General features: G+C 38.4%; 1 protein-coding gene across 1 annotated transcript; it reads left to right on the forward strand.

The window, feature by feature from the left end:
• Nucleotides 1-13,147: 13,147 nt before the first annotated feature.
• On the forward strand, nt 13,148-49,078 carry LOC149191488 (putative ABC transporter C family member 15). The gene is given in 18 exon segments (XM_089406664.1): nt 13,148-13,495; nt 13,685-13,870; nt 42,379-42,817; nt 42,869-43,445; nt 43,447-44,302; nt 44,493-44,579; nt 44,725-45,426; nt 45,530-45,671; nt 45,674-45,693; nt 45,971-46,127; nt 46,222-46,359; nt 46,473-46,687; nt 46,750-46,975; nt 46,978-47,084; nt 47,229-47,292; nt 47,493-47,732; nt 47,835-48,834; nt 49,025-49,078. Coding segments are annotated over 18 exon segments (5,541 nt in total). The 3' UTR covers nt 49,062-49,078.
• Nucleotides 49,079-72,089: the final 23,011 nt, after the last annotated feature.

Consider the following 72,089-nt stretch of genomic DNA (forward strand, 5'->3'; position numbering starts at 1 on the left):
TAATTAGGGAAATTAAAATATTTTACATAAAGACCCCCATTATTCACTAAGCCTAAGTTTTAATATACATGGAAATGTTATACACTTAGCGCTTTTGTCCATTCATTATCATATTAACTATTAACATATTATTATATAAATCCCTTGTAAAATTAACCCGCTCCCGTATTATTTAAACTATTAAAATCTTGAATTTCCATATATCCCACCCCTTTGGTTAAGTTATAACCATAATATAGTTTAAATCAAGATTAATTAGTTAATCAGTAACTAATTAACAACCCTTAATCCCCCGCCACGTTAATAAGGGAATAATTAACCCTCACGGTTAATGACAGCCTCCCTGTCCTATCTCGTCAACCCCGATATAATTAATTAATCCTTAAATGTATCAGGCCCACCTTCATTAAATCCCTGCCATCTCATATCCCCAACAATCATTTGATCAAGGCCCTGAGATCTGACGGCTATTATTAATATTACACAACCCTTTATGACCACGCGTTAGCATGCGATCACAAGGTGGTTCCATGAACAGTGCCTCCGCCACGTGTCAATCACTTAGTGGAATTGCTGGCTTGAGGCTTAATATCGCTCCTTTCCCATAAGCGGTGCGATATGAACCACTTACCCCTCCCAAGCTAAATGAAAAAAAACATTACGTCACCCTCCCGCTGACGTCACTCATCCCGAAACCCGCCAAACCCTAACTTCGCGTATAAAACAAAATAATGTCGTTTTCATTATTTTATCCCATGAACCTATGTGCCCATGCAAATGATATGTCAAAGTCAACTAGCTTCAGTTTTCAGCCGCCAACCTGCTCCAAACTTCACAGCCAATGCTGCCCAGAGCCACCCTGTATGCCCAGAACCTGCATTCTATTTCCCGTCCCCCAAAAACAGGTATTTACCAATTCCCTGAGTAGAAAACCCTGTAAAATTCTTGTTTTCACTGTAAATTGATTAAAAAACCAAATATTTTCCATAATTCTACTATTGTGTTTGTAAATTCAACTGCCCAGACCTGCTATTTCATCATTTCCACCTAAAAGACCTTAGTTTCCCTCTTGAAACCCACAAGAACCAGTATGGAAACTCTGGTAGCCCTAAATTTTGCTCCCATCAACACTCCTCATCATTAGACTATTTTCCTTTGGCAGACAAAGATTTCCAAATAAAAGACCTAAACACTGATAAAGACAACCTCAAAGTCTTCTTCTAATGCCAAGATAACAATTTGAATGGCTATGATGCCATGGGACTACGGGAATCCAACCTCCCAATGTATTTTATCCCCTCTGTCCATGTTTTCCCTGATATAATCCATCAGTGCCATGCCAACTATGACCCCACTCACAAAGCTGTCATGTCTCCCAACCAAACAATCCTTTTCACAATAACTGTTGAATCTATTAATGAAATGCTAAAATTCCACCCTAGTCAGGCCCTTACCCCCATTTCCCTTGGAAATTTGCTTGAAAAGTCCACTCAATTATCCCAAGCTGAGCTTACTCGCCTCTGCCAGACTTTCATATTACCACAGCATCAAACTAAAGATCCCCCACCCTATATGTCAGTTTTCTTCACAAATACAGACAAGCTCATAGTTGATATGATATCAGCAGTCATGGGGTTCAACACTAGTGAATATGTAGATGAATTAACCCTAGTGATGATGTCCATCTTTACCCCAGGACAACCTCTTGCTGTCAAATATGATTATTCCTCTTATATTGCTGATAAAATTCATGACCAGTTCATGAGAGTGGAGAATGAAAGGGTTTCAAGTTTTCCACCTTCATATATCACCTTATTCTCTACCATCAATCAAACCAATTCCCATTTTCTGTCAAGAAACTTGATACCAAGGGTAATCCAAGTTCTGTCATCTTTAGGTCTTCCATCTTCCATAAAACCTTTGATTGCCCTTATTCATTTAATCAGTTCATTGATCAATTTGTCCACCCAGTGACCACCTTGTTGACATGGAGTTCCCCTCCAAGAATTGGTGATGACATCAAAAAGATTCTTCAGCTTTCTAAACAGTATAGAGTGGGTGATTGGTATCTATACCAAAATCACAGACAAATCAGAGTATATGGGTGTGAGCTTTCCCCATTCAAGCTTCCTAAATATGTTCCAATGAGACTGTTTGCATTGGAATACTATAAACAGATGATACATTCAGATTTGACACATTTCACTAAGGCCAATAAGAAAGCCCAACTCAGAATCAGGGATCAATTAGGCCCAATTTTCTACAATAATAGAGAAGCATGGAGAGAGGCAGACCGAATTCTAGAAGATGATCTGAAATTAAACAAAAGTTTTAACTGGACTCCATATGACCGTCATAGTTTTATCTATGATAGAAGGATGAAAAAAAAACTATCTCCATACTTGCATCATAGAATTCTAGAGATTGAACAATTTTCTAATATGGATGAATGGAGGGAACTAACCCTAGTTGAAACAGATAGTGAACAGGTCAATATAGAAAATGTAATGAAGGAACTTGAAAATACACTTGACCTAGATTCTTTTGGACAGGTACAATTTGAGACTTCTTAAAAGACGGCATCAGGGATCAGTGCCTCAACAGTTAACACCTCACAAAGGCACTCATAGAGACCAATACACCACCAGTAGAAACATCATAGGGAAGAGACAAAGAGGAAAGCACTTAGGTTACAAAACAGTCAACTATGTCTAAGCAGCCTGAAACTTCTCAGAAGAAGGCCCAAAGACAGGATCACCCTACTCAAGTCAACATAGGAGAACCCTCAATATTGTAAACTCCTCTGAATGAGGAAAAGAACAAAAATACAGACAGGGAGGCAGCTACCCCTGCTAGTGGACCCTCAGAATAGCCTGGTGCTAAGAGGCATAGGCTAAATCCTCATTCAGAAGAGGAATTTTTTGAAGACACTACTAATAGTCAAAGAAAAGGTGTAGATAGTCATCAAACTTTCCCAACAGGTGGGACACCTTCTAGCTCACAGAGACAGGAGCTGGACAAACAACAAAGTGCTGAAGTGTCATCCTTTAGGCTCCCAGGAAGTGACAACATGGATATTAAAAAGAAATTCAAGGAAATAAAGGCTAGGAATGAACCATTGAGGATCCAGGTCTACAATCAGTATTTGAAAATGGTTCTTGTTATCACCCCAAGAAACTCTCCTAGGTTGTATCTCAGAGATGCTCAGGAACATTACAAACTCAACAAAATGTTGGAAATGGATGAATTTAAGGAATGATGCTTTTTCAAGCCAGATAACCACTTCTACTATGCTTAACTCCAGACATGGGTGAACACCTACAGACTACAAGGCTTTAGACCACCATTTACTCATAGTTTAAGGATTTGGTGAATATGGATAATACTGACCACACCAGCAGATGCACAAGACCATGTGATGGTCGGCTGTAACCAGTAAAGACATTTGCAAATCTATTTCCTTATGCACAGACAGGATGATAACTCTTTGGCACTAATTAAACAGAAACTTGCATAACACATTCAATGATACATACTAGACTTCAACACAGAGGTGGGATGACAGGCCCCCTAATGCTAAATATCAAGAGCACATGAATAAATGCATAACATGCACAGCCTAGAACATAGTAGAAATAGAAAGTGAGAAATTAATAGCAAAAGAAGCTTGTATTAGCTGAAAATGAAGGCCAGACGCTGCAAGTATCAAAGTAGTTACTGTCTCCAGAAGTTGAACCTTACATCAAAACAACAACCATCAACCTTGATTACATTTGTGTTCTGGGTATATATAGAGTTTGATTACAAAGATATTTTTCTATTCTAGGCATGGAGGGGTCATAATGGACCACCAACCACTTTAACTGCTTGATGGAGTCTTTGGTGCGATTTGTCTGCTTCAATGAATGAATTTGATCTTTTCTGATGCTCTGTTGTACTTCTCGAGCAGGTAGAGTGTTGTATGAAAGAAGTTCCATAACTAATAAATGCATTTAACTGCTTGAGGTTGGTCCTTTTCTTATCGGCCACTTTGTTTCTTGAATGTGGTTGTTGGAAATGAAATGCGCCAGGTACAGGCGAATAGGTTACCTTCATCCTTCGGATGCATGGGACAGGCTATGGATGTAGACAGTATGGCGGAGGCATGAGTATGACGGGAAAAGATATCAACCATTGGATTGCGTAGATGGATGGCAGAGATCCCTTGGCGGAGGGAATCAGGCAGGAGCAGGAACAGACAAGCGTGAACCATCGAATCTCGGGTGGACAGATCCGATGGCCATCAGGCAGAAAAGATGCACGAGAGATAATGAGCGGGGATGGGCAAATGGGTGGTAAGTAGTATTTCCCGCACCGCCTTTCAGAGGTGGGTGGTAAACATATAAAGGCCAGTGAGCACCCTCATTGTGCGACGCGTGGTAGACGGGGCAGAAAAAAACCACTTTCGATTGCGAGTTAACAGGCGGGTAGCTTGTGGGTGCAGGGAAAGCGAAAACCGTTGGATCGCACGGTAGAAGATCAGATGGTGGGGTTTAAACGAACATGTTTTAGTCGGATGTGACATGAAAAATGGCTTGTGAAACTGCTTGGTCATGTGAACACAGTTGCATGAGGCTTAGGTTTTAGCGCTTGGGCTTGAGGAAACAAGGGTTTGAGTCAAGCTTTGGAGGAAGAACAGATATGGTGTGAGTCATCAGCGTGTCAGCGGAGTGAGGGGAGCGAGGAGTATGACTAATACAGGTTCTCTTTGCACAGCAGTAGCATGGTCGGGCTTGCATTTGACCCTCAAAATGTCCAAGCGTGTAGCAGAGCTAACACTGGCTCCTTCTGGGGATGAGATCCTCCCTATGAGGTCTCAAGAACTACAGACCAATGCCTTCATACAAAAAAATCTTAAAAACATTGCCTAGTATTCCATTGGGCATGGAATCTAATTAAGTCTATGCTAAAACCTATAAAAGAACATTCTTACAATCATTAAGGCTCGAAAACCTTAAACAACATAAATCTTCAAAAACTGGCCCTCTATTGGACCAACAAAACTGTTTCTCCTCCTCTCGGGCGACCTATGAGCCGGCTCATCAAAGATCTACAAAATTGGATTTATTTTATCCTCTACCTCAAAAAGTTTGGGGCATTTGACCTTATTAGGTAGAGATGGTTTGTATTTCACCCCCTCTTTGTATGCTCTCATCCTTGGATGTTCTTCGTGTAAGCCTTTTTACGCCTGCTGAATAACAATGGTTGTTGCGTACTTGTCTATGTCATTTGTGGCCTGCACAATCAATATAAATGGTGAACCAATGTATTCTTGTGTGGAGGACACAAAGACTTCACCTGCTTCCGTAGCTTTCTTAGAACAGTCCACATCCAAGGAGGTGTCCCAAAACTATGCACCCTCTTCCTTTGTGATCTGGCAAACTGTCCTTTCAAGCTGTATGGAGGCCAACTCGGCAGGCTTCGGAATATCAAGATAGATATTATCCATATCAGCCTTGGGAATTGAATTCTAGCCTACTTCAGTGCCTAATGGGCAATTATGAGGGATTGTCACTTGAGCAGATAGAGAAGCATAAGATGATGGGGAGATTTCTTCTCCCTCTTTGATCATTAGACTGGGGATAACAGCAGGCCAGTCAATTTGCAGATCTGCATAGTCATTAGAAGATGAGCTAGATTTAGGCTCAGATTCTTCGAGGATGGCGGGACCTACTGTTGATTGCTCCTGCTAATAAGATTGTTGTTCTGCAAGTACAACAAAATCATAAGCAAGGCCTATGGATAATGCTTTCTCATAAGTAGCCCTGGTTAAGAAAGGGGCACTGCGCTTATCTTCCATACCATGAACCTCATCCTTCTCTTCGAACTACTCTTCTTCCATGAATATATTTTGAAAAAGGGTATTTACCCTTTTGTCTCCGTTTACATCCTTGTTTCTTTGCAAAATTTGAAACTGCTCATTTTCTCCTCAATATGGATTTGGATTTGGAAGAGAAAATGAACAATGAGCTCCTGCTTCCTCAGAATGCTGCTCCACCCTTAATCTGGAAACTTCAGAGGTTAATGATTCTATCATCCTGGCCAAATTATCGATCTTCAGATCCGAGGATGATAAGGAATCACCCCTCTGTCTTCTCCTATCAGCATTACCTCCGAGCCTCTCTGCAACCATGATGTTTTATTCTACTTCAAAGGCTGCATTTTGGATATCAACCAAAGAAGCACATCTTCTTTCCCTGAGTAGCAAACAGAAACGAGAATCGAAGGCATTGGCATAAGTAAGCATAGCAGAAGTAGGGGTAGGTTTCACTTCAACTGGTATTCTGCTGTACATATGCTTGAATCTGATGTTGAAATCAGACAGCAGCTCACCATTCTCCCTCTGCAAGCTCCCAAATTCAGTATAATAGTAGAGCAGATCTTTCTTATCCCCCTAGTGCTTTAGGAACACATCATCTAAGGCCTCAATATCTATTATAGACCTAGGGGTTAATTCTCTGGACCATTTTCTAGCTTCTCCATCTGGGCTCTGGACAAAAGCCCTCATCCACACATCATATTCATTAATATCTAGATTATTAGCATAGCTATAAAAGGACTCTAGATGTTCTTCAGCTGATACTCCCTCTGCACCAGTAAACTTAGGCATATATTTCTGATAATCTCCTGTAGGCATGGCATTTAAAGGAACAGGCAAGACCAAGGGTCCATACCTAGCAGCAACGATTCTTTCTATCTTTGTAGGTGCTTGATAGCCTACCATGACTGGGAAAGGTGGAAGCGTACTGGTCGTTGAGTGGTATGAAGCGATGCAATGGATGACAGAGACAAAGGAATGTGATGGATTGTATGGGATGCTTTCTTTGGATTGAGATTCGAAGGGGAACTAAATGGACAAGGAGCTTTATGAATCTCTGAAGCTATTTCTTAAATAGCAGAGATACATGGGATTTTTTAGGCTTACCTGATCCTGATGCTCCTTTCTGTAATGTTTTCTTTGGCTTAACAATCTTCTCAGGGTCAGGCACTGGAATAGCTGGTGATTTCTAAGGATTTCTTCGAGTATGTCTCACAAACTGAGCCGGGACTGTGATGTGGAGTCGCCAAAGGTTGGTCTTCCTCCAGTGGAGTTGCCAGATAGATGATTACAACCAAAAATGTGCCCAGACATTGTCTATCATCAAAATATGAAGCTGTGTCATCTCCCAGGGAAGCTGAGCTTCAATCTCCTCTCCCTGGCAACGATGCCAATTAATGTTATCACCCCAAGAAACTCTCCTAGGTTGTATCTCAGAGATGCTCAGGAACATTACAAAGTCAACAAAATGTTGGAAATGGATGAATGGAAGGAATGATGCTTGTTCAAGCCAGATAACCACTTCTACTATGCTTAACTCCAGACATGGGTGAACACCCCCAAACTACAAGGCTTTAGACCACCAATTACTCATAGTTTAAGGATTTGGTGAATATGGAGAATACCTAACCACACCAGCAGATGCACAAGACCATGTGATGGCCAGCTGCAACTAGTAAAGAGGTCTACAAATATGTTTCCTAATGCATAGACAGGATGACAGCTCTCTAGCACTAAGTAAACAGAAACCTGCATAACACATTCAATGATACATACTAGACTTCGACACAGAGGTGGGATGACAACCCCTCTAATGCTAAATATCAAGAGCACATGAATAAATGCATAGCAGGCATAGCTTAGAATAGAGTATAAATGGAAAGTGAGCAATTAACAACAAAAGAAGCTTATATTAGCTGAAAATGAAGACTAGACGCTGCAAGTATCAAAGTAGTTACAGTCTCTAGAAGTTGAACCTTACATCAAAACAGCAACCATCAACCTTGATTACATCTGTGTTCTGGGTATATATAGAGTTTGATTACAAAGATATTTTGCTATTCTAGGCGTGGAGGGGTCATAATGGACCACCAACTGCTTTAACTGCTTGATGGAGTCTTTGGTGCGATCTGTCTGCTTCAATGAACGAATTTGATCTTTTCTGATGCTTTTCTTTACTTCTCGAGCAGGTAGAGTGTTGTATGAAAGAAGTTCCATAATTGATAAATGCATTTAACTGCTCGAGGCTGGTCCTTTTCTTCTCGGCCACTCTGTTTCTTGAATGCGGTTGTTGGAGATGAAATGTGCCAGGTACAGGCGAACATGTTACCTTCGTCCTTTGGATGCACCGGATAGGATATGGACATGGACAGTATGGCGGAGGCATGAGTCTGACGGGAACAGATATCAGTCATTGGATTATGCAGATGGACGGCGGAGATCCCTTAGCGGAGGGAATCGGGCGGATAGATTTGACGACCATCAGGCAAAAAAGATGCACAGGAGATAATGAGCGGGGACGGGCGAATGGGTGGTAAGTGGTATTTCCCGCACCGCTTTTCAGAGGTTGGTGGTAAATGTATAAAGGCCAGTGATCACCCTCATCATGCGACGCATGGCAGACGGGGCGGAACAAAACCACTTTCGATCGCAAGTTAACACGCAGGCAGCTTGCGGGTGCGGGGAAAGTGAAAATCGTTGGATCTCACAGTAGAATATTGGATGGCGGGGTTTAAACGCACATGTTTTCGTCGGATGTGATGTGAAAAGGGGCTTGCGAAAGCACTCGGTCATGTGATCATAGTTGCATGAGGCTTAGGTTTTAGTGCTTGGGCTTGAGGAAACAAGGGCTTGAGTCGATCTTTGGAGGAAGAACATATATGGCAGGAGTCATGAGGGTGTTAGTGGAGTGAGGGGAGCGAGGAGGATGACTGATACAGGTTCTATTTGCATAGCAGTAGCACGGTCGAGCCTGCATTTGACCCTCAAAATGTCCAACCGTGTAGCAAAGCTAACAGCTCCCACCAATCATAATAGATTGATGTCAGCCTATGACATCAATGAAGGTAAGATGCTAATGATTTTTTTCAAACCCAAAGTACAACATCGTCAATCAGTTGCAGATTACCTCAAAACTAATTTTGAGGTCATGGCAAAGGACATTCATCCCCTGGACCAGATCGAGTTACACAAATAGACAGGGGAAATGGTGTATTCAACCTTGACTAGCAAACCCATGATGGCCCAAAGATTGGAAAATTCTTTAAATAATACAACTGCCTAACTACAACTGGAAAAAGCCTCCTCACAGGCTAAAGATAACAGAATTAAAACTTTGGAGGAATTGGTGATTGGGTTGGGTCATAACCCAAAGGATGTGAAGGCAGCAGATGCCTTAATTAAGAAGAAACATGAAGACATAGCTGCCTTGAGAAAGTAGCTAAAGTTGCCACCATCAAGACATCCACAAACTGCAGAAGTTGTCCAAAATAAATCTAAAGAAGAGCTGATGGACTTAGTCCTAAAGCTTAATGAACAGTTGAAGGAAACTGAGCAAGAGTTAGAAAAATAATTGAAGAGCAAGCAGGGAGAGTTGACCTCTCAGACTCCAAACGTGATTCCAGTAGTTTCCACTGCAGTCCCCTCAACACTTGGAACAACTTTGGCACCAAATATCCCAGTGGTCACAGCAGAAGTAATTACAAGAACAGAAACAACATGAACAACATAGGCAGATACTCCAGGTTTAAGCATAGAAGAAAATATAAAGTCAATGGAGGAGATGAAGCTCCAAGTTTCAGAATTTCAGAAGAAAAAAGAACAATTTGTTACCTTAGAACATAAATATGATCTTTCCAAGATCAATTTTTCTAAAAAGGTGAGGGAGAATAAAGGATTAGCTCAACAGGTGAAATCAATAGAATATGACCTCACTTTTGACAAGCCCTTAGCAGACATCAGGAAAATTCTTTGGACCAACATCACTCAGTCAATAAATGATGCTTGGCCATCAATACAAATAATGTTTGAACAAATTGATTTAGTAAAAATGGCTCTTGAAGAAATCCAGAGGACTGAGGAGGAACTAGGAAGAAAGCTTGAGGAAGCCACCATGATAATAAATTTTTTGAACAACAAAAATAAGTACCAACTAGAAGAGTTAGGCATTGCAGATAGAACGGGGACTATTCTAGAAATCATGAAGGTATTGACCAAAAGGTCACTTATGCAGAATTTGGAAAGAAGATGTCAGAATAGACAAGAGGAAATAAATGATTTTATGGAGAAATTTGGCATATTGCAGAGCAAAGGACTTCCCAGTCCTTTAGTTATTAATGACAAATTGATGAGACATATAGACTATGTCGACAAGTTGGCTCAATATGCAGACAACCGGGCTATCTCATTAGCTAGTGCATATGCACCAAAGGCACTACCTACAAGCCAAGTTCTCTACGACAGTCTAGAGAACCTTTTCTATGTGGAGCATGAAATAAAACATCTGTTCCCAGTTCAGCCTAATTTTTTCAAATACACTGAGGCTGATGAGATCTTAGGAAAAATTCAAAGGACCAGAATACCACAGGAAAAATGGTGGACAGATATGACATAAATTTTGTGATTTATCCTTGGTAAAAAACGCAAATTTTCATTATTTACCATAGTAAATGATGGTAATATAGGGTGAACAAGGATCAAACAGGTAAATAGTATCATAGCAGGTCAAAGAGTATCAGTAAGAAGATGAAAAACAAAGCAACCAACACAAAGTTACAAATAAGACAGCAAGATGCCCAATCATAGGGCCTGCCTACATCTCATTCACAAGAATAGGGATAGCAAGCCATCAGTTTACCTTTATCTTCTATATTCGAGACCATATGTCTCTACTTTCATGTAACAAATAGTTAATCATCCTAGAATATATCTCACTTTGTTATGAGATATTTTATTGTAAACTTTTTATAAATACTCCCTCATTCAGAGTATTGAGTGTGGATTCTTAGACATTTTTGTAAGACTGATTATTTTGGAAAAGAAGTATTGTTGGACAATTTTTTGCATGGATGACAGGATGAAGGAATAATACAAAGGACTTTTCATAGGATTCATGTGTCAAGCACCAGACAAATCAGTATCTATATCTCATGTGTTATTGTTTTCTTGTTTAAATATTTCAACTATGTTCCATATCTGAATATTAAAATGAAAAAGTGTAATTTAGAAAGTGCTTAAGTGCAATATGTCTTTAAAAGCATTTTTATTCTAAATGTTTTCTTCTCAACTATCATAGGCAGTGAATTCTTAATTGCTCCTGCTTCTTAGTTTATCATTTTGGTCATTTAATAAAAAAATGTTAATTGCTTTTTATTGATGATCAGTCATTTTCCCTCTCTTAAAACATGTTGAAGGATTCTTAATTACGCTTCATCCCTTTTAAGTCCATTCCATCCTTTCAAGCTGCCATTTGTTCCCTGTTTAGCTATCTTGCCCTGTGAATCCATCCTTTTGTTGAAAAGCTAAGTCCAGTTAAGCCATCTTTAGATTGACTCCATAGCCCAATGGCATGAAATACTCAGTTCTATCCATCTGCTCTTGAATTCCACCACCAAACACAATCAAAACCCTTAAGCCTTCATAACTAGCCTAATATCTAATAAAACAAAGATAAATCTTAAAGAGAGAGCCCTCTCTAGGTATAGATTGGCTAGATTCTGTACCTAAAAGTTGGTTTGTGGTTACCTTAGACCCCTTTCCTCTTTTTGAACAACTTCTAGGAAAATCTGAGTGATAACATAGCGGCGACTCTGCTGGGGAATGAAAGGTTTGTTTGTGTGTTATTGTTGTTTTCTTTATAAACTACAGACAGAGCCTAAAGTTAGCCAGGTAGCCTTTGAACTTCTCTTGCTCTGCAAGTGCATAGTAGATGAATGCTGCTTCAGTCAATCTCTGGTTTAGTTTATGAACTAAACATCTGGTTTCCAAACATTCGACCAGTTCCTCATGTCAAATAAATCTTTAAGAAAGTTTAAATCCCATATCTAAAGCCTCTTAAAGAAATCATAGAAGTTGTTTCTCGATATTAATTAAGAAAAACCAAAAATACAACCTAAAAATATGGCTTCAGAAAGGACTCTTTACACCAGAGCTAATCCTGATCCCAATCCACCACAAGTGTTTTAGAATCCTAATCTGATCCCTAGAATTATTAGGAGATAGGAAAGCCAAGAAAGTTCGGCTAGTTCTAGGCCCACCTGCAGATCAAGTTCTTATCCTGATAGGTGGATTTATCTTGAAGATGAACCCTTTGATGAACATTTTGGAACCTCTCTGTTTAGGACATCTTCTAATTTTGAATTAATTAACCTAGTCCCAGACCCAGTATTCATCGAAGACTTACAACTTGAAGTTATCAATTTGTCAATTGATAGACATTTGCAGAACTCAATGCAATATGATCTTACCACTGAAGGAACACCCAATCCCTCTGTAATCACTACTGCCTCTGCAAGTTCATCACCATCTCCTCATACATCTCAACCTCAAACCACTCCACAACAAACCACCCCTTCTACCCCTCCATCCACAACTTAGACAGCTATTGTTATCCCAACTCCAGTTGTTGTTTTATCACTACCTACAGCCATAGCAAATAGATATGCTCCCCTGGTACTACTTACAAACTTAGGTGCTATGCTCCAGGATTACCAAAGTAAAATCACTCAATTTGATGGTACTAGTACTTATACAACCCAACAACACACCAAAAAGATGACTGACTACTTTGAAATTTACGAAATTGATGTTGATGATGTGAGAATGAGAATATTTGTTTAGAGTCTAATTGAGGATGTCAGAACCTGGTTTAGAGCCTTAGCTGCAAACAGTGTAGACAGCCTAGAAAATCTCTATAGACAATTCTTAAACCGATGGGAGAAAAAGAAAGATCCCCTTCAAATTCTTTCTGAGTATGAAAACCTAAAGAGAGGAATGCAAGAAACTATGCAGGATTACTGCACTAGATTTAATAATGTCTATAATTCCATCCCTCAAAACCTTATACCACCACCTGATTTAGCCTTAATCAAATTCCCTGATGGATTTGATTCTGACATGGCTTTCCAGCTAAGAAAACGAGCTCCTCGCACTTTAGATGATATGAAGAGCATAACTATTAGTGTTGAAGCCAACCTGATGTCTAAAAGAGCCAAGATTAGAAGTGAAAGGAGAATACCATTGAAATAAGAGTCCTCACCCTTTGAACAAAAACTAGATGCCATAATTAAAGGGATGGATAAGCTAGGGGATAGGGTGGAAAAAATTGAAAGGAAAGCCCCTTGGGATGGTCAACCAACCAACAAAGGGAGAAATCCCAATTTCAGAAGGAATAAAAACCAGAACACTGGGAAGACTGGTCCAGACCAAAACATTAGGCCCCCTTCCCAGGAAAATTATGCAGAAGCCTCAAACTCTGATGAACTAGTAGAAGACACTCAAATAAATCTGATGGGACTTAGTAACGAAGGAGAAGTTGTCTTGACCCGGGAGGATCAAGAGGCTCATATTCTTAAACAATTTCAAACTCAGTTAGGTGAATCATTTGACTTCAGGGAAGGATATGAAACAGCCATCTATGAGGTACATAAGCAATACAACCTAAGGAGTAGGAGAATTTATGTTCCTGAAACAAACAAGCAAAAGGCCCCAAAACAGCCTATAAAAGGTAAGACAGTCACTACACCTGTACATATCCTGTCTAGATCAGATCCTAATCCATCTAACCCAATAATAGAAGATGTCTCTGATAATCAACTAAATGGAAAACAGATCTCCACCGCTCTTCCTTCTAAAGGAAATGTGGAAGAACCTCCAGAAGTCAATTCAGAAGAACCTGTAAACTATAGCCCCACTCCTGAAAAGGAGAAAAACAAAGAAAATCCAGAAAACAGAGAGAATACTACCTTTCAGAATCCAAGAGACCAAACTAAAAAACCCTTTAATCTAGAGACGAAGGTAGGTAAGCTTAAAATCGTAGTTCCTTTATCATAATTAGCTAAACATGATGCATACCGAAGTCTAATCAAGAGACCACTCAAAATTATTGAAACTGAATATTCAATTAATGTTTTTTGTGACCATCCAGAATTAATTTTTGGCCCAGAAGTGAATGGAAAACCATTAGAAGGAGGAATTCCTCCCTTATATGTGAGCCTAAATATACATGATAAAATCCTTCACAATGCCATGTTTGATTCTGGGGCATCACATAACCTTATGCCCAAGTCTGTCATGGAAAAATTAGACCTAGACATCACCAAACCATACAAAGATATCTTTTCTTTTGATTCTAGTTAGGTGAGATGTCTAGGATTGATTAAAGACTTATGTGTCTCATTGGTTCAATACCCTGCAAAAACAATTTTAATGGATATAGTGGTAGCAGATATACCACCAAAATATGGTATGTTATTGTCCAGATCCTGGGGTGATAAGCTTTAGGGATCTCTTCAATTGGACATGTCCTATGCTACTATCTCAGTCTTTGGCCAACCTAAGAAGCTATACAGAGAATCTTTAATGAAATATGTAGTACGCAATCAGGAAAAACCACAAAATTTCCCCATCTACTCAGTGCACTCTGATATGGACTCATTCATTCTTTATAATGCTGAAACCAATCCTTTTAATGACTTAGAAGTTTTAGCAGAACCAAAAGAAATTAAAAAAGGAAAATCTAATGTTCAGATTCAGGAATTATCAGACAACAATGAAACATCAAATAACAACAACAAGCCAATTGAGAATGAAAAACCAGATCCTACTGTCAAAGAAATTCCCACCACCCGTGACACGAATTATGAACATGAAATTCTTTGGCATTTAGAATTTGATGGCTCGGTAAATAAATTAGGGGCAGGGGCAAGAGTTTGGGTGTAAAACTTAGAAAACGATCATGCTGAAGGCCATGCCTACAGATTAAATTTTAAGTGCACCAATAATATGGGAGAGTATGAAGCTCTCTTTCTGGGTCTTAAACTGGTCAAAAGATTAGGAGAAATCAGAGTATCTATCATAGGGGATTCTAAATTAATCATTAAATAGATTAAATGGAAATATTTAACTAGGGATCCTAGATTAGGATACTACAGAGGAACAGTCATAGAGATTCTTAATACCTTTCTGGAAACTCAGCTTGCTATAATCCCTAGAAAACACAACTTGCAAGCCCACAGTCTGGCAATGTTTTCCAACACCTGTAAATTACCTTTCCAACCTAATCATCAGTTTACAACTGAGATTAGACACAGGCTAGCCATCCCTGATAATCTAAAAAACTGGCAGGTGTTTGATAGTGATGCACAGATTAATAACTTTTTAACTTTAGAGGAGGAATTCTCTAACAGTTACATAGATGTGGATACAATTATTAATTCAAATTAGATAGATGAGGTAGGAATAAACATTTCAGAAGAAAGTTCAACTCAAATGCTTCATCCCACAAAGTTCACTAAAAAAAGTTCAAGACCTTAAACAAATGGAGCTTGATGAGATAATTGAAGAAGAAACATAAGTCATTGACTTAAAAGACAATCATCTGCCTAAAGGATTAACTCCTCTAGAAGACCTCTTTGATTCCAATGACATTCCCAAAAAACAAAAAATGGAACCACTAAAAGCAGACATTGAAGAGTATAACTTGGGGATAGAGGAAAATCCAAAAATGATAAAACTATCAAAATCCTTACGCCCAGATCAGAAGTTAAAATATGTTGAATTCATGAGAGAATTCCAGGATGTCTTTGCCTAGAGTTATGAGGATTTGAAATCATATGACACCTCTATAATTTAGCATGCTATACCTTTAAAAGAAAATCAAAAGCCATTTAAACAAAAACTTAGAAGAATCAACCCTGTATTATTACCATTGATCGAAAAAAAATTAAACGTATGTATGAAGCAAGGATAATTGCCCCTATTAGATTTTTAGAGTGGGTGTCAAATTTAGTACCTACTAGGAAGAAAACTAGGGAAATAAGATTATGTGTTGATCTAAGAAATGTGAATAAGGTTTCTTTGAAAGATAATTACCCTTTAGCTAAGATGGATCATATTTTGGAAAGGGTAGTAGGTTCTTCTAGAATTTCACTTTTAGATGGGTTCTCAGGGTATAACCAAATTCTGGTTCATCCTAATGACCAAGAGAAAATTGCTTTTACAACACCATGGGGCACTTTTATGTATATCAAAATTCCATTTTGACTCAAAAATGCAGGAGCAAATTTCCAAATAGCGATGGAAATTGCATTTGCAAAAGATATTCATGATTTTCTTGTTATATATCTGGATGATCTAACTGTTTTCTCTAAATTAGATCAGTAGCATTTGGACCATCTCTGACAAGTATTTCTAAAATGCATAAAATATGGTATTTCTTTGATTCTAAAGAAGTCCTTGTTTTCCCTGGAGGAAGGTAAAATCTTGGGTCACATCATTTCTAAGGATGGCATTCGAATTGATCTTGCCAGAATAGAAGCTATTCTATAGATACCTCATCCAAGAAGTATCAAAGAACTTCAAGCTTTCCTAGGGAAGATAATTTTTTTGAGAAGATTCATTTCTAACTTAGCAGAGCTCATTAGATTACTAAATAACATGCTTAAAAAGGATTCGAGTATAAAATGGACAGTAGAGGCCAAGTAATCATTTGAAGAAATCAAATTGGCCTTAACCAGAACACCGGTCCTTACCAGTCCTCAATTTGATAGAGACTTCATAATTTTTTCATTTGTATCAGAACACACTATAGCAACTGTTTTATTATAAAAGGATGATCAGGGATGTGAAAAACCCATAGCCTTTTTTAGTAAAGCACTTAGAGATTCATCTCTAAAATACAAAATAATGGAAAAACAAGCTTTTGCACTAGTAAAAGCCATTAAGGACTTTAGATTCTACATATTATACTCTCATGTGATAGCCTATGTACCTAATGTAGTTGTCAAAAACATCCTAACTCAGGATGGAATTGAGGGCAAAAGAGGTAAATGGATTGCTACCATCCTAGAGTATGATATACAAATAAAACCTACAAAACTGATAAAAGGACAGGGATTGGCCAAACTCATGGTAGAAACTAATTTGTCAAGCCCTAGATATAAATGAACTAGATGATTAACAGGAGATGGCGACTCCACAAATCAGCCAAGCCTTTTCAGACTCACCTTGGTATTCTGATGTAATTTATGTTTTACAAAACCTGCAGGCTCCTCCAAGGTTATCCAAAACAAAAAATAGGTTTTTAAAAATGAAAGCTTCAAAGTTTTGTATCAAAGATAATACTCTTTTTTGGAAAAATCATGAAGGGATTTTATTGAATTGTTTGTTAAAAGATGAAGCTAACAAGGCACTCCAAGAATTTCATGCAGTGGACTGTGGTGGACACCTTTATTGGAAATCAACTGTAGATAAAATCCTAAGGGCTAGATTCTATTGGCCAACCTTGTTCGCAGATGTAAAGAAATTTGTCACTTCTTGCCATAAATTTCAATTTTTTGAAGACAAGAGAAAGTTGTTACCTTTACCCCTGAAACCCATTTCCACTGAGAAACCTTTCCAACAGTGGGGCCTTGACTTCATTGGAGAAATCCATTCATCCTCTTCAGGCCAACATAAATGGATACTCACTACCATTAACTATTTTACCAAATGGATAGAGGCCATTCCCTCTAGACAGGCCAATGACACAGTGATCATAGAATTCCTAGAAACCAACATATTGTCCAGGTTTGGCTGCCCCGTTAAAATCATAACCGATAATGTTGTAGCTTTAAAATAAATAAAAAAATGATCAATTTCTGTAACAAGTATCACATCACCTTAGGTCATTCCACAACCTATTACCCTCAAGGGAATGGATTGGTTGAATCTTCCAATAAGAGTCTTATTAATATCATTAAAAAATTATTGGAGGAGAATAAGAAAACTTGGCACAAGAAACTAATAAATACACTATGAGCAGACATGCTTACAACTAAAAAATCCATTGGCACCAATCCTTATGAGTTAGTATATGGCATGGAGGCTATATTTCCTTCATCATTAGGAGTCCTTGTTATGAAAATACTCCAAGAAGCTCAAGTGGAACCTAATGATATACAAAGAAGAATAAACCAGACCATCAATTTACAGTAGACCAGAGAGGAGGTATACCAAAGAACCCAAGTGTTACAGGAGAAATTGAAGAAGATATTTGAAAAAAGAACCAAGGCAGATGATTTCTATCTTGGAAATAAAGTGTTAAGATGGGATTCAAAGAGAGAGGATAAGGGGAAACATGGGAAGTTTGACTTCCTATGCAAGGGACCATACACCATCTATGCTCTCCAAGGAAACAATACATATTTTCTAAAAAAATTGGATGGCACAGAAGTAGAAGAAGGACCAGTCAATGGTTGGATGTTAAAACATTACTTTGATCCTACTTATTAATGTTACCCTTATTGTTAACATACACATACTATATCATTTGTACTATCACAGTTTTGATTCGATAGTAACTTGTTGGAGTTGAATCCCGAAGAGAAGGCCCTAAGCTTCAGGAGTATCACTATCATATATACAATAAAGGTAGCAAGCAGAAGAAGATTGCATAGTGCAGTAAAAGTCATTCAGAGGCCATTTGATCTATTGTTCTTGACCTTTCACCAGTAAAATCCATCCCCAAGTGGAGCGACTGTTATGCCCCTATACCAATAGGTGTCATATATCATGTTTGAATAGATAATCTCTGTAATATGTTCATACCTTTACTTGTTGCAAAGGTTTTCCATATTTTCAAGAAATAAAAAAAAATTAAAAAATGTAAAGAAGGTATACCCTAAAAGAAAAATCAAAGGGTAAAAAGAATAAAAAATGGTCAAAAAATGAAAGAAAATTAACCCCAATAAAAAGAAAGACCAAGGAAAGTGTGCAAATCTAAATGCCACTACTTTTTCACTTGTGTACAATAGTAATTGTGTGCAAATTGTCATCTATGCCACAATCCATGGTAACCAAATAGTTTAAACTTGGTTATTTCATGTTTTCAATTTCATGTTGTAGAAATAGAGAATAAAGAACTAACCAAACAGTGTAATCTTGGTAGATAAGTAGATAGGTAGAGTGAAAAATGAGCTCAACAGTTTAATTTGAGCCCTTGGATTTAATAAGTGTAGACTTAGATAGACATTGCCATGTAAAAGAAAAGAAAGTTTGATAAGGGTTTTCCAGTCTAAGTGCACCCAAATAAAGAAGTAAAAATGCTAGGTTAAAATAGGTAGGGTAGGTAGATGATGGTTGCAGAATTACATGTGGTGAATGATGATTTTAAATATGTGAATCTTTTACTTTCATCACAAGGCAAAGGCATGTATTACATTAGAGACATCTCAAGCAAAGCAAAGTCAAATAATTAACTCCCCTATTCATTTTCCCTAAATTTTCACTAATTTCCCCTAAGTACCAAGGTATCTATCAAATTAGATGGGCTCAGAGCATTTCTCTAACTTCTGGAGGGGCTGGACCCTTGGCCCAATAATTAATCAACCCTAAGTACTTAAGAACATTCATTAATCATCATACCTCTTCATAAAAATCATTCATTCCCTTGATAAAATTTTCCTAAGTAAAATCCTATTTTACTTACAGAAATTAAAATATTTTACATAAAGACCTTCACTAAGCCTAATTTTTAATATACATGGAAATGTTATACACTTAGCACTTTTGTCCATTCATTATCATATTAACTATTAACATATTATATAAATCCCTTGTAAAATTAACCCTCTCCCATACTATTTAAACTATTAAAATCCCGAATTTCTATATATCCCGCCCCTTTGGTTAAGTTATAACCATAATACAGTTTAAATCAGGATTAATTAGTTAATCAGCAACTAATTAACAGCCCTTAATCCCCCGCTGCATTAATAAGGGATTAATTAACCCTCACAATTAATTAACAGCCTCCCCCTCCTATCCCCTCAACCCCAATATAATTAATTAATCCTTAAATGTATCATGCCCACCTTCATTAAATCCCCAACATCTCATATCCCCGACAGTCGTCCAATCAAGGCCCTGAGATCTGACGGCTATTCTTAATATCACGCAACCCTTTGTGACCGTGCATTAGCGCGCGATAACAAAGTAGTTTCATGAACAGTGCCTCTGCCACGCGTCAATCACTCAGTGGAATCGTTGGCTGAAGGCTTAATACCTTTACTTTCCCATAAGCGGTGCAATATAAACCACTTACCGCTCCCAAGCTAAATAACAAAAAACATTACGTCACCCTCCTGCTGACGTCACTCATCCCGAAACTCGCTAAACCTTGACTTCGCGTATAAAACAAAATAATGTCGTTTTCATTGTTTTATCCCATGAACCTGTACGCCCATAACCTGCATTCTGTTGCTTGTCCCCCAAAAGAAGGTATTTACCAATTCCCCAACTAGAAAACCCTGAAAAGTTCTTGTTTTCACTGCAAATTGATTAAAAAACCAAAAATTTGCCATAATTCTACTATTGTGTTTGTAAATTCAACTACCTAGACCTGCTATTTCATCATTTCCACCTAAAAAACCTCAGTTTCCCTCTTGAAACCCACAAGAACTAGTATGGAAACTCCAGTAGCCCTAAATGTTGCTCCCATCAACACTCCTCATCGTGATTTAGACTATTTGCCTCTGGCAAATAAAGATTTCCAGATAAAAGACCTAAAAACTGATAAAGACCACCTCAAAGTCTTCTGCCAATGCCGAGATAACCATTTGAATGGCTATGATGCCATGGGACTGTGGGAATCCAACATCCCAATGTATTTTCTCCCCTCTGTCCATGTTTTCCCTGATATAATCCATCAGTGCCATGCAAACTATGACCCCATTCACAGAGCTATCATGTCTCCCAACCAAACAGTCCTTTTCACAATAACTACTGAATCTATTAATGAAATGTTGCAATTTCACCCTAGTCAGGCACTTACCCCCATTTCCCTTGGAAATTTGCTTGAAAAATCCACTCAATTATCCCAAGCTGAGCTTACTCGCCTCTGCCAGACTTTCATATTACCACAATATCAAACTAAATATCCCCCACCCTATATGTCAGTTTTCTTCGCAGATACAGGCAAGCTCATAGTTGATATGATATCAACAGTCATGGGGTTCAACACTAGTGAATATGTAGATGAATTGACCCTAGTGATGATGTCCATCTTTACCCCAGGACAGCCTCCTGTTGTCAAATATGAGTATGCCTCTTATATTGCTAACAAAATTCATGACTAGTTTATGAGAGTGGAGAATGAAAGGGTTTTCAAGTTTTCCACCTTCATATAGCACCTCATTCTCTACCATCAATCAGACCAGATCATTTTCTGTTAAGAAACTTGATACCAAGGGTAATCCAAGGTCTATCATCTTTTGGTCTTCCATCTTCCATAAAACTTTTGATTGCCCTTATTCCTTTAATCAATTCATTGATCAATTTGTCCACCCAGTGACCACCTTGCTGACAGGGAGTTCCCCTCCCAGAATTAGTGGTGACATCAAAAGGATTCTTCAGCTTTCTAAATAGTATAGAGTGGGTGATTGATATCTATACCGAAATCACACAGAAATCAGAGTATATGGGTGTGAGCTTTCCCCATTCAAGCTTCCTCAATATGTTCCAATGAGACTGTTTGCATTGGAATACTGTAGACAAATGATATATTCAGATTTGATACATTTCACTAAGGCCAAGAAGAAAGCCCAAGTCAGAATCAGGGATCACTTAGGCCCAATTGTCTGTAATACTAGACAAGCATGGAGAGAGGCAGACTAAATTCTAGAAGATGATATGAAATTAAAAAAAAAAGTTTTAATTAGACTCCATATGACCCTCATAGTTTTATCTATGATAGAAGGATGAAAAAAAGACTATATCCATACTTGCATCATAGAATTCCAGAGATTGAACAATTTGCTAATATGGATGAATGGAGGGAAGGAACCCTAGTTGAAACAAATAGTGAATAGGTCAATATAGAAAATGTAATGAAGGATCTTGAAAAGACACTTGACCTGGATTCTTTTGGACAGGTATAGTTTGAGACTTCTCAAAAGACAACATCAGGGATCAATGCCTCAATAGCTAACACCTCACAAAGGCACTCACAAGAGACCAATACACCACCAGCAAAAACATCACAGGGAAGAGACAAAGATGCAAGCACTCAGGCTACAAAATAGTCAACTATATCTAAGTAGCCTAAAACTTCTCAAAAGAAGGCCCAAACATAAGATCATTCGACAAAAGTCAACATAGGAGAACCCCCAATATTGCAAACTCCTCTGAATGGGGAAAAGAACAAAAAGGGAGACAGGGAAGCAGCTACCCCTGCCAATGGACCCTCAGAACAACCTGGTGTGAAGAGGCATAGGCTAAATCCTCATTCAGAAGAGGAATTTTTTGAAGACATTACTGGTAGTCAAAGAAAATAAGGTGTCTATAGTCATCAAACTTTCCCAGCAGGTGGGGCAACTTCTAGCTCATAGAGACAGGAGCTGGAGAGAAAAAAAAGTGTTGAAGTGTCATCCTTTAGGCCCCCAGGAAGTGACAACCTGGATATTAAAAAGAAATTCAAGGAAATAAAGGCTAGGAATGAGCCATTAAGGATCCAGGTCTACAATCAGTATTTGAAGATGGCTCCAACCAATCAGAATAGATTCATGTCAGCCTATGACATCAAAGAAGGTAAGATGCTAATGAATTTTTTCAAAACCAAAGTACAATAGCCTCAATCAATTGCAAATTACCTCAAAACTGATTTTGAGGTCATGTCAAAGGACATTCATCCCCTGGACTAGATTGAGTTACACAAATAGACAGGGGAAATGGTGTATTCAACCTTGACTAGCAAAGCCATGATGGCCCAAAGATTGGGAAATTCTTTAAATAATACAACTGTCCAACTACAACTGGAAAAAGCCTCCTTACAGGCTAAAGAAAATAGAATTGAAATTTTGGAGGAATTGGTGATTGGGTTGGGTCATAACCCAAAGGGTGTGAAGGCAACAGAGGCCTTAATTAAGAAGAAAGATGAAGACATAGCTTCCTTGAGAAAGAAGCTAAAGTTGCCACCATCAAGACATCCACAAACTGTAGAAGTTGTCCAAAATAAATCGGAAGAAGAGCTAATGGACTTAGTCCTAAAGCTTAATGAGCAGTTGAAGGAAACTTAGCAAGATTTAGAAAAATCACTGAAGAGCAAGTAGGGAGAGTTGACCTCTCAGCCTCCAAATGTGATTCTAGTAGTTTCCACTGCAGTCCCCTCAACATTGGAACAACTCTGGCACCAAATGTCCCAGTGGTCACAGTAGAAGTAATTACAGGAACATCATAAGAAGGTACTCCAGGTTTAAGCACAGAAGAATTGATAAAGTCAATGGAGGAGATCAAGCTCCAAGTTTTAGAATTGCAGAAGATAAAAGAACAATTTTTTACCTTAGAACAGAAATATGATCTTTCCAAGATCAATTTCGTTGAAAAGGTGAGGGAGAACAAAGGATTAGCTGAGCAAGTGAAATCACTAGAAAAGGACCTCACTTTTGACAAGCCCTTGGTAGACATTAGGAAAATTCTTTGGATCAACATCACTTCGTCAATAAATGATGCTTTTCCATCAATACAAATAATTTTTTAACAAATTGATTTAGTAAAAGTGGCTTTTGTAGAAATCCGGAGGACTAAGGAGGAACTAGGAAGAAAGCCCGAGGAAGCCACCATGCTAATAAATTTTTTGAACAGCAAAAATAAGTACCAACTAGAAGAGTTAGGCATTGCAGATAGGACATGGAATATTATAGAGATCAAGAAGGTATTGACCAAAAGGCCTCTTATGTAGAATTTGGAAAGAAGATGCCAGAATATACAAGAGGAAATAAATGATTTTATGTAGAAATTTGGCATATTACAAAGCAAAGGACTTCCAATTCCTTTAGTTACTAATGAAAAATTGATGAGACATATAGACTATGTCGACAAGTTGGCTTAATATGAAAACAACCAGGCCAGCTCATCAGCTAGTGCATCTGCACCAAAGGCACTACCTACACGCCGAGTTCTCTATGACAGTCTAGAGAACCTTTTCTATGTGGAGCATGAAATAAAACATCTGTTCCTAGTTCAGCCTAATTTTTTCAAATACACCAAGGCTGATGAGATCTTAAGAAAACTTCAAAGGACTAGAATACCATAGGAAAAATGGTGGACAGAAATGACAAAATTTTTGTGATTTATCCTTGGTAAAAAAGGAAAATTTTCATTATTTACCATAGTCAATGATGGTAATATTGGGTGAACAAGGATCAAATAGGTAAAGAGTATCAGAGCAAGTCAAAGAGTATCAGTAGGAAGATGAAAAGCAAAGCAGCCAACACAAAATTACATAGAAGACAACAAGATGCCCAATCATAGGGCCTGCCTCTAGCTCATTCATAAGAATAGGGAAAACAAGCCATCAATTTACCTTTATCTTCTATATTCGAGATCACCTGTCTCTACTTTCATGTAAAAAATAGTTAATCATCCTTGAATATATCTCACTTTGTTATGAGATATTTTATTGTAAACTTTTTATAAATACTCCCTCATTCAGAGTATTGAGTGTGGATTCTTAGACATTTTTGTAGGACTGATTATTTTGGAAAAGAAGTACTGTTGGACAATTTTTTGCATGGCTAACTGGATGAAGGAATAATACAAAGGACTTTTCATAGGATTCATGTGTCAAGCACCAGACAAATAAGTATCTATATCTCATGTGTTATTGTTTTCTTGTTTAAATATTTCAACTGTGTTCCATATTTGAATATTAAAACGAAAAAGTGTAACTCAGAAAGTGCTTAAGTGCAATCTGTCTTTAAAAGCGTTTTTATTATAAATGTTTTTTTCTAAACTATCATAGGTAGTGAATTCTTAATTGCTCTTGCTTCTTAGTTTATCATTTTGGTCATTTAATAAAAAATTCTTAATTTCGTTTTATTGATGATCAATCATTTTCCCTCTCTTAAAACATGTTGAAGGATTCTTAATTTCCCTTCATCCCTTTTAAGTCCATTCCATCCTTTCAAGCTGCCATTTGTTCCCTGTTTAGCTATCTTGCCCTGTGAAGCCATCCTTTTGTTCAGATTGACTCCATAGCCCAATGGCCTGAAATACTCAGTTATATCCATCTACTCTTGAATTCCACCACCAAACACAATCAAAACCCTTAAACTTTCATAACTAGCCTAATATCTGATAAAACAAAGCTAAATCTTAAAGAGAGAGACCTCTCTGGGTATAGACTAGCTAGATTCTGTACCTAAAAGTTCATTTGTGGTTACCTCAGACCCCTTTCCCCTTTTTGAACAACTTCTAAGAAAATCTGAGTGATAACAGATTGTTCTAAGTCACTCAATATCCAAGGAAGGACTACAAGTAGACCCAAACAAAATTGCTATCATAAAAAGGGTCCCTACTCCTCAAAATCATAGGGATGTTAGGATTTTTTTGGGCTTAGATGGATACTATAGTAGGTTTATCAAAGACTTCAATGAAGTAGCCTCACCATTTTTTGGACTGCTGGCCAAAGAATCTGAACTTTGCTAGTCAAAAAGTTGCCAAGAGGCCCTAGAAATCTTAAAGGACAAGTTGACTACTGCACCCATACTCTAAGGCACAAATGGGGCTCTTCCTTTTCACATCCATGTTGATGCCTCTGAAAAAGCTATAGGAGCATCTCTAGGCTAGATAGATGACAAGTTGCCTTTTCCCATTTACTTCATTATAAAAAATCTGTCCAAGGCTAAATTAAACTAAAGTGTGACTAAAAAGGAGCTTCTAGTTGTTGTCCAATCCTTGAACAAATTTAGACAACAAATCACTGGTTATTAGACCTTTGTGCATACAGACCATGCTGCTGTCAAATATTTGATGGACAAGCTTGATTTGAATGCTATAATTATTAGATGGTTGTTTTCATTACATCAGTTTGATTTAACTATTATTGATAAGCCAGGTAGGGAAATGTAGTTGCATATTTTTTGTTTAGACATGCTTTGCCTGCAGATGAAGAAGGGATGGTTGATGATTAGTTGCCAGATGAGAATTTATTTTCTATTTAATTTCTCTCTTCATGGTTTGTTTACATAGCCAACTACCCGGTTGTTGCACAGTTCCCTCTAAATATGTCATCCAAGGAAAAGAGAAGAATTGTAAGGAACAATGCCCCATTCACTTGGATTGGGGAAATCTCTTCAAGATAGGCCTAGATAAATTTTGAGGAGATGTGTCAAGGAGGAGTAAGTCTTTGAAATCCTTCTTGCCTATCATGATGAGCCTTGTGGAGGCTACTTTACAGCCAAGAGGACAACCTTAAAGGTACTACAAGTTGGCTACTACTGGTCCAATCTCCACCAAGATGAAAGAAGATACATGAGTTGATGTGATAAGTGCTAGATAATGGGGAAACCTACTCCCAAGGATGAAATTCCCTTTCAGCCTCAGGTGGCTCTAGAGCCATTTGAAAAGTGGGGCATGGATTTCATTGGGCCCATTAATCCACCATCACAGCAGAAAAAGTACATAATTGTATGCACTGATTATTTGACAAAGTGGGTTGAGACCAAGGTTGTCAAGGTAGAAACAGAAGAGAAAGTGGTTGAGTTCTTAAGGGAGAACGTATTTTACAATTTTTGGTACACTATGGAACTAGTCACTGATCAGGGAGCTTAATTCACATCACACCTAATTGAGAATTTTTTGAGGTAGCATAAAATCAAACATAGGAAGTCAAGTGCTTATCATCCTCAGACCAATAGACAAGTAGAGGTCACTAACAGAGCATTGGAAGGCATCCTCACCAAGGTTGTGAGAAACATCAGAAAAGATTGGGCTGAGATATTTTTGGAGGCCACTTGGGCTTATAATACAACTTGGAAGACAACGACTGGCTTCAACCCTTATGACTTTGTATATGGAAAGAAGGTGCTACTCTCCATTGATTTTTAATACAATACTTTGAGAATTGAACCACAATTGGATTTGGTTGTTACAAAGGCACATCAGAAGAGGTTGTTCCAACTCAATGGTTTGGATGAATTCAGGATGCAGGCCCTCCTACACACTGAAGTTATTCAAGTACAAAGGAAGGTTTGGCATGACAAGAACGTCAAGGACAAGGTTTTTCAAGAAGGGGATTGGGCTCTGCTATATGAATCCATGTTCAAGGCAAAGGAAAATAGGTGGTTGTGCCCATATCTAATAGAGAAGTACCATTACAATTGGGTTGTTCAAATCAGGACCATTGATGAGGAAGGTATCTCCTTGTTTATCAATGGATACAGATTGAAAGCATATAAAATACCTCTGGAAAGGGGAGAGTTCATCAGTACCATTAGTAAGGAAGTAAATGTGATTGGAAATGTCTTAGCTTCCAGATCACCCAATTCTTGAAGATTGTTTTTATTTGTGAAAAAAAAAACAATAAGGGACCTAGGTGAAAACCTCTATGAGGCATCTGAGGCCAACTCTTGGGTTAAAAACCTCCTTGAGGTAACCCAGGAGTGAAAAAAAGAAAATAAAAATATCCCTAGGTGAAAACCTCCTTTGAGGCACCTACGCTAGGAAGACAAGATGAAAACATCCTTTGGGGCAAGCTACATGTCTTTCAAAAAAGAAAACAAAAAAAAACAAAAGAAGAAAGAAAAACAAAAAATGCCATGTAAGGGACCTCAAGCCTGCCCACTAATAAATTATGTGATTTTGCAAGTTTTTTAAAGGAATCAGAGTTACAGGGACAACATGCCAAGTATCACCTCACTTATTCCTCCATCCACAACATCTCATTCATGCCTACCATGTCCCCATCACTCATTTCCACTTTCAGGCATCAAAAATCATTTTTTTGAGAATTTTCTAGCTTGTTATAGGATGTACAGTAGTTGTTACAAGAAGATCCTGTAGCACTACAGGATGTCTTGAAATGCTACAGGAAAGGGATCCCGATACGAAAAAAAACTATGCAGGCCTATTCTAAGTTGATTTCAAACCCTACACCTCACCATCTCTCACCCAACATCAAGTCATATCCATACCTACCTATGTGCCCATAATAAAAAAAACACAGGATAACGTAAAAATAAATAAAAATATGTCCAAAGGACATGTCCTCATTGGCCTCAACCATCCACCATTCCATCTGAGCCTTCATCACCATCATCAACTCTAACACCACCACCTAGCCTCCCTCTAAGAAAAAATCAATAAATAATGAAGAAAAAGGCAGCTACAGGGTTTCCTATAGCAGCGACAAGATCTCCTATAGCAGCCTGTGTCATAGGTACAACTAGCCTAAGCTTGCATTCTCCTTCACAACCAAAGAAAAAAGGAGCTCAAACATCTTTGAAGATATTATTTCTCCTCACCAGAGCTAAACAACATCAAGAACGATATACCACGCACTTGCACACATGAAACAACAAGCAGAAAACTACATAAGCAATAGGAAATCAAAAAACTACCAAAGAGGAACACTTACCTGAGCAAGTAGCACAACAAGCCATCCTCTAGCATGCATCAATCAACAAAGGTAGGCATAGGTATAGCACCTCATCCAACCCTTCCCCCAGTAAATATATGATACAAATGTATGAATGTTGAAAATTTTATTTTTCATACGTTGGAGGTGGCTTGTTAACTTGGCCACCCTCAGCTCAAGATGAAAAAGTGAACTCCCAGTCAGCATGCCACATTGGGGTGTAAAATCAATGAGCATCAGTCAAAAAGGTGATTGATTCAGTTATGTGAGAGTGGGTGATGATTACAAGGGAGAGCGCATGATCGCCAACGGTGGGTCAACAATCCCAATGAGGAAATCCCATACCATTGCTAGCTAAAAAAACACTCCAGGAATCGACCATAAATAGCATAAATTCCAAACTTTCATGCACCAATTGTTCATTTCGAGATCAGAGAGACTAAGATCACCATGGAAATCCATTTGGAGAAGAAAACCTTATTTTCGCCACCCTACATGAAACAGAAGTATAGAAAGCTACAGGAAACTCAGAAAGCTATAGGACACACTAGAATTTGAAAATAATTTTGAAAATAGGTGCCTAGGGTCAAATTGTGCAGCAATTATGATCATCCCAAGCATCACAGTGAAACGTAAGTGGCCCATCTCTCCTGTGTTCATGGTTCAATAAATAAAAAAAGGGGAAAGAAGAAAATAATCTATTTTCTCCTAGAAATTACATTGGGCTTGAGATTTAGACAGAATTTGTGGGAATTTAAGAGAATTGTGTGATATAGAACAGGGTATAAATTGAAATCATCTCCCAAAAAAACTTTAAACTCTTAGACCCCTTGAACTCATACTGAAGCTAGCTCACAAGACTTCCTGCATTTATCTAACAAGAGAAGAGAAATGGGAGGGGGATTCAATAGAAGAGAACCCACAAATACATCAAGGATTCACCTACATCACCCTATGGTAGATATATTTAGGAGACATCACTGGTTGGGCTTCTTTGAGTTTCTCACGAGGTATGATGATGATATAGCCCATGAATTTTCCATGGCTCTCAACCCTCAAGCATGAAAAAATACTAATACTATGGTGAGAGGGCTGTCAATGAAAATCAACCCTGAGGTGTTCAGCAGAGTAACCACACTTCCTCAAGGGGTGCAATGGAGAAGGGAGGACAAGGTTGGCAACACCTTTGCTCAGTGTAGTCTACGACTACCAATTCAGGCTACTTCATGAGTTGATATTTGGAGAGGATTTACCCATAAACCAAAGGCTCAATGTAGTCTATGGCTACAAATTCACACTCCTCTATGAGTTGAGATTTGGGGAGGATTTACCCATAAATAAAAGACTTAGTGTGCCTTATTTTCTTTTGCAGTCAATGATAGACATAAGCGAGAAGGATAAAGAAGTGAAACATGAGCAATTATCACATCATGGATTCATTAAACTGATAACGGAGGATGCCTTCAGCCAATTGAGAATTCCTATCCTCTGGTCCACATTTAGAGACATGGATAGAGAGGTTTTCCTTGAAATATAAGCTTGTGAATATAGTGGGACCCCAACCTCTAGTGAAGAAGAATAAGAAGAAGAAGAAAAAGAAAAAGAAAAGAAGGAGAAAAAGAAGAAGAAGAAGACGAAGACAAACCCCGAGGAACATACCCAAGAAGGGGAGAAATATCCAAGATTGTCTCCTAAGCCCACTGAAAAGGAGGCAATTGTTACCTTGCTTGCCTTAAGAACACCCATCAATTCTAGAGGGAAAATATTGAGCCAGACTACCCTCTATTTTAAAACAAGAAGAAGCACCGGGATCAAGTAGGGGAAGCCACAAACACCTACAAGAAATCCCATCATAATTGAAGAGTCACCAAGCAAGCGGGAGGAGCTATTTTCCTTGGGAATAAAAGTTGAGGAAGGGACATCACAACAAGCTACACCAAAGGCTCCCATCACTTATGTTAGGAAGCTTGTCACTATGTCAACATCACCAAATAAAACCAAGGCACACATTACCCTCTTACAGAAAGGAAAAAACTTGGTACAAGATCCTCAGATAGTGTTATAGGAAACATTGTTAGTGCTACAACAGGGTTAGAGAGAAGGTAGGGGAGCAACACCACAGGTGTAGGAGGGGGAAGCTTCTCCAAAAGCATTTGAGGGAGATTTTCCAGAGTTTCAAGAGCCTAGCCCACAGTCAAATCTGAGTTCTTACTACAAGTTCATTGAGGTAGGTAGAATAATACCACAGAAATTTGCAATCCCTCTTCTTTGAGCTTGAAAAAGAAAGGGCGAGAACACATCGTTGGATGCAAATTGCCAAGTCAAAGAAAGTAGAAGATGTGGGCCATATGGAAGAGAAATACCTAAAGATGGGAAGGGAGTTGAGTGAGTTGAGAGATGGAGTATACATCATGAGATCTCAATTATAGGTAGAAAACACATGGTTGAGGAGGTAGTTCCAGGAAAAAGAGAGCCAATTGGCCACCATGGCACTTTAGTGTAGGATGCCATCCAAATCATATGCATTATACCTCAGGATCAATGGCTGCAATGTCAAATGAATACATTACCACAATAGGGAACCATTCCATTCCAAGACTATAGATAATTGATAGATCTATGTGACAAGAGCACCCTAGAAGGCAAGGCCAAAATATCTGAATTTTACCTACACAACTTTTCCTTGATAGATTTGAATGTGTGGGACCCCAATTCAAAGTTGGGGGACTTACAGTTGATGGTCCTTGTATCATGGATGGGTCATGAGAAGGCCAGGGCTAAGGAAGTAAAGAGAATAGTAGAAAAAGAGGAAAGAGAGCCCCTATACATTAGAGCAGAACATATAAATTCCATGGCTATCATTAGTAACCACAACATAATTTCCAATGATGCACAACTTGCACTAAGATACGTGGCTACAAAAGAACATGCCATCTCCCATTTTGAGAACACTTTAAGATTACTGGGTAGTGAAAGGAATCAAGCATGCTAGAGGAGATGGAGCAACCTGCCACACTATCTAAGGATTAGATATTTGTTGGGTTGTGTTATATTCATTCCACGACTAGGCCCTCTGGTTAAACCAGGGGGCTAGAGGAGGGGTGGAGCACACCCTTCATTGTTGGGCACAGCGGGGGGTTCACATGGGGGCGGCAACCCCCACTGTTGAGGGGTTTGAGGGAGACAGTAGCCCCCCTCTACGGGGTCTGGGGCAGTGCCCTGGGGAATTCTTTTTTTGGACCCTATATTAGGTGAGCGGACCTACCTATGGTTTTGTTCATGGTTTTCACACATGGTTTTGGGTGCAATGGTTTTCAGTCCATGGTATTTTGTAGATCCAGTCAAGGGAACTATGATTATGTTCTAATCCAGTATTAATGGATTGGGGTTTATGGATGCTTCGACATGTATATATATGTATTGTAACATTGAAAAGGAACATAATGAAAAATCAATTTGGTAGTCCCGGTTTTGGGATCCAGGGGAACATATCTATGTATATTTTTTTTTATGTGTTATGTTCTCGCCATTGTTTATTTTCTGTTTTTAGAATTTGTATGTAGGTAATTTCTGTACGGGGTTAAAACCTACAATATTGCCATTCCCCTCAGAGGTTGAGAAATGCATTGGAAAGGACCCCCCTGTAGAAGAATGCCATGTAGAGACTAAAGATCAATTGGATTGGTTTGAAACTTAATCCACCCTTGATGTTGGGTCTATCAGAAGGTAGGAAGCAAGAAGAGGAAAGAAAGCAGTGGGAAGAGATAGAGAAACATGCAGGGTTCTATCCTCAAGAGGAAACTCCATCAACAGAGGCCTAGGATGTTAGATAGGCCACCAAAGTTATGAAGGATATGGATAAAGACTAAGTTGCTCAGAGGATAAACAACACCTTCAATACGGGGTGATGATGAGGCTCATCAATAGGTAAACTATATGGGTCACAATGCCACTCTTCAGCTTAATAAAATTGAATTTTCTCACATTTATCTACATATTTTGTTCTATTTTTCTTAGTGAGAAGGGTAAAGGTGAGTTGTTATGTCATGTAGCCTAATGTGTATTAAATGCAAGAATTGGAGCAGATTTGGGATAATTTATGTGCAAGAACTCAAGTTGGAAAAGAAAGAGATATTTTAGGAGATTGGTCTCCCTCCTTTACTCCTCAAATTATTTGAAGATTCCTCCACCATATCTCATTAGCTCAGAGTTAATAGCAACCAAGCAATCCAATTTCATTGGCATCCAAGCCAGTGACAGCGAAAGACAAGTTATTCTCGAGTTAGGGAGCCAAATCTCCCTATTTTTTAAAAATCTATTGGTAGCTTTAGTTGGTATAAATAAGAGAGCCAAGTGACTCATTAGGATTCGATTTTTTGATGTAGCTTAGCAGCAATTTGAGCTAAAACATTGTGATTGTTATTTTCTATGTTGTATTTGACATTTTGATGATAATGAGAAATTTGACCTTGATCTAGCACTGAGTTGACTCAGAGAGCTGAAGATTTTGGGTTAGGGCCCAACCCTAGTAGCAGAAGTTCCTCTTTCTATGTTTGTATTCTTAGATTTAGATGATAGTTAGTTGTTGAAATTATTTATGTTTTGTTTAGCTTAACAAGTATTTTAATGATTGCTTAATCTTGTGTTCATTAGTTTGAATAAGTAGATCAGTTGTGCAGTAGTGAAGGAAAGTACTTCAGAAAAGCTTGTGATAGTGGCCTCTTCCTCATATCCCTTGTGGGAATATAATTAGAAGGCCCCACTCTAATAGCCCGAAAAAAATAATTTGTCTTTTGGTCACTACATAGATTAGGTTCCATGCTTAAATAGATCACTATTTCTGATTTCTTTGAAGCACCTAAAATTGTTATTTTTTTTCTTAAGATTTCCATAGCTTAGAAGGCATCCATTCCATAGATCTAGCCATTAGCAATAGATAGGTCATCTTTCTCAAAATTCAACTCATCTTTTCCATGTTGGTATATAGTGATGCATAGATGAAGAGGAAAACAGATTTTGTTGCAAGTATTTTTTATCTAGGGGGGAACTCATCCAACCAACTTTACCTAAGTCTTCTCCTCCTTTTGATAAGGCATACTGGCCCATAGTTCGAATCTATGTTTTGCAACCACCGTGAATAGCCACCTTAGGCACATCCAACCTCCCTGGAGTGTTGGGCTTAGCCTTGGGTAATGTTCATGTTCCTTACAACTTATCCACTCTCATACATCTCTCCAACACCATATTCCACTATTCTTTCCCTCTTAAAGCTTTCAACTAATTTCCTGTAAAACACCAGGACAGCCTATAGAGAAATAAGACATCCTGTAGTAATTCCTGTAGTAGCTATAGGATCTCTTGTAGCAACCTATTTGACCCTATTTTGATAAAAAATGATATTCTGAGTATAGGTTAGGCCCTCATCTTGGATTCCATGCCTATAAGTGCCACATGAGACCAACTCTCCCATGCATTTCCCCCCCTGCAAGATCATATACAATAACATAGCATTTACATTCCTGAATTTAGAAATTAAAAGACTCGTTTTCTGCAAATGCAACATGAGATAGTTAGTGCATGCATATATGAATCATAAGATGATAAAACAACTTCCCATGTCCAATTAGTCCAAATATCTAGATGATAAAATGCAAGGTTAGCTTAGTTATTTTCTGCAAGTAATTTGTGTCATTTCCTAGCTAGATGATTATGGCATTTTCCATTCAATAACTTTCATGCCGTAAATAGACAAGAATTTACTTTCCTTTATTAGAACTGGCTTTATACTTAGTGTAAGTAGCGAGACTCCTTCTGTTCAATAGAAGACTGGTTTGAAACCCTTGTGGTCTTTCACCCCAGTTGAGAAGTGACATGAGTAGAATGTTGCATATTTTGTGCATATAACATTGTCACCTCCAAGTTTGTACAAAACCCTAGGTTGATAAAGTAAAGTTGGTAGCCCTAGGAGTTGTAGCATCCTTGTTGCAATACTAAAGCTCATCACCATTTATCTACTTATGAAAAGGTTATAAAAGTTATAAATTTTGGAATATAATTATTCATTAACTGTACAATATTATGGTTTCGTATTTTTTGCTTTGTAGTTGAATCCTTTACATCATCATTTTCATTATCTTCATCTATATAGGAGGTAGTAAACTCATGAACTAGCTCCATGAATCTCTTTAACTACAGGTATATATAAAAATATAGACATGTTGTTAAAGTCCAACTTATCTTGCTTTATCTTGCTTCAAGATTTCTTTTTGACTCCACATGGTCCTCTAATGAGCTCTAACAACCCCATTACCATGTAGGCGGGAAACTTCTCCCTTTGGCAGCTCTTCAACTATAGAAGCTTATAGACTGTGGCTTCTGTGCCACGCAAGTCTCAATGCCCTCGGCTCTAGTGACGAGCAACAAAACGACCTCTCACAAGCTGGAAACGCTATCAATATCTAATTTTGATGTATGTAATTAGAAATTTCTAATAACACATATTTATGAAGATGGGTCCAAATCAGCAAGAATTTCACGTTTTCATTGTGGCATATAATAGCTTAGAAGAAAATATACACAATTGGTTTTGGGATCTCCACAACCTACAACTTAAGTTTCTCAAACAATTAAATTTCTAGGACAAATCTGCTAGATGACGCTGACAACAATACCGGATCGTTGCTATCCAAATTCTCCCTCCGCGGCCTAAGAAAAAGTGTTTAACGCAACTATTGTTGGTCAGTCACACATTTTCTGTGGACTGTTACATGCAGGGCTCCACCAACATGGCCTTCGAGCACATATCCTCAGCAGTAGATCCTCTGGCTGGCTCACAACAACGAGTCCACTCTGGCTCGATCCCGTAGTAGTGAAGAGAAAATGAAAAAAAAAAATGCCGCGAGCAGACAATGACAGTAACATACCACGTAGCGGTGTCTTTTTTGGTAGTTCCGGCCTCCCGCGGCCTCTCAATAGTCCCGACCTCTTTTACAGTGCCCTCCAGCCTTCTTGACAGTCTCAGCCTGCGATCTGGTAGCAGATCTGGTCAGCAGATCGAATCAATCATACGTCTTCCCGGTAGCCATCTTTTAGCGTGAGGTAGATCTCACCTCACCTACAACACCAGCGCTTAGCCACGGGAAATATTCTTGCCACGAGCCTCTATCTGTAGCACGCGTCCATGAAAATCATGGCCTAATCTTAAGTCATGAGATCAGCCTCCTCCGACCTCCTCCTCAGCAGTAAAATCTAAAATCGCAACGACTTATCAGTCGCAGATCTGACAGCTCAATGGGTTTAGTTCCATAGCGACGAAGGAAGATCGTGCAAACTACCTTCAATGCTGGTCTCCCTTCCCCAGCTCAATCACTCGATATAGTGGCTTCCTTCTAGCACCAGGTCGACTCACCTTAGCTCTGATACCATGTTAAAAAATGATGTTTGAATTAATAAAAAACACCCAACCCTTCAAATAGGTTGCCCATAAGATTGGTGGGAAGATGGATTCTGATTACTCCCTCGACCAAGACAGGATTAACTCAGTCGAACGCCAAGCTAAACCGCGAAAGGATAGGCTCAATGGCCAAATGCGTGACTACTGCACCACTTCGAGGCACACTCGACAGTCCTCACCACTATGCGCACTCACCATGGCAGTCCTCCACGGCAGACAAAAACTGACATTTATCCACGCGGATGTTCCTCCACAGTCACCGTAGCAACCTCGGCCTCCATGCAACCCTTTTTTATTTGCACGATCGGCGCAATTACCCAACACGGATATCGATGCAAATTTCTTGTTGATACACGAGCTGCTTTTGACTCAGGCGTGCCAGGTAGATTCTTTACTCAGCATATAGGTTCCTCAACCCTAATGCTCTGATACCATTTTAAAAACTGAATATATTAACTATAAACTAAATGGCTCTCTGGTGAGCACCAGTATTGCAGCAATAGTGTTGCAACTCCTGGGGCTTCCTACTTTACTTTTATCCACCCGATAGTTCGTAACAAACTTGGAAGCGATGGTGCTATATGCACAAGTACTAGTTCTTATTGTAGGTTGTCACTTGGTCATCTGGCACAAGATCACTAGGAGCTCAAGCCAACTTCTGTGAATTTCAGAAGAAGCTTTATATGTGATGACAAAAAGGAAAGCTTACTCTATAGAGGCTATTCTACATGCAAAAAGAGAAAGAAGACTGAAATGTGAAGTAAACCTAGCAAACCCTAATTTACTGACTAACCCTACTTTTGCAAAAAGAGAGGTGAAAATCTAGGAAAGGAGTGTCATTACCTACTGAGAAAGTAAACTACACCTATTCAAGCTACTTCTAGAAGGAGATAAGAAAAAAACATCTTTTTTGGATTTTTATGTACTTTATGTGAAATTGTCATGCATGTAACTTTTTATTTGTGGATGTTGCAGTGATTAGGTGACAATGGAGGGTGACGTTTGGATTTTCATAGGTGTAGAAAGGTGTGGAGGGGTCCTAGGAGGCCTATGGCAATCTTTTGGAGGTTTTCCCTACAATCGGACTTCAAAAAGTCACTTACAGGAAATTATACAGGAGGCTATAGGGGATCTACAGGAGGATGTCGAGGGTTGTTTTAGAGGTTTTAAAGGTGGAAAAATGGTGGGCAAGGGTATCTAAAGACTAAAGGGATGTGTTAAGGTGTCTGAGGTTCATTTAGGAAAGAAAATGATGGTTGGATTTGCTCAAGAGTCGAGAGGAAAGTTTATGAGAAAAGTGTAGAAAATTAGTGCATATTTATGAAGAGCTGTGAATGACCTGTGAAACATGTAGCACAAGATATGGTGATGGATGCTTTATTAACTTATTATGAGCAAAGATGTACTGTACGAGAGCTGCAAATCAAACACTGAAACTGAGCAAGAAAAGAACTAGCTGCACCAAAAAACAGAACTATATCTCATGTTAACCTAATTCTAATCTAGAAAAATGAAATGCTAAACAATGTTAGAAAAATTCACGACTTTGCATACACATGGTATCCAAAGTCTACATCACTCGGGAACCAACTGTTATGTCGTATCCACATTTCATGAAAAAAAATGAAACAAGGAGTAGGTGACTGAACCCATCGAGCTTGCTAACTCAGCGTAGCATCTTATAAACGTTGCTACCACTAAATTAGGTATATGTTAAACCCTCTGCCAACTCAGTGTAGCATCTTATAAACATTTCTACCACTAAGTTAGATATATGTTAAACCCTCTACCAGAACTAAAGTTTTCTTACATCAAATTTGAGGATGAACTTTCAAGTTTCACCAATATTTATCCAATCAAACTCTGTCAAAACTTTCACGTTTGAATCACGAACTCTGTTGTAGAGTATATGGAAAAGAAGCTAGGAAAATCCCTTTGTCAATTGGACCTTTGTTCTATCGTTGCAAGCATGAACATAAATTGAACATTGAACCCTGGACCAAAAATTCAGTCTGGGAAACACAACAAAAATTAACTTTTGATGCTAGTCTTCGACATTATAACTCTATTATAAATCTGGAACCAATCAATGACTGTTATATGTATTCTAACCAAAATGGTGAGACGACTCCTTTACATTCAAATGATCCCACTAAGAACCTTAGTTCTACCATGAAGCCTACATTGTAGGTGCTACAATGAATTCCACATCAAACCTACACCACCTTCGACCCAGAACATGGAAAAAAATAATTACAAATCAAGCAAAACTTCTCCTACATTGTAGGTGCTACAACGAATTCCACATCAAACCTATTCCACCTTCGAACCCGAACATGGAAAAAAATAATTACAAATCAAGCAAAACTTCTCACCTTGTTTGGAGCTCAGATCTTAAACTAAAACTTAGAATTTGTATTGCACAAGTTTAATGTTCTTCTCCACCATGGCACAAATATTTATACTTAAATGTGTGGTCTGGGTTTATGGGAGGGCCAACCAAGAGCCTGCGATTTATGCCTCTAACAATAACACTATTAATCATAACGTGAATGGTACCATGTGACCAAAGGGTGAGCCTTTTGGTTATATCCCGTAGGCCTATGCTATTAAAGTTTGTGCCATGACCTTGAGTAGCCCTCTTTTAACCATAATTGTGCCTTAGGGCTGAACACTATCCATATCACCATGGAACATGCACATTAGTTAATAAATTTGGTGCTTTTTGGTTTTTTCCTCATATTTGGGACTTTATTGTTGTTGTTTTGCAAGAAGCTATAGTTTTTTGTCCCTAGGGTATTTGGAAAAGTATAATATATTGTTGGAAAGGTCTTGATGAGGCATGTGGACCTATGTTATCCATAGGCTAATTACGACACCATAGATATATTAAAAATGCAAATGAACTCAAGCTCCTTTAACAACACTTCATGAAAACCTATAAGAGATTCAACAGTCATAGTGCTTCATAGACAATATTGTTGCTTCCTTAGGCACCCCTTTGACATCAATAATTTTCCTTGTCATCAAACACAACATAATGTGCAACAACATTCCTTTAACAAGTTGTCATTATTTCATAGGGGAGGTTGGATAGGAGGGTCTTCAACTCTCATTTTTCTTTGCAAGACCCATGAATGAAAAGGTATCCAATCAGGAATCTGATTCCTCATCGACCCATTTGGGTTTATTTGTGCAACACTATTTAGTTTCTATTGATAATTCTTCGAGGTAGAGGCTTCAACAAGGCTTTCATGTATCTTCTTTTTCTTATCATTATCATTTTAATTTAATTTTATTCTACTAGAATATGCCATGTTTCCCTTAATATCAACAAGGACACTATGGATATCCCATAGAGATGTTGATCTTCATTGTCGTAACATCATCACAAAATATGCTTCAATTGTTGAAGCTTAAGAAACTTTAGTTGCAGTAATTAATGGTTTAATATTCACTGACAATCCATTTAACATTTGTTGAATCTTTTAGTAGATTGGTTATACTTGCATTTCCTTCTTTTTTTATGAAGAGAATTATATTAAATAGTATTGACGATCCTTCCTTCCCCATCATTTAAAAAAAAATTCTAAACATGCAATTAAGTCAACAGAATTTTGAGAGAGACTTCAAAACCTTTTTCAAGCATCTCCTTTCAAATTTTGCACAAGCATTCTCATAAATATACCCTCGTTATTAAACTCACGAAAATGTTTATCATATTTTTGGGGTAAATCATGCAAAACTTGGAGTAAGACCAAAGGTTGTACCTACCATTTACCCAAGTGTTCATTTTAGGAGAAGAAGCCTTTTGTTTAGTAGGTGTACCTTTAGGAGATACTACTTTAAAGATAAATGAAACTTGACCAATATCTGAGCAAGAAAAAATAGAGAAAGAAAGGAATAATAAGGAATCATGATCCTACAAGGGTGGTTCGACAAGGCTTTTGTGTCCAAGTTAAAGGCTATAAATCAACCTGAGCTTTTATTTATTCAACTTTGGATATTACCTATTCTTATTTTTTGGATAAGCCAAAAGTGAAGGAACCTAATTTCCTTTGCTTATTAGCTTTAAAAACTAGATTCTAAGCTTTCGAAAGTACATGGATTTGTAGATTAAGATTTGATTTAGTATGTTTTCTCTCGGAATATAGTTAAAGAGTCATAAAAAATTATATATATAATAATAATATGACAATAATTTAATTATTCTCACTTTAAATAAAAAAAATAAAATTTAATAGGAATAGATAACTTAAAATTTTATGTAATTGTGTTTTTCATTGTAGGACTTATTGTTGGTTCTCCCTCTAATTTCTACACATGTGGGGTTTGGTTGAGAAATTTGATCTTTCAGTGCCAACACTTTCAAAGATATATCCAACTCTTGTTGGCTCAAGACGATTTGTAAGGTCAATTGGCACATTTGGTTCAAAACATTTTGATGATCAACCAAACAAGCCAAACATGTGGTTGTTGTGGGTTAGGGTTAGTCATAAATATTAAAAATGGGATGACCATAAAACTAAACAATTTTGTCCTTGGAAACTATGCCAAAATGAATATTTTTGCCCAAATCATTCTTAGTGATTGAAACAAGTCAAAGCATTCTAGGAAGGAGTTATAATCCTTTTTGCTTTAGGTCAAAACTAGCGATTTTTTACCAAATGGGTATCCTTTAGACAAATTTATCAAACAATAGAAAATATTTTGTTATGATGACATACACTAGAACTATAGACTAGAATATATAAATAGCTTAAATGAAAAAATTGATAAAAAAAAATATGTATGATTTTTAAAATTTAATGACATTATTATCAACTAATCATTAAAAAAATGGCATTTCGTAATTTTACTAATAATTAATTCCATACATAACAACATTCCAAAAAGATTAACAATAAATTTCAATTAAATATAAATAATCATAATACACCGTAAAAATAAAATAAATATTTAAAACAAAAGAAAAAATTGTAAAATTTGTAAATACTGACAAGATATGTCAAAACCCACAAAGGTTATGTTGATGCCTGTAAGCTCAACAAGGGAGTTCTTACATGTAATATTATATCTCATACAATAAAAATGTTGATAATTTCCCAGTGTCCTAGCTCGGTTTATAAAGCCTTAAATCTATAAATACCGTTTCCATCCATAATCAAAACTAACTAGACGCGGGACCATTATACATGTTATCGAAATTGGCAAGAGCTAACCAGCCATACATTGGGTATTAAATGCCCCTATGTACGCTGGCCAACTATGTATGTCATGGAGGCACATCATAAACTCCAGCGGAAGACCACAGAGACCTTTCCGGCAGCCGGTGCGGGACCCACCATACGGCCCAAAACATAATAACATAATTCCAAAACTGCATTTCGCGCGCCAGAATGAAATCGTGACCCAGCCGAAACTCTGCAACCCAGAACCACTGTGCTCTACAACCCACAACCCGCCGGACTGAAGCGCTGCAACCCGCAATCACTGTGCTCTGCAACCCGCAACACCGGCTGCCGGAAAGGTCTCCGTGGTCGCCCGCCGGAGTTTATGATGTGCCTCCATGACATACATAGCTGGCCAGCCTACATAGGGGCATTTAATACCCAATGTATGGCTGGTTAGCTCTTGCCATCAAAATTAATTACAAGTAGGCGTAGTGTAATTTAGTTATCCCTTATATTTTGACTTCCAAGGATCCCTTATGTCCTTTCTGGAATATATTTTGACTTGTAGGATCCTTGTTCCTGATAATATTTACTTTTCCTTTTTCTGGTGCTGATGATGATCCATTAGTTTTGATCGATTGGTGGATTACTGTAGTTCAATGTCAACAGGAGTTCCTGATATCATTAAATTATATCATAATTTAACTTGTCATGGACGGACTTAGGCGCAAAATTAGGATTGGATTATATCATAATGTAACTCGTCATGGATGGACTTAGGCACAAAATTAAAGCCGCCAGAATGGAGCATCAATTCCCTTGACTCATTTTGGGATGAGAAATAAAGGTTATACATAGTTTTTTAGTTGATGATATTAGTTTTTTAGTTGATGATATTTACGCTGTAAGGCATTTTTTTCTGAAATGGATTTTCCTAAAATTTACTTGTCATCTATGTGTGTTTTTAGATTATGTGTTAGACGATTCGATCCAGGGAAGGTAGTTGAGTGGTTGCAACTGTTCATGATTTGATTTGCCTTGCTTGAATACCCTTTTCGTCTTCTCTGCTCTTGCTTCCCGTGCTGCCGTGACAGACCTATGATTTGCCTTGCTTGAATACCCTTTTCGTCTTCTCTGCTCTTGCTTCCCGTGCTGCCGTGACAGACCTATGAAACGGGCTCCATCGAACCTCTGGGGAAATTTCATCCATGGCTTTCTTGAATGTAGAAATGAGATTCAGATCAAATAAGGTCAGAGATGAATCGTTTGATGACGACTGCTGAAGGTCAGAGATGAATCGTTTGATGACGACTGCTGCGTTCAAATGGTTTTCGTGATTGAATCTGCAGGAGTCGAGGGCGAATCCGTCCCAGAGGAAGAAAAGCCATTGAGAAATCCATTGCCGTTTTCCAAATTTTGCTTCAGATTCGTGTTGGGTGTTGTTGAAGACGCCTGCAAATGTGCCAGAAGTGGTGTAGAGTCCTCCTCACAGACCATTCTAAAACCTCTCTTGAAAGACAATCCCCAAAAATGTGGAAACATTAAGGCAGTCTCTACTTATGCAACAACCAACTTTCTCAATCGGCTGTCATTTTCTTGGATGCGTCCTTCGCTTGCTGTTGGTTATAAGAGACCTTTGCATATTGATGATGTACCCCAAGTTGTAGAGGTGGATAGGACAGGCCAATTATACCCTAAATTCAGAGCTCAGCTAGAGGCCAAAGGTGATACAGGCTTATTAGCAAAAGCCTTACTCTTATCTTTTCGGAAGTAAGTACTTTTGACTGCATTCTTAGCAGCACTGGAGACTTGTGCATCATATGTAGGTACATGTTTTATAAATGCCTTTGTTCAATTTCTAGGTGGAAAGAAACAGTTTGAAAGTCAAGGCTATGTGCTAGTTTGTGTTTTTTTGTGGCAAAGGTATTATAGTCTTTGTCATAGCGACAAAGGGTTTTTCAAACAACATCAGTTAACTTTATGGGTTAGAGCAGCATTGACAACTATTATATACAGGAAGGGCTTGTTGCTTTCCAGTCAGTGAAGACAGAAACATACAAGCGGAGAGATTATCAACTACATGAGTGTAGATGTTCAGAATGTTTCATGTCTCTGTTACTATATGCATAGTATTTGGATTTTCCCTCTTCAATTTGTTCTGGCCTTCATTATTCTATATCAGACGTTGGGCTTGGCAGCATTTTCAGGGTTGGGAGCCTCATTTGTAGTTATGTTGCCAAATTTTCCACTTGCAAAATTGCAAGAAAAATTTCAGGAGAGAATAATAGAAGAAAAAAACAAAAGGATGAAGGCCACATTGGAGACATTAAAAATTATGAGGATCTTAAAATTTGGAGACAATATTTCTTTGGAAACTAGAAATTTTGAGGCAGGAAGAATATAGTTGGCTACAAAAATATGTTTACACATCAGCTATCACAACATCTGTTTCCTCTGTTGGACCAATATTTATCATTGGTGCAACTTTTGGTACGTGTATGCTTATAGGAGTTCCTTTGACAGCAGGGAGAATTCTTTCTGCACTCACAACCTATGGGACACTTCAGGGAGCTATGGGCATGCTTCCTGGCTTAATCCCTCAGATTGCTCAAACTAAAGTGTCAATAGATCACATTGTGGCCTTTCTGTAGGAGGAAGAGCTGCAACACGATGGGGTAGAAAAGATATCAAAGGAGTCAACGGACTTCGTGATTCAAATCCAAGGAGGGATATTTTCTTGGAATCCCGATTCCTCTAGTCCAACTATAAGAGGTTTAGATGTCCAACTAGAGAGAGGCATGAGGGTTGCAGTATGTGGAACTGTTGGTTCAGGAAAATCAAGCCTTTTATCCTGCATATTTGGTGAAATACCAAAAATATCAGGCTCTGTTAGCTTAAGTGGTACCAAAGCATATGTCCCTCAGTCTCCTTGGATACAAAGTGGGAAAATTAAAGATGCTATTCTCTTTAGAAAGCTGATGGATACTATTAGATACAATAGTGTACTTGATGCTTGTGCATTGAAGAAAGATCTTGAACTTTTTCCTTATGGGGACGAGACAGACATTGGAGAAAGAGGGTTAAATTTGAGTGGTGGACAAAAACAGAGAATACAGATTGCCCGTGCTTTATATCAAGATGTAGACATTTATATTTTTGATGACCCTTTTAGTGTTGTGGATGCACATACCGGAAAACATATTTTCCAAGTATGTTTCTCTTATCCTTTACATACTTTAGGTTTGCTGAATTAATTAGTTTTAAGTTTTTGATGGAATGATGAAGCTCTACAGTAGCACTCTGCAATTCATTGTTCAGTCTGGATAATATACATTGCTGGTTGTTCCGCTACAAATTCATGTCCATAAACATCTAAGAAATTGGACTCGCTTGTTATAGGAATGCATACTTGGTATTCTGGGTTCAAACACTGTAGTCTATGTAACTCATCAAGTGGAGTTTTTACCCTCTGCTGACATCATTTTGGTAGGTTTGAATTTCTTTCATCCTGTTCTAGTGATATTAAAATTTTCAATGTAATTGGTAAAGGGACAGTGGGTTTATTGATCATTTATTGAGAGGAGGAGATAAGTGATACATATTTTGTTGATGTAAATGATATTCTTCACAGGTAATGCGAGATGGTGAAATTAATCAGGTTGGCAGATATGATGACATCTTACAATCAGGCATAGATTTTGTGGAATTAGTTGGTGCACATCAGAAAGCTTTGAAAACTATTTCTGCTATGGAGAAATCTGAAGTGTACACATCAAAGAGATTTGTTAAAATTTCATGTCCTGGCAATACAGCTGCAGTGAAAAATGTTACTGCCAGTGACACACTAGAGCAGTGCGGTGTTCAGAACTCAATAGATGTAGAGGAAGAGGTTGAACCAGAAAACCACAAAGAAAAATTGGATAAAGAGAATAAAAATTAACAGCTTGTACAAGAAGAAGAAATAGAGAGAGGCAGGGTAAGCATGTCGGTATACTGGTCTTACATTACTGCTGCATACAATGGTACTTTGATACCTATAACACTACTGGCCCAAATAATAAGTCAGCTATTTCAAATATGTAGTAACCTCTGGATGACATCGGAAGCCTCTACAAAAGAAAATGAGAGTTCCCCTATGAGAAAGTCCCTTTTCATTCTGGTTTATGTTGCTTTGACATTAAGCAGCTCCCTGTGCGTTCTTGTGAGGTCTATGCTTCTTTCATTGGTTGGACTTCAAACTGCTAATCAACTTTTCAACACTCTGCACATGTGTATATTTCGTGCACCAATGTCCTTCTTTGATGAAACTCCATCTGGGCGAATACTGAATCGGGTCAGTTGACATTTATTGTTTTAATAGGCTAATACCTTTCCTGAGAGAGAAGGAAATCATTTGATTCTAGTGGGTCAGTAACAAGCTCTCTGTTTCTTGGCAGGAATCAACTGATCAGAGTGCAGTGGACACATTGATTCCTTCTCAACTAGGAGAATTGGCCTTTGCATTTATACAACTTTTGGGGATCATTGCAGTCATGTCTCATATTGCTTGGCAGGTATTCATTGTGTTTATACCAGTGGTGCAAGTTGTATATGGTATCAGGTATTCTCTGTATTTCTCAATAATAATAAATACGAACTTGCAAATTTTAATTTTCTCAGAGGAACATAAATTGGCGCTAAGAGAGTTTGATTTCTACTTCAAGGTTTGCTGTAGGTAGATCCAATAATTTGATTGAAAAGGATGTTATCAAATAGATTAAGTTGCATCAGGATTCTATCATGACAACAGTTTATCTATATTTCTTTGTTTCCATGCTTTTGGGTTTTCATAGTAATAAGAGAATTCTTGTAACTCCTCTAACCTTCCTTGCATGCAGCAATACTACATAACATCAGCTAGGGAACTAGCTCGGCTAGCATTAGATTGTAGAGCTCCAATCGTACAACATTTTGGAGAATCATTCTCTGGAGCAGCCACCATTAGAAGTTTTGACCAGGAATTTCGATTCATGGAAAGAAATCTCGAGTTGATTGATATATATATATATATATATATATATATATATATATATATATATATATATATATATATATATATATATATATATATATATATATATATATATATATATATATATGAGACCTAGTCTCCACAATGTTGGAGCCAATGAGTGGCTTGGCATTCGGATGGATTTTCTGTCAAATCTTGTGTTTGCATTCTTTTTGGTTTTCCTCATTTGCTTGCCTCAAGATGTAATTAGCCCAAGTAGGTACATAAGAACTATCTTGGCTTACAATTATTTTTCCTAAACTAATCTCAGCAGACTAGACATATTCTTAAAATGAAATATGAAAGTAAATGAAATGGCACCTTAACAGGCACTGCAGGGTTGGCAGTAACATATAGTCTAAGTCTGAACATGGTACAAGCCTGGGTAATATGGTGCCTTTGTTATGTGGAGACCAACATGATCTCAACGGAGAGAATAGTGCAGTATTCACGAATTCCCAGTGAGTCACCAGTGATTATAGAGAATTATAGACCAAACTCCAACTGGCCATCTAGAGGAACGATAGATCTAACTTATTTGGAGGTCAGAACTCAATACAAATAGACTCTTTTTCACGCATTCAATGCTAGTAATTTGCATGTCAGTTCATCTATAAATTTGATCCATACAATCAGGTGCGTTATGGACCACATCTTTCACTTGTCTTGAAAGGCCTTACATGCACTTTCCATGGAGGCACGAAGGTGGGAGTTGTGGGGCAGACAGGAAGTGGCAAATCTACTCTTATTCAATCCATTTTTCGCATTGTGGAACCAACAACGGGAAGAATTGTCATTGATGGAGTCGACATCTCATCCATAGGCCTCCCTGACCTAGATCCGAATTAAGCATTATTCCCCAAGAACCAACCATGTTTGAAGGCACTATAAGAAATAATTTGGATCCTCTCGAAGATTGCTTTGATGATGAGATTTGGGAGGTTAGTTCTGCTTCATATTCTATAAGAATTAGTATCAATTTAAGTGCCAATTATTCTTGCCTTGAAGAATATAGATATTTCCCTGAGGATCTTGCTGTAAGTTTATTGTTTATGAATGTACTTCGATTTTTCTTGTGCTTTCAGGCTTTGGACAAGTGCCAACTTGGTGAGATTGTACGAGCAAAAGAAAAGAAACTTGATTCCTCAGGTTTGTGTGTCTTTATCACATTCAATGGAAGTCCTGAAGGAGAAAAATAAAACCTTTTACAGTAGCTATTTCTACTATTTGCTTTCCATCTTAGTGCTCATGTTTTTTTTTGGTGTCCTTGAGACCTACCTGGTCTCTAGGACCCCTTTTTTTAGAATGAAAATTGAGAATCGAATTTAATGGAATGATCTCTTGTACAGTGTCTGAGAATGGAGGAAACTGGAGTGTGGGTCAATGCCAGCTTGTTTGTTTGGGACGGGCACTACTAAAACAAAGTCGGATACTGGTCCTTGACGAGGCATCTGCCTCAGTTGACACTGCAACTGATGGGTTTATTCAGCAAATAATTCGCCACCAATTTTTTACCTACATAGTCATTACTATAGCACATCGGATTCCATCTGTTATTTAGAGTGATATGGTTCTCCTATTAAAGAATGGTATAACATTTATAAGTTGTTTATTTTCTAGTGTTTTGTTACAGTTACTATTTTTTTGGACACATTTCATTTTTTACTTACTTTGTATTTGTTTTGAATCAGGACAAATTGTTGAGTATGACACTCCATCCAAACTACTCAACAACAAATTTTCTACATTACTCAGCAACAAATTTTCTACATTTGCAAAACTTGTTTCAGAGTACAAGGCCACATTGGAGACATTAAAAATTATGAGGATCTTAAAATTGCAGGCTTGGGAGACAAGATTTCTTCAGAAACTAGAAATTTTGAGGCAGGCAGAATATAGTTGGCTACAAAAATATGTTTATGCATCAGCTATCACAACATTTGTTTCCTCTGTTGGACCAATATTTATCATTGTTGCAACCTTCGGTACGCGTATGCTTATAGGAGTGCCTTTGATAGCAGGGAGAATTCTTTCTACACTCGCAACCTATGGGACACTTCAGGGAGCTATGGGCACGCTTCCTGGCTTAATCCCTCAGATTGCTCAAACTAAAGTGTCAATAGATCGCATTGTGGCCTTTCTGCAGGAGGAAGAGCTGCAACACGATGGGGTAGAAAAGGTATCAAAGGAGTCAACAGACTTCGCGATTCAAATCCAAGGAGGGATATTTTCTTGGAATCCTGATTCCTCTAGTCCAACTATAAGAGGTTTAGATGTCCAACTAGAGAGAGGCATGAGGGTTGCAGTATGTGGAATTGTTGGTTCGGGAAAATCATGCCTTTTAGGTGAAATACCAAAATTATCAGGCTCTGTTAGCTTAAGTGGTACCAAAGCGTATGTCCCTCAGTCTCCTTGGATACAAAGTGGGAAAATTAAAGATGCTATTCTCTTTGGAAAGCAGATGGATACTATTAGATACAATAGTGTACTTGATGCTTGCGCATTGAAGAAAGATCTTGAACTTTTTCCTTATGGGGACGAGACAGACATTGGAGAAAGAGGGTTAAATTTGAGTGGTGGACAAAAACAGAGAATACAGATTGCTCGTGCTTTATATCAAGATGTAGACATTTATATTTCGATGACCCTTTTAGTGTTGTGGATGCACATACCGGAAAACATATTTTCCAAGTATGTTTCTCTTATCCTTTACATACTATAGGTTTGCTGAATTAATTAGTTTTAATGTTTTTATGGAATGATGAAGCTCTACAGTAGCACTCTGCAATTCATTGTTCAGTCTGGATAAGATACATTGCTAGTTGTACCGTTGCAAATTCATGTCCATAAACATCTAAGAAATTGGACTTGCTTGTTATAGGAATGCATACTTGGTATTCTGGGTTCAAACACTGTAGTCTATGTAACTCATCAAGTGGAGTTTTTACCCTCTGCTGACATCATTCTGGTAGGTTTGAATTTCTTTCATCCTGTTCTAATGATATTAAATTTTTCAATGTAATTGGTAAAGGGACAATGGGTTTATTGATCATTTATTGAGAGGAGGAGATAAGTGATCCATATTTTGTTGATGTAAATGATATTATTCATAGGTAATGCGAGATGGTGAAATTACTCAGGTTGGCATATATGATGACATCTTACAATCAGGCACAGATATTGTGGAATTAGTTGGTGCACATCAGAAAGCTTTGAAAACTATTTCTGCTATGGAGAAATCTGAAGTGTTTCTGCATTTTCAAAACTTGTTTCAGAGTACTCCATCCAATAGATATCTTAACTAGAGCTTTGGACATTGTCATATTGGGTTTACAATAGAAGGGAGAAAAATCTTCATTTCCCTAAAACTCAAGCTGGATAAATGTACAATATAGAGATACAATATAGTAGACTATGAGCTACCATGTAAGCTCATTATTTTCTGATAATATTCTATATTTAGGTCCTTAAGAAGAGTTCAATAACTCTTATTAGTGACTTTGACTGACTTTGACAATTATGATTTTTCACTTGCTATATACAAAATGAGTTTACCCTTTTTCCTCTGTAACTTTTATCACTTCAACAAGGTAATCAAGTTAATATTGGAGAACTCCAGACAACTTGGATTTGTACAGGCAGTGCAGTTGGATGTAAGATGCCTCTAACTAATTTGTCTTTTTTTTTTTCCTGCTTTGATTCTATTATTTTGAGTTTCACATCTGCATTTTTTTGTTTCTATTTTAGTTCTGACCTCTATATGTAGTAATATTATGCCAATTCACATCAACATTTTATTCTCATTTCTACCAAACAAGCTATGTTATACTTGTCAAGGTTCATAGGTCTTGTTATTTATAGGTCTTAATAATAAGTGATGGCTAATTGTTAATGTGTTTTTTTCCTTCATGCAATTAACCAACTCAATTTTATTCATAATATTTTGCAGTTATAAACTTTTAAAGTTACGTAATATTTCAATGAGTAAGAATTTGAGAATTCTACTATCTAACCATCAAATATACCCAAAAGAGGGAAAAAAATATAAGAAAAAAATGAGAGATGTACAAAATAGACATAGGCTTTTTGTTCTTTAAAAGCAATTTATTTTTTATTTAATTATTTTTTTCAATATTTTTTTTGTGTAATCTTTTCTTTTGAATAATGATGAAAATATTGGTTTGAGTGGTGGTTTAACTAATATTCAATTTAACAAGTTTTGTTTTGTTTTTTTTAATTAAAATTTTCAATATAAAAAAAGATATTCTACATCAACTTCAAAAAATCTTCTAATTCACCTAGTTGAGCTAAATTTTCATTTTTATCAGAGTTAAAACTTCACTTTAGCTATGGGAGGAACTTGCACACATTTTTTTGGCACAAAAATTAAATATGTTATTTTAAAAAGTTTCATACTCTATTAAATGTTTTAAACTCACTATGATAAAAGTTCAACACTCACTCACAAAAGTATAAAGTGTCTTTTTTAAATGAAAAGTATAAATTGTCTTGTTTAAATGAAAAGTTGTGTCTTGTTTAAATGAAAAGTTTAGAATGCACGTGATTGATTATAAGAGTGGTTCTCAAATTAAAATTGAAACTTTGAAAACAATAAAGTGTCTTCTTTAAATGAAAAGTATAAATTGTCTTGTTTAAATGAAAAGTTTAGAATGCACGTGATTGATTATAAGAGTGGCTCTCAAATTAAAATTGAAACTTTGAAAACGATTCCATGAAAGTACAGGGAGTTATCTTCTTTGTATGAAAGTATAGGGAGTTATCTCCTTAGTTTAATGTTCTTTCCATGCCAATTAAAATGTAATGAGGGATCATTCCAAACTTTCTATAGAATTCATACTATGATTTCTCCCCCATTTAAAACTTTCTCATCATTACTAAGGGTTTAGGTTTTAGTGGAGTGAAATTTGGAACTTAAGACCATTGAAAGATCAAAAGTGTTAAAATTGGCAACTAGGGCCAAATTCCACCTTCAGACAATTCATTTGATGGAGATGATGATTGCATTAAATTTCACTTTATGCGAGAGAAGATAATTGTTGGGAATACTTTCTGTAACCTAATTGTTGGCCATACTTTCTGTAAAATAATCTAATAAAAATAATAAATAATTTTCACAAAACCGCTATTCTTGATCGTTTTTGTTGCAAATTCAATTGCTTTCCAGTGTTAAATACTTACAAAATGGAAAAAAATATAGGTATAATGAAAATGATGAGCACTTTTTTATCACATTATTTGCGACCTAAAACCAGAGAACCATGTTTAAAATTTAAAAGTGATAGATTGTAAAGGAAATAAATAAAACATAATCCCGATTATAACAAATTAGCTGTAAATTTTTGTCTGTGGAAGATTTATTTGCATAATGAAAAAGACAATATGGGAGATTCCAATCATGTTCGAAGGCATTTTTTAAAATGTGGATGTGACAAAAGGTTGTTGTGGAAGGCACTGTTTGTATATGGGAAATTTCTTGATCATTGTGTATAATCCTAATGTTGATAGATATGTCTACTAAGTGGTTCCAGTTAATGGGGCATTGATTTGAGCGTTCAATATATTTTTATTTTTTATCAAAGTATTCTTTTGTTGTATTTGTGTTCTTCAATTTATGCCTTACGGCGTTTCCTTTGCAACATCTGGTGCAAATTCTAGTTTAATATTCAGAATTTTTTCCAAATTGCAATCGTCTACACTTCACAATATCTTTTGCAGATTAGACAAAGCTTCAGGGCTTATAATTAACAAAGTAAAATTAATGCTATTATTTGTAGAAAGACAATAGGGGGAGAATATCATATTGCCAATCTATTTGGTGTTGCCACTCAACCGGTTGTATCGGGTTTGAAATATCTAGGTTTCAACATCAAACAAAATAATTATAAAGTGGAAGATTAGTTATGGATCGCTCATAAATTTCACTAAAAAACGCCGTGGATGGGAGCATCGTTGTTTGAATCTCGGGGTAGAGTCATGCTCACACAATCTATTTTGCAGCAACTCACAATGTACTCAGCACATCTATGTTGTCTCCCAATGACTATCATCCATAAAATTTTCTGCATTATGGAAAACTTCATCTGGGTTGGATGTGGAAAAGACTTCAAAGTCCATCTAATCACATTGGAAAAGCTCATAATTCCTAAGAAATTTTGGGGTTGGGCAATCCTAAACCTGAAATTTTTTGGATGGGCTCTATTAATTAAATGAAAATATTTATGGCATGGCCTTTTTGGTGCATGTTTGTGGGGAGACATCATTCAAATGAAATACCTAGGTGACATTAAGGAGGAATTGTGGATGAGAGAGGGATAGCTTGAGAAATCGATTGGATCCTCCATTTGGAAAAGCTTCAACAAAATCAAAGTTTGGCTACTAAAGCTCACTTGCTGGTCTGTTGGCTCGGGGAACAACATCATTATTGGTAGATATCAAATCCTGGGAGTGGAGTAGGATCATTTCGTTTTGGGTGAATTTATCGCAGATTAAATTCAAAGGGGATAATTTACCTAGCACAAGTGATTAATTCATGGAATGGAAGCTTCCCAGTTTGGAAGCAAGTGGAGGATATCGGTTTGATAGGCGCCTCTGTGGTAACATGGGATAGTTATACTGAAGCATTGCACAGATCTGGCATATGTAAAAATGATGAAGGCAGCCAGATCATGTGGGATGGCCTATCACACCAAGGGTCCATATCAGTTTATGATACATACCTTTTCATTTGTGGTATCTCATATAGTCTTCAACACATAAGTTGGTTCAACAGATTTTGGAACACACAGGTCCCTTACAAAATTATGTTATATGCATGGATTGCTTGGAAGAACATAACTCTGACTTGGGATAACTTAATGAAAAGGGGTATATATGTACCCAATCAATGTGTACTTCGCAGGAGAGCAGCGGAGTCCAATTATCACCTCCTGTTGGACTATCCAATCATTGTGCATGTATGGTCCTAGATCTAAAACTTATTTACCTTTCCTCATATGGTTCATGACTTTATAGATGCTTTTCTGCGATGGCAGAGCGGGAGAAATAAGGAACAAAGGGCCATTCCTCTTGTTGTGTTTTGGGAAATCTGGAAGGCCAGGAATTCCATCATATTTGAAGACTTGCTTCTTAGTATAAATCATATTGTCAACAAAATTGTTCTTTGGATGATGCCCTCAATGTAGAAGCAGACATTGATGAAAGCAACTGATTCCAAGTGTGAAGTAGGAAAGTGTTCCCTTTGCGGATAGAGGCAACCCCTCTAACCCTAGAGTGGGTCTATTCACAGCAAGGACAAAACAACAATTAATTCCCTTAAATAGTCATCGTTGGAGGCCTACCTCAAACCGGTGGTTGATGAAGTTCTATTGCACTGCTCCAACTTCTGTTTCCTTCTCCTTAATGAGCAATCAACCTGAAACACCACAAGAAAACAACAAAGCAGGTAATTGAGAACAACAATGATCTATTTACTCATAAAGTCAAGAAGTCATGAGCTATCAAGAAAATGACATACAAGACATAGGAAATCGTCATTGATTGTATTAATAATGATTCAAGAGCAAAGGTTACAACCAAGTCTTGACGTTGCAAGCCTTCAAAGAGGGTCCAGCCAGCATGTCTCTTCAAGCATTCACTCTCAAAGATGGGTCTCCCAGATAACAATATCTCTATCTCACTCACAAGCTTTAATACAAGGTTAAGGGCACTCCACAACCTCTTGCAAACTATTTCGCAATCCCACACTTGTCACACTCACACCAAAGCTATCTACCAAACTCAAAAGCAACAACAAGACTATACAACCAAAAGAACCCACTGATCATAGCAATGGTGAGTGATTTTATGGGAGAAGGAGTCTCCATGAAATGAGGGAGAGGGAGCTTATCCTCAAGGAAGGCAGCACAAAAGATGAAACTACCACCCTGGGGGGGAAGGGCAACCCAAACTGACCCAACAACCAGGTCTAGAGACATCCAGAAGGCCAACTGTTGGAACCAATTCACCCAATCTGGATCGTCATTGGTCGTGAACTAAGCTTCAGCAACGACATCGCTAGGAAGCAATGTATACAAACCGACCATCACTAAAGATAGTTAATAACCTCACGTCGGGGCTTGAAATCCAACCGTCACGGAAAACAGGTGTACTCCCGCGACGGGGTCGTGATAGGACCGTTTATGATAGAGGTCCGTCGCATATATTAAGTGTATTCTCGCAATAAGGTAGAAAACTTAGGAAATGAGGGTCAATTGGCAACATTAGAGAGCATTTGCTTAATATGAACATGTTTATTTGACACATGACATAGTAGAGGGATTAGGATGAAGGCAGTAACAAATTACTGTGTAATAGATGCCCCCTAAAGCATGAAGCCCGAGGGAGTGGGACGTGTGAAATGCTTTACGAAATTGTCTGAACTAGAACACCACCTGGAAGAATCTGCAGGCACAAGTACAAATGATATCTCTGATAGTGAAATACATGTAGTCTAGGCATGGGCATAGCCATCCAAAATTCATACAAACTTGGTCTGTGGTATGGACGCATCCACTCAGTTAATAAGACCATGATAATGATAAAGGTATGGTCGCAACCATCCATCACAGAGTCATGTATGTAATCACGAACCAATCCATGCAGCTCGAACATGAGTAATCTTAGTTCGGGGTCTTGAAACCCAACTGATCATAGTACAAATTCTAACATGCGATCATATGTGTTGAAGTCGAGCATGATAGAAAGTTGCTTGATTACCGGTCAATGATGAAAACCATTAACAAGTGCTAGAGAAACCACCAATAATGCCAATGGCTCTCAAGGTACTGTTCAGTGCAATCCACCAAGTGCGAAAAATGAACTGAAGTCGAACACTCGTGGAATCACCCAATCAACGATCAATGATGAAAGTCTATCATCACGTGTGAAGAACTTGCCATTGAGGCATGCAAGCTCCAACATACCGAAAGGGATCTCTAGATCAATCGCCTAGATAATGAGCTGGCGTCAACAGGAGACGCTCTGTCACAGGAGGGCCATAATGTTTCCCTCATCAACAACACGAGATAACGAAAAAGTGGTAGATAGTGAAACAGAGTATCTGAGGAGGAAGTAAGGGTGTGAACTGCAGAAGGACTATACTCTTGAACATGTCAGCGACACGACTCCGGGAGGTGGCAGCATTCAGGTACCAAGGGATCGAAGGCTCGATGGAGACAACATGGATCAGATGGAATGAGGCGAAATGGCAACCCAAAAACCCGGAAGGCCAAATGATGGTGCATGGATATCTCAACCCGACAAGAAGCAAAAGTGTCGATGTTCAAGAATGACTAGCTACCGCAAGTAACCAAAGATGACTTCCAAATTTTCTCCCACCACTGCTGGCGAGTACCCCAATTATTTTTGAAAACAAGCTTGAAGGGGATATCATATGCTTGTAATATAAGTTCGTCCTTCGGGCGAATCCAACCTAGCGATAGTTTAACGAGCCTTAGGGAGGAGAAGCTCGAGTCTCGTCATGGTGACGAATCTAATGTCATCAGGGTTTAATGAGTCTGACATAGGGAAAACTCGAAGTCTTTTTCATGTTTAGAGAGTTTGAAAAAGACACAAAAAAGAAAACTCTAGGGGGGTCCTTTTTCATATATTTGTGTCCCGCGAGCCCAAAAAAGTATAAAATAATACTCGAGAGAACTGCTCAACCATTATGATCAAGGAGTACTTTTCGTAATTAGTGGCCTCAATCCGAAAAAGTAGAAAAGCAATCGAAGACATGTCGTTTCATAACCAGTATCGAACCTGAAATGACAAAAGTCCGGCAATCTTTTCACATTTATACGGTTGGAAAAGAGCTCAAAGTGGATCGCCTTTTATTCCGTTTAACGAGTCAAAAGGGAAAACTCAACAATCTTTTCGTCTTTTAAGTCGGAAAAGAGCTTTAAAGAGGACTTTTTACAAAATATGGACCAAGTGTATACAGATCATGACATGTACCTGCCACCTATAGTTCTGCACAAAACACCTCAACATAAGACCCATTCGACATAAAAATAGTATATGTGTGGATACAAGGTCAAAAACTTAAAACCCTGACCAAAACCCTAAAATAAATGGGAAAAACCCAAACCATATAGTGCAAAATTTTAATTTTTTGAAAAAAACACTATAAAAGGGGGTATGGTAAGTTTATTTTTACCATTTACCATTGTGAGTTTTACCTTGGAATTTTGGTGTGCAAAACTGAGCGAGGTCCCGAGCTTGATTCCAGCATTGACAATCAACAACTGCGCTTGAGGTCTTTACCAAGTAAGTAATCTCTTCCTTGCACTGCATTTGAAAGCTTTTTTCATTCAATTTGGTGGTAGATAGGTGGTTTTGGGTGGATTTTGAAATCCACATTCACGTCTCGATCATAGCGATGACCGAGATTGTTAACACTAGCTACCATCGGGATCATCGTGGGATATAGATGTACTATCATGACGGTCGCTAAAAAAATGAATGTATGACCTCAAGCCATCACTGCTGTTTGAAAAACAGCTGCGACGGTGTTGTAAATTCAAATTTTTTTATGTGTTTAAGCTTATGAAAAGTGCCCTAATCAATTTTTCCTTTGACGCAGGGCAAAATGGCTTTTGTGTGGCAAGAGAGAACTCATGATGATAATGACGAACAAGATTTTAATGATCCTGGGTGCCGAAGAGCCCTACTCGAGTGCGAATTGCTAAAATTGTTCCTCACTCCTCATCTTCGAGCACAACTTGACTTACTAGAGCTGTTGATTCACTCCTGGAACCTAACAGACAGGAAGTTCATCATCAGGGATAAAGATATTGGATTTGATGCCACCGATATATCTTTTTTTACTGGATTGTCTCGCCGCTGCGAGAAGCCGATATTAGAGGGCCAATGAGTCACTGGCGAGACCTTAGACATGCTGATAGCATGGGTGTGCCCAGGGGCACGCAAATCAGCCACTAGTGGGAAATTACAAATCGTGATAGTGGAAGACTTGCCTCTTCACTCGGTACTATTCAAGGTGATGAGGATGGTGGGCTCCCAAGCCCAACATGAGGCAACAAAGACCCACCTTCAGTTAGCTCTCGAGTGCATTCTCCTAACCATGTATAACTAGGCCGAGGCAGTGGCCATTAACATGAAGAGACAGCTAACGAGGTGCTGGCGCAGGGAGGCAAAATAGTTCGGGTATGGATCTATCCTGATCTCGCTCATGCTGGAGCAGGTATCGGTTCTTCAGCTGTAGGACATGGACTTGTATGTGCCCACACCATGAGAGACCCACATCACCCGTTGGGCACATGTTATGCCGCGAGCGGGTGGCGGTTGACTAGTCTCATGGGGGATGTTGTTCCGAGAGTGGTTAGACTGACAAAAGGTCATAGTCGAGGACTCACCGTATGTAGGCACAGATTTTTGTGGAGACCCCAACATGCTGCTTCCTACTGGTGAGCAGTGGGATGAGGGAGGTAAACACTTGATTGAAACACCACACTATTTATGTTTTGATTTTTATGATGTTTTTGGATTTTATCATGCATATGTCTTAATAATGTCTCTTATGTTACTTGCATATGTGGGACTGGAGAGGCCGGTAAGACTAGCTCCTGAGGCACGAAGGGACCCACAAGGCAACATGGCGCTGGCCCTAATTCGCCCTGGTGGCAATGCAGTGGAGGAGATAGCCCATAACCTTGAGGGCTTGATGGACGGGGTCCCGGATTATAGGGGGATCAAGGAGGCCCCTATAGAGTACTAGAAACATATAGTCAGAGTGCCTTCTAGGGTGCATAGGCTCTTGAGATGAGTTGCACGAGCAATGGTCTGTTATAGAGAACAGAACCCACTGCAGTAGATACCTAGGTTTTACTTCCTGCTGATTTTTTGAGAGACATGCGTCTCGGATGTATGGAGAGCACAGACTCCATTTTTGACATATACACTTTATTTTTGGAGCACCTCGGTGTGCCACACACTATCTATCTATCTATCTATCTATCTATATATATTTATATATATGGTTCATTATTGTCTCTTGAATGCTTCTACACAATGTTTTGATTACATGTTGCATAAATGTCTGTCTAATACATGATTTGCTAATGCATCAGTTAATGTGTTTAATCTTCTTGGAATGTGTTGATATGTAATAAAATCAAAATTCCTTTCCAATAATTTAACACGTAAATACAACCTTAAAATCCGATGATCTCTGATGGAATAACGCCCGTTAAGCTAGTGGACAACAAGTTGAGAATCCAGATTCACAACCAATGCACGAATATCGAGGTTGACAGCCTTGGTCAGTAATTCAATGAAAACGCTATATTCAGCAACATTGTTTGTGGTGCAACCCAGACAAACACCTTGAAGGTCTACTAACTCACCGTGAGGATTGTAGATCACCCACGCCGCAGAGGAAAGGTTCTAGGTACTGCAGTAGGCACCATCAGTGAAACCAATGTAAGGTGTACCAGACATCTGCACAAGAAGAAAAAGACACAATAAGCGACAATTTTGCCTACACACCAAGCCAAACATGAAAACACACACTGACAATACACCTACTGAAAAGCACACGTATATACAAATCAGATGCATGAAAGTCATGCATAATATTTTTTTAGATAAAGCCCATTTCGGGGCTTATCTAGAGGATTCCCTTCGTAATTGATCAGCTCATAGGCCCCTTTTTGCAAAACACATTTCACAATGTAAGGCCCATGCCACATAGGCTCAAATTTTCCTGCCCCCAGCTTATCATTTGCTTGATCATAGAGTAGGACTAAGTCTCCTTCAACGAAAGAACGAGGATTGACAGCTTGGTCGAAGTGAGTCTTCACTCTCTTCTTCTATGCTTCAATGACTAGAGAGGCTAGTCGATGGGTCTCGTCTAACCGCTCTAGGTAAAGAAGACATTCTTCTACCGGAGTAGTGTTTGGGAGCAATTCGATGGCTAATTTAAGAGAAGGGATCTCACACTCAATCGGAAGGGTAGCCTCCAGACTATAAACCAATTGGAATGGGGTGAACCTGGTGGCATCCTTCACTGAAGTTCGGTAGGCCCATAAGGCAGAAAACAACATCAAATGCCAGTTGGACTTGTGCATGCCAATGGTGCATTGAAGCATCATGACCAAAAATTTGTTGACAGCTTCTACCTGGCCATTGGCCTAAGGATAATATGGTGTTGAACTATCATGCCGCAAGCCCAGCTGGGTTGTTAACTTAGTCATCATATGATTACGGAAATGTTTACTATGATCAGTGATGATAGCCTGAGGGACTCCGAATTGTGAAATGACATGATTGAATAAAAATTGCGTCGTTGTCTTATCGTCATTAGATAGCGTAGGCATCACCTCAGCCCATTTTGTGAAATAATCAATGACAACGATGATATACCCATACCCCCTGGTCGAGCGAGGGTTACAGGTCATATAATCAATGCCCCATTTGGAAAAAGGGCCAACAGTAATGACAGGATGTAAAGGAGCAAAAGGCACATGCATCTTCCATTGGTAGATTTGGCACTCATGACAAGAGCGGATGGAAAGAATGCAATCCTTAAAAATAGACAGCCAAAAATAACCATCATGGAGGATCTTCTGAGCAGTAGCATATCCAGACATGTGACCACTACAGGCACCAGAGTGGCATTCATTTAGAACTTGTCCAGCTTCCTCAAACTTCAGACAACCGCGGAGAACAGATTCAGCACCGAGACTGTACAAGGTGTCCCCAATAATGTGATAAGGTTGAGAATGATGGCGAATACGTCACCGAGCATCCTTGGACAAATCTGGATAAAAGGAGGACGTCTAAAGGTAGACAATAATATCCCCATAAGAAGGATCGAGGGTGCTAATCAAGAACAAAGATTCATTTAGGATATGGTCCTCTAACCGAGAGGGCGCGGTAGCGGATGGTAGGGAACAAAGCAGTTCAGCGAAAATGAGGGACTTCTTAGACTTGGCTGTAGTAAACTCCAAGTCAAACTCTTGAAGGATGACAATCCATTTTGAGTACTTGCCCCCTAGTAGTTGACGTGACAAGATGTACATCATTGTGTTGCAATCAGAAATCACCGTCATGGTGTGCAATAATATATAGTGGTGGAAACGTTGGATGGCATAAACGGATGCCAATGCCAACTTCTCGACATAGGCATATCGAGTTTCTGTATCAAGTAAATTGCAACTAAGATAATGAACAACATGCTCAGTACCATCATCATCGTCTTGGACCAGAACCATGCCAATGGTGTTATCGGCGGTGGCTAAATAAAGAGTGTAGTCACAGTGATAATTAGGCGGACCTAACAATAGAGTAGAAACAAGGAGGGTCTTGAGCTGCTCGAATGACTCTTGTGCAGCGGTATCGCAAAGAAAAGGCGTATCCCGCTTTAATAACCGTGGATAGCCTTTGGCCCCTTCAGCATAATTCAGAATGAAACAATGTAGAACATTCGCTTTTCCCTATAGACTCTGCAATTGTTGTAAAGAAGCAGGGAGAGGGAGATTCAGAATGGCTTCAACTTTAAGGGGATCCAGATGGATACCATCTTGGGAGATGACAAACCCAAGAAGTCTACTGGATTTCGTGCAAAAGACACACTTATGCAGATTAAGATGGATACGATAGTATCGATGGGGAAGAAAAATTTCGTGAAGGTGGTTTGGATGGTCTTGGCATTTCGCTGAATGAGCCAGAAGGTCATCCAAGTAAGGCTGCACAATGTGTCAAATATCATGAAATGCATAAGACATTACGCGCTAGAAGGTAGCACTGACATTTTTTAGATTGAAAGGGAGATTTTTATAAGCGAAAGTACCCCAGGGGAAAATAAAGGCGGTCTTGTGTTGATCCGCAGGCGAGATATTAATCTGGTTATAACCAGAAAAGCCATCCATGAATGAATAGATCTCACTCCCAACACACTCATCAATGAGCTGGTCAATGAAAGGTGTAGGGTAGTTTTCTTTGGGATAGGCATGATTAATGTTACGCAAATCAACACATACCCTAATAGTGCTCGTTTCTTAGTCACAATGACAATATTAGAAAACCAATCTATGAGTGGGATAGGGTAAATAAAGCCAGCTTTAAGAAGATTTTCGACTTCCGCTTTAATAGCTGTAGCTTTTCGGGGGTGCACGGGGCGTAGATGCTGTCGAATAGGTTTGGCACCCAAATATGTAGGTATTTCATGCACCACGATGCTAGGATAGATGCGAGGCATCTCTTTGTAAGAACAAGCGAAAACATCACGAAATTCACAAAAAATATTAGTATAAAGCTAAATCTCCTCCGGAGTACAGGTACTCCGATATGAATGTGCTCAACAACCCCTAGTTTAATAGAGATGTCGGTCGGCCGAGTTTGCGTAATGGTCCCCATGTTTCGTTCAGAAAAAACTTGATGAATTTGGATGGGTGTCTGAAGGGGTTGAGAGGGGATACAGGGAGCAAACTGTTCAAGACAAGTAAGCATTTCTCCGTGGGTAGGGAGAAATGAGGAATGATGGTGATGATCAGACCAAGGGGGTTTCGCAAAAGACATAGTCTCAATAATTGCTTCATTAGAAGAAAAATTTCCTGTAAAGGGTTTGAAGAAGTGCTATCTCCAAGCCAAGGGGATTGAACATACAAGTCGAGAGCCTTGTTCGAAGGAGCAGGTTCAGGAGGTGAAGCCAATACAAAAACAATTTTGACGTAGTTGAGCTCAGCAGGACTCAACGACATCACATCACCCCAGGATTCTATCTGATCAACAAGAGGAAGAACCCAAGGATAAAAAAAAACAAAAATCATATTAACGGGAGCGATGTTGGGAGGTGGGAGTGAAAAAACACCCATAAGGGCAGGATCTTTAAAGAGTCCAACACCCATGCTCTCATATGGAATGAAGGTATGCTCCACGAAAGGCACGTTGCCATCGGAGGAGGAAGAGGCGAAGAAGGACAACTGGTCTACTGTGACAATCTTCCCTTGATGAGGAAAACGAAGGACACAAAATAGAGATGAAGCCATAGCTCACATGGCATATGTCCAACTTCGTCCTAGAAGGAGGTTGTAAGTTAAATTGGCATTGACAACTTCGACCTCTAGTTCGACCGTCTTCCCTTCCAAGGTAATAGGCAAACACGGGAGTATACCACAAGGATGAGACTCTTTCCCATCGAAGGCTTCCAAGGTAGTGGGAGACTTAATTATAGTCGGAGAACTGATAGCCTTCCAACAAGCAACAGACATAATGCAAGTAGAAACGCTTTCATTAATGACCATGTGGCGAATAGTTTTAGAATTGATGATGACTTGAATAAGGAAGGCAATTTGGTGAGGCAGTCTTGGTACATGATTGTCTAGGTCAAAAGTGATAAAATCTGAGTCGGCCGGGTTAATGCCACTGATGGCCGATAGCAACGACTTCCTCTGGAAGGGGCAACTCTGGAGGACCTTTAATGCGGGCATAGTTGACGGAGCCTGGGCCAAGTCCTCAATGATGCTATAGTGTAGCATAGCACGAGCATTAGGGTTTTCAGAAGACTTCTGGAGTACCCCTTTAGGAGGAGGTCGGATGACCGCCTTAGTACTAGGTCGCTCGATATGGAGTGGGCCAAAGCTAGACGAAGGAGCACTAGAGGGGACCTCAGTTTCCTTCCCGAAAGGCAAAGGATACTCTTTTGACTGAGTACTGATATGGATGGAAATTGTCCCAACCATAAATACCTGAGAACCAAAGGATGAAGATGATTGAGATGGATCAGCCACCATTTGAGTCTGCTACGAGGGAAAAGGCTCTTTGAGCACGACAGGAGTCCTAGGGGAACCTTTTAACAAATGAATAACTTCAGACTGCCTGGGGCAGTCTTTAGTATAGTGATCCTTGTCGTAAATAAGGCAAAGATACTTAGGCTTGCACTGGCACCTTCCTTGGGTGGAGGTTTAGGGGAATCTTGCTTCAGTTGCTCAGATTTATTCTTTCCTTTTCCCTTCTTCTTTCCTTTCGAAGTTTTGTTCGTTGTGGTGGAATGAATGGCGTTAACCTCGGAAGTGTTACCAGAATTGGATACGGCCTGAGAAGCATTTTCATTCAAAGCATTCAACTTTTAGGGTCGCGGAAGATTTTTTAGAGGATGCATTGACAGAACCGATGAAACCGTCAATAGATGGTGTTGATAGGGCTTTAGAAGTTTCGAGTCATAGAGCATCAGCTAAATAATCATATAGTGTACTAGACTGTGAGTAAACCAAGTCAAGATACTGAGCATGTGCGATAGATTTCTCTTTAGTTACACATGTCCCCATAGCAATGTCTCGTGCTATCGGATCGACAAATGAGGTTGTGAACCAGTCAGTCAGAAGCTGATTGGGGATCCATAACTTAATCAAACAGCAACGTCTCCTCCATTCATGGATATCATCAGAGATATGGTGGCCATGTTCTGCTTTAAGTCTGTCAGGAGATGTGTGGTTGTTTCATATCAAATCGGCAACTGAAAATGAGTTAAAAATGCCATAGCCAACGAGTTAAAGTCCTAAAAAGATCCGCGAGCTAGCTCAATATACCATTTTGCGACAGAGCCAGTGAGAGTCCGTTGAAAAAGGCGAAGCCGGGTTGAATCGTCGAGCCATGAATTTGGTAAACACCATAGGTGATAAGTCATGACATGAGCTTGGGGATCTTTTCCAGCTTTACCATCAAATTCAGGACAATCATTGGGAATTTTAGTTGGAACCGGTGGCCAATATGGATTATGAAGAATGGGACCATTTGTCAGTTTGGACACATATAGTAATTCCAACGTTGCTAAAAAGGGTAATTAATGGTTAAAGGACATCTGAGGTCACGAGTAAGAAGTAGCACTAGAGTTCCATCGAGTTCCCGGTTGCCCCCATTGATTTTGTCTAGACGGATTCGAACCATAAAGGTTTTGTCTGTAGGGATTTTGTCCATAGGGGTTATAAATGTAACTAGATGGTTGGCCTTCGATTTGACCCCCAACATTCCACTGATTACCAACTTGGCCTACAGAAGCAACATATGGTTGCAGGAAATTCTGATAAGGGTTAACCTGTGGCTGTTGATAATTTTGGTATGGGGAAAATTGAGTTTGCTCTTGGGACTGCTGAAAACCATAAGGCGGCTGGGCTCCAAACTGAGCCTGGGGACTAGGCTGCATTTGATAAGCAGGTTGGGTTTGGGATCCAACCTGAGTTTGGAGACCAGATTAGGTCTGGAGCCTAGACTGGAGCTGAAAACCGGGTGGAGCTTGAGAAGCAACGAGTGTTTGAGTGCCCGGTTGAGCAGGCCCAAACATATATCCTTGGGAAAACTGAGGCTGAGCCATCTGGCTAGAAGGTTGGCCTGGTTGTTCAATGTTAACCCAATACCCAGCAAGTCCAAACTTCTGGGCAAAAGGGCAACCCAAACTGACCCAACAACCAGGTCTAGAGACATCCAGAAGGCCGACTGTTAGAAAAAATTCGCCCAATCTGGACCATTGTTGGTCGTGAACTAAGCTTCAACGATGACATCGATAGGAAGAAATGTATGCAGACCGACCATCGCTAAATATAGTTAATAGCCTCGCGTTGGGGCTTGAAATCTGACCGTCACGCGAAACAGTTGTACTCTTGCGACAAGGTTGCGATAGGACCGTTTATAACAGAGGTCTGTCAAGTATATTAAGTGTATTCTCGCGACAAGGAAGAAAACTTAGGAAATGAGGGTCAATTGGCAACATTAGAGAGCATTTGCTTAATATAAGCATGTTTATTTGACACATGACACAGTAAAGGGACTGGGATGAAGGCAATGGCAAATTACTATGTAAAACCAAGTAAACGGCTCCACACATCTCCTACTCTGCTAGATACTTAGATGGAGCTGCATAAGGAGTCTCGTGTGGATGTGGGGCGTGGCTTTGTATAACTTTAGAACAACGGTTTAAAATATTATGGTCTAGGGGAAATGGTACAAACATGCGGGCTAAATTCATCACTCTTTGGCGTTTATTATGGTTTGCTAGTTTCTTGGACATTCAAAACATTTAGATTCTCGGGGACTCACTGGCTCTTATCAACCACATGAAGGCTACCTATTTTATCTCTCAACCACATCGACAAGAATGGTTCTACCACATAGATTTTCTCAGGAGGTCCTTCCAGCACATCTCCTTTCTGCACATCCATTGGGAACATAATTGCACTATAGATGCCTTGTTGAAGACTGGTATTTCGGATGTGAGGGGCTGGATAAATTTCACTTTCATGGTAGACAACGTCATCATTGTTGAGGATGTGCTCATCCTCCTAGGTTGAGAATCCTTACGGCTTGGACATCACTTGATGACAATATGGTTCTTTAAGCTATTGTACTAGCTGGTTTGACTTCCTGTGTTTGATCTATATTTTATCTCCCATTGCTAATCGTCTTGGATATATGCTTTGTTACTCTTTGTTTTAAATGGTGGTTACTTAGATTATGTCTAAGGGAATTGAGACATTGTCGTCTCTCATCCATTTATATTTGGAAAATTTTCCTTCTATTATGCATAATGTATCTATAAAATTTGGGGCTTGATGTACTGGTATATATAATAAAAACCAATGTTTCTTTCCTTCTGAAAAAAAAAAAAACAACTTGTCATTAATACCACAACATGGTCACAATGTTGGTCTCATATTAGGATCAGTGTCAATAATAGCCATTTGATCCATTAGATGATTGGCTATAATTTAAATGCTCAATAAATCAAAACCTAATATCCCAATATGGGTCATTGATCAACAACTTTCATCCATTTCCCGATTCATCGAACTCCGTCCAAGGATTTAACCCAACTATATCTATCTTTTCAACCTGCAATCTCCACCATTGATTTGACTTGATCGCCATTGTTGGATCCATTGAGGTCCATGCCTCATTCTTATAATTCATTCTATTCCACATATCATATACAATCTAGACCATCCATAAGACATGGATTATCGTCATATAATCAAGAAGAGTTACATCATAGTAAATCAATTAATTTACCATGATAGATCCCTAATTTTTAATGAATTTAAGCGTGATTAACCAAAATCATTACTCAATCCTTTTAGAATTAAAAAATGATGCTACTGTATTACGATATTTTAAACACCATTAAGGTCGAGAATAAGTTTTTTTCTTTTTTGAATAAGGATTGACCAAATAAGCTATGAAACTAGGTTTAAAGGATAAATAATAAGTAAAATAGAATAATAACCTCACAAATGATTCATTCCATCATATCCATAGGTTCACACAATGAGGAAGTTGCATTTAAAGCAATATGCATAGAAAAAAAATAAAAGAGAGTCTAGATATTTGATAGAGCTTTAAATGATTTCATTCTTTCAAGATCATAAGAACCTTGAGAGAACAATCATAAGATCTCATGATAAATAAATGTATGTAAAATAAAAAATGTCATAAATTATTGAAATAACTCTCTATTAGAGTTAAAATATTACAAATTGGAATATAAGTTCAAATAGAGTGTGTGTTTAAATAACTCCACAAAATTCCTCGCACTTAAATGTAAATTGAATGCATTCATCACTAAGAGACTAGGATGGGGCTCTCATGGACCAAATAGATAGTATAATAGCCTCTAAAAGAAGAATATAATTGCAATCGGGGGTTTGATTTACAACTAAACCACATAGTTCATAAAGCTATATGATCTAAGATTGGGATGAAAAAGAAAGGGGAAATTTCTTCAAATAAAATATAAGACACTCACACAATTGTACAATAATGATTGATGGAATGAATCCTCCCTCCCAGTGGCATCCAAATGTTGGAGTATATGTTCTCTTCAAACATTTCTTAATGTAACTACTCTGGGAAGTTATTAAGGATTTTCAGCGAATTATATTTTAATCCGATAATAAATGCACTCCTTGATGGGAGAAACAATTATGTCTAGTTTCACTCTTAATGCAAAGATTTCATTTTCAATTTCCTTATAATTTGATGCTAATTGATCGATGTTTTCCATTTGGTGATGGGTCTCTAAATTAGACATAAATTAAGGCCCATGCCTCTAATTTAAAACATAAATTAAGGCTTATGACCATCCTTCAACACATTAAACCTCTCTTTTTGCATTAGATAATTTATTTTTAACTTTAATATATTCATTAGGAAGGTTTATGAATAATTGAATATTTGTGCCTAATATTATTTATTTTTTGTGGATATTATGAGAATATTGGGCAGATTATGAAGCATTGGAGGAGGAGATAATTTAGAGACTTGTTCCCTACTACTGGAGGATCAATAACAAATAATAAGTCAACAAGATCTTATGGAATTGTGGCACAAATTGTGGAACTCCAATGATTGAGAAAATCTAGGAATGTGTTCCACTAATCAAGGGAGCAGATCCACTAATCAAGGGATTTTGGTGGGGAAATCTTCCTCCATCCATGGGGAATGATTCTTAATCATTTTTTATAAGTACCAAGTCGAATTTTCCTCTAGGGAATGATTGAGAAAATCTAGAAATGTGTTCCCCGCCATTTAATGCAAATTCTTAGTATTGGGGACTAGATCCACTAATCAAAGGATTTTGGTGAGGAAAGCTTCCTCCATTCATGGGGAATTATTTCTAATAATTTTGTGTGAGTATCAAGTTGAATTTTCCTCTAGGGATGGAATTTCATTAGTGTTATTGTGGAGAGAACTTGTATTTTTGCAGCGCCATTGTATTTTCTTGCAGGGATGTAATTCTATTGATGAAAATAATGAAGATTGGTGTCATGTTCAGCTTCTAAATCTTGTTCTCCTCCATATCTATCTGAGTTTCCTTGGGCTTGGCCATCCCAGGAGCCTCAAAGTCCTTTTGTATCATTTTCTTTCCTTATTTTCATTGCTTATTCACATGCATCTCTAGTTTTAATTTCTTTCTATGTTTGCTTTTAGAATGAATGATTTCTTGTTGTAGGAATGAGTTAAATGGTTGATGTAAGTTATTTTGTAGGATCTTAAGCATTATTTCATCCTTGTAAAAGATTTGGAATTTCATAATAATCATTGAGTTGCTTGGATTAGTCTTCTTATTCCGAAATCTAGATTGTTGGACCTCCTTTTTGGCAAAGAACAAAAAATTTCTGCTATTTTTTAGAGCATGCTAACAAGTATCAATCGACTTGATTCCACTTGAATTAGATCATGAAAAAATTCTAGTTAATAAAAAAATTTACCCAATTGCATTTGCACTTGATTTGGTTAGACATTTTTTAGATTTAGTAGCTCACTAGTTCTCAAATTTCTACATTTTCGACTAGTAATGTTTTTTTTTTTTTTTTGCATGGGTTAACATAGGTATTTTTGATTGATTTCAATTGGAATAGGGACCTAAGACATCCTAGTTAATAAAAATATTGTCCCATCCAATTTGGATTTTATTTTCTTGGTCATTAAACCCTCGCCAATTTCATCATTTCACAAGGAAACTTCTCCAAGCTTTTTGAGAAAATCCATCCATTTCCCAACTTTGGTTTTGAGTTCTGAGTGATTCTAAGAATTTTCCCACTCCATTCCACCCATCACACACCTTTCCTAGGCCTCCTATTGCCTCCAACACCTTACATTTTTCTCTCGGTTGTATCTTATAGGTTTCTAGTACATCTTGTAAATTTTCTTGAAACAGCATGTTTTAAGGCCAAATTGATGGAAAACCTCTAGGAAGTCACCAAAATTCTCCCAAGGGTCTCCCAGACCATCTAACCATCTCCTTAACCTTCCATCCAACCGCCAACATCCTTAATTCACCTACCACATCACCAAAAGAAATTAGTTTGCATACTTGATTTTGCATGAAAAGGCAAAAAGACAAAAACATATTTATTTCAGTCCCTTTACTTGCACATTAGTGATGTTTGATGTTTCTTACTTCCATGCTTAGATAGTGGAATTTGGTTCATGATAATTTAGCATTATTGAAAAGCATAGTTTATTTGCAGTTAATTAGGAAGTTGTGTGATTTAACATTGAATTTCCATCTCTTTCTTTGTACTTTCTTTCTTGCAATAGGTTAAGGTTCCATTTCAAACATTTAATTTTCTGCAATTAGTTTAGGGTTTGACTTCACTACATGCACTCCATTACATCATGAAAACAAGGGAAGGACACATTGTATGTTGCACTTATAGTGCCGACACCTCTTAAGTTTGTACGAACCCCGGGTTGATAATTAAAGTTGGCAACCTTGGATGTTTAGCATTCTTGTTGCAATACTGGGGCGCATCACTTTTTGGCACCGTTGCCAGGGAGGTGTGAAAGTATGCATTGTTTTCTTCCCTAGTTGATTCATTTCTTTTTACTTTTTGCAAAAACAAAAAAATAATCGCATTAGGCATATCTAATTTCAAAAGTAGAAAATTGCATTGCATTATAGTTTTCATTCAATCATAAAAACAAAAACAAAATTCTCCAACACCAACCCTCGCCCCCCTCCATTTGATCACATGGTGTAGTAAGAGCCATATCACCATCCAATTTTGTAGGTAGAAGAAGAAGAAGAGATAGCAAAGAATGTAGAAGAAATTTATGGAGAAGATGACAATGAGGAAGATCCTCTCGGATTTCCCATTCAAGATATAGATATCAATGTGCACATCCAAGACAGTAAAAACAAACAAGTAGCTGTATCTTGTGGTAGGGAAGAAATCCAATTGTTGAATTTATGCTCTGGGAAAGCTCCTCTTAAAGGAGAAGCACGAGATCGTGTCCGAACCAGTGTGGGAATCAATCCTTCCTCATTGGGAACGACGCCAGATATTCACGTATTAAAAACGGTAAACCTCGGATTAACCATTGTCGAGGAGCCTGGGGTCACTTGTTGGCTAAACTTGGATTATGTCAAGGAGCCTTCAAGGGGATTGAGCTTGCTACTCTACCCTTGTGTGTGTATCGGATCGTAGACTGTTCCCCTAGGTATATTTGTCTCAGTTGGTAACCTTTGTGGCCATATTCTTTAGGACTCTTCCTGAGGTGACAGTGGTGGGAAGATCCCACTGTACTTGGAGCAGACGTCGGCTAGACTCACTTGGATTTTCTGGGGGGTTGACTTCACTCGAGACGGTTAAGTGGAGGAACTTGTGCCAGTCTATTCATTAAGCAGGTTTCCGGGGTAAATGTTTCAACCTCCATTTCTGTATTGAACTCTGCGATGTTGGATTTCATCACCAACTAGTGTTTTTGGTACGGAAAGTTACTGTTTGTGTGTGTTTGATCTCCTAGATTCTTTAGACGTGTGATTCAAATTTGTTTGGTTCTTTAGAGACTTTAGGTGCTTTTCATTGAGATTTTACTTTGTTTGCGTGTGAAGTAGTTAAAAGTTTTCAACTGTGGCTGAATTACCAAGACAGTCCCGTAGACTTCGGGGCCAGTCTCCTGAGTTTGTAAACGTGACCGAGTTACTGAGGAAGTCCCGTAGACTTCGGGGCCAACCTCCTGAGGAAGTACCGAGCCAGGTTGAAGGCTTGAAAGTCCTCGTAACTCCTAGAGACAGTAGAGTTGGGTCACCTGAGGAAGGAGAATCTTCTTTGATAGTACATCCTAATTTTCAACCATTAGTAGCAGATTATAATCCACAGTCAGTGTCTGTTTTTGAAATTGCTGGTAGCTTTTCATCTACTAGTGATATAGGTGAAGAACCTAAAATATCCGAGCCTGAAAGTGAATTTGCTGCTACTCCGACATCGGGGTTTGTTTCTCCAACTTCTAGTGGTCGTGGTTCACCTAAGGTAGAAAGAGTAATCACCCAATATCTTCCTTCTAGACTTATTGCTATTGAAGAACTTGCTCCGGAAGAAGAAGTAGGCATCCCTATCCCTGAAAATCAACCTATTATTGAACTAAGGGAGCGTGAATCAATTTTTTACAGTCCACCTAGGAGTAGTTCTTGGTATCTTTCTTTGACTAATTTTCTAGAAAACTCAGGGTTATGTTTTTCACCACCTCGTGCTCCTTATCACCCAACACCTAGAGGTTTTTATACTCCCGTAAATATGTTAGGACAGTCATCCATGTTTACTCAATCGCCTGAATCTTTTTTGTACGACGGTCCTTCTGTTCCCTCCGGGTATCGGTCACTTTCTGGTATTTTTTCGGGAGCATCTCCTCAACCCATTGAGCAAGGGTTATTAACTAGAAACAATGGTACTAAGCCGTTGAGCGTAGAAGACATTCTCATGATGTCAGGTTCTATTCCCAATCCTCAACCTCAAGGTGGTCAGTTACCGCCTGGGGGGCAGCCTCAATTAACGCCTGGGGGACAACCTCAAGGTACACAATTTGCATATGGGGGCAACCTCAAGGACAGTACATACCTATGGGACAGTACGTTCCTCAAGGTCAACCCCAGACTCAATAAGTACCCCAAGGTCAACCCCAGTATCAATTCATACCTCAAGGTCAACCCCAGTATCAGTATGTGCCTCAAGGGTATCAACCCCAAGGTCAATACTCGAACCAAGGTTTCCAACCACCCTCCAGTCAAACGTATGTTCAAGGAACAGGAAATGTACCTTTCAATTATCAATCCTACCCTCAATCCGGTTATGGTCCTCAGCATTCTCAACCAGTTATGGGTCAGTACCCCGGAATGAATATAGTGTGGGATCCATCGCAAGCTCAACAGTTATTGCAGCCAAGTGTATAGTTGTCATCTCAAACTGGACAACCCTTAGTTTCTGGTTCACCCCAGCAACCAGTTCAGTCTAACATTCAAACTTATGTACCTTCGGTAGTTTCTCAGCCTGGGCCTAGTACACCTCGTACTCCGCCTCAAACGACTGCTACAACTGCTGCAACATCTGTCCAATCTACCCCACCTACTTCTGGAGTATCAACAGCTCCGGTTT

The sequence above is a fragment of the Pinus tabuliformis genome, chromosome 2_2 (genome assembly GCF_031772625.1).
Source record: "Pinus tabuliformis cultivar Carrire ecotype Pingquan chromosome 2_2, CPIR1, whole genome shotgun sequence".
NCBI lineage: Eukaryota > Viridiplantae > Streptophyta > Pinopsida > Pinales > Pinaceae > Pinus > Pinus tabuliformis.